We start from the raw sequence: 72,089 nt of genomic DNA on the forward strand, positions 1-72,089 counted from the left end.
ACTAGAACATACTTCTAATCCGAATTGCTCACTCAACCAATCCTTGTGGGATTCGACCTCACTCTATTGTGAGTTTTTACTTGACGATAACCGGTGCACTTGCCGGAAGGAATTTTGCCGATCGTGCAATTTCCTAAAATCGTAGCATAACAAGTTTATGCGCATCAAGTTTATGGCGCCATTGCCGGGGATTGGTTTTCGATTGACAATTCTCCAATTGGAAGTTAACTAGATTGAGCAATTTTTCTTTTCTTTTGTTAATAGTTTTTGTTTCAGTTTATTACTGCTAATTTCTGGAAATTTTAATTTGTTTTCTTTGCTTATTCACTTGTTAGCATACTAACCACTAGCTGTTTGTGATATTGCCTCACTATGGAATTTCCACTATCTTTGGATGAGTATTGTTTGAGACTGAGCACATTGCAAAAAAGAAAGGAGTATCCATCATATTTTGGTCAATCAAAATTCATGAGAAACTCTCCACCACCACAGAATGATTCATGTTATTATGCTCATGGTGGGTGGGAGTATCAGGAACAGGAAACGGGGTACTTCCCAGAGCCACAAAATGGTCCATATTTTGGTGAATTTGATCACTACTCAAGTTGTGGCTGGGAAGATCAAAACCAAAGAGATTTCACTTATTCACACCCCATTCATCAAGAGCCATCACCTCTGAATTATCCAACCTCACCTCCTAGTTTTACATATCCAAATTCTTCATCACTTGAGCATTTCTCAGCACAAAATTCCTTCTCAAATTCATACAATTCATTTCACTATCCACAAGACTCATTCCACTACACACAAGAGTCATACCACTACCAAAACTCCAACCAAAGACCCTATCAGCCCACACAAAACACATACTCCCAGCCACCATATCACAGCCAAGATAATCAACCTCATCAACCCAATCCGAACCAATAATTTCATGATCAGTTAACCAGGATAGAAGGAATGCTTGCAACTATGGGCAGAGATGTGGCCGATTTGAAAGGCTTTAAGGAAGAAGTGATATCCAACTAGCAAAATCAAGGTGCTGCCATTCAAAAGCTAGAAGCACAAATTGGATATCTATCAAAGCAAATCCCTACCCACAATTCTTCTAGTGATACCATGGCAAACCCAAGGGAGGAATCAGAAGAACAAAAAAGGGAGAAAGTCAATCAAGGGAGATCACACTCCTATGAAATAGAGAGTTGCAAAGAGGAAGGGTTTATTGAACCACAAATTCAGGAAGCTTTTGATGAACAGGATACTCCAACTGTCCAACAACAACCAAGTTCTGAGATCAAGGATGTGAAGGCAGTAGAAACAAGCACCAAAATGAGGATTGTGAACGAGAAACAAAGAACCATATCCATGAAGAAGAGAAGGTTGAAGAACAATCCAACTCCTGAGCCAACAAGCAAGTTCACTCAAGCCAATCACAAGGGAAAGCTTGCTGGAAAGAGGCATTCACAACAAGGGGCACTAACTAGCTCCTTTATCCACTTGAAGTCATTCCTCTTAACAAACTGGAGGAAGAGGAAGAAAGTCAGGAATAGCATGTCAAGCTAATGACAGTAAACGAGCGCTTGTTGGGAGGCAACCCAACCAAAGGTAGTTTTTCTTTTCTAGTTATTTCAATAAAAGAGTTAAGTAGATGTATCTGTATTGCAAGGAGCTAAGTTTGGTGTTGCACACCAAAACAATTCAAGGGTGAATGTGAGATTCTAAGTTTGGTGTTCCACCAAAAACTTCATTAAAAGCACATTTCTACCTCAGCATGACTAGTCACTAGCTCCAACCAATTAGGGAAACTACTTAAACAATAGTTTAATTTCTAGTTCATAGTTTCTTTTTCTAGTTCATAGTTATTTTCTTAATAAAAGCACATGAGGTTTTCTGCATATGATCCAAATTGCTGCATATGGCAAGGAACTAAGTTTGGTGTTCACACACCAATCTAAGTTCAGAGGCCTACAAACATACATGCATGCTAACCAATTCTCAAAGTGCTTGGGGAACAAGCAACTTCTAATAGCTTTGCAGGAAGACAATCAATCTCATGGAAGGAATATACATCATCATCAAAGAGAACACCAAGGCTAGGAAGGATGATGAACAACAAAGAAGATGCTAAAAGGTTGTATTGTCACTTAATTGCTTGTACTTTGAATTGCTGATATTGGAAGTTTGCATGCACCCCTGCTTTAAGTTTGAGTCATTGCAGTTTTTGTTTATCTGTTTGTTTAATTTCCAAATAAGTGATAGTCTAAGTGTCTGGATAAACTTCACTTGCTTAAATGCATGCTTGCCCTGCTTGTTCTGTTTCCAAAAATAAAAGAAATGTTTGAACAAAAGTAACTCAATTCCATTTGGTAAGAAATCAAATAAGATTAAGTGGTGGTATACATGTTTGATTGCATAGTCAGCTCACTAAGAAATAAAGTTAGAATTGTCACTTTTAGTGGAAATTAGGATGTTGTCTATGGATCTTGATGAATAAATGTCTTTGGCCATGAAAAAGAAAGAAAAAGAAGAAGAAAAAGCCACTGAAAAAGGGCAACCAAAAAAGCAAAAAAATTGAGAAAATAAGCTAGGCACCAATGGTTTGAACTTCTGAGACAAATGCCTGTGGTGTTTATGTATTAAGGATATGCTTGGATGAATAGGTTCTGAGGAGTGTTTCAACACTTGGTAACTTGGGTTAACTAACCCGGGATTATCAACCAAAAGTCCATTATCAAGAGCAACCTAAATACAAAACATTTAGTCACACAAAGAGGTGCTGGGCACCAATGTCTCAAAAAGAAATGTGAACTAAAATGCCTGTGGTGGATATGTGTGAGCACTGATAAGAAATGTCAAAAGCTTGTGCAACACATGACACTGAGCAACAAGGAGCAAATAAGCTCAAAGAAAAAGAAAAACAAAGAAAAGAAACTTGCCAAGGATATGTGAATAACAAGAGGCCATAGCAGTGTTTTAGTGGAAACATAAAAAGTGACATTCTTACCTAAGAAACAATAAAGTGATGCTGCAACAACTTTCTGCATGAACACCCCATTAATCAATGTCAATTACTTACTGATATGGCTAATGAATTTACTTTCTGTTTCATTCTTTTTTCTCAAATAATTCAGAACTTGCTTGGGGACAAGCAAGGATTAAGTTTGGTGTTGTGATGCCAAGGCATCTTAGGCTAGTTTCACTAGCCTTTTTCTTTTATTTTTAGTTGTTTTGTGCATTTTCTTGAGCCTTAAGTAATCATTTGGGCCAATTAGTCATGCTTGTCTTAAATCATTCAAACATAAAGATTTTGATGCAAATTCCATGAGTTTTTAGTTATATTCCTTGAATGCTATGAATGGAAGAATTCTCATGAAATTTTGCAAGACCTTGATGCAGTTGTTTGGATGATTTCAGGGAAGAAGAGGCTAGGCAAGGAAGCAACAAAATCAATAAAGGAAACTTGAATATCACATGTGGAGTTTAAGCTCCAGTTTAAGCTTAAACTGGAACTTAAACTGCCAAGCCATATAATGCTGAAAGTGGCGTTTAACCTCCAGTTTAACCTTAAACTGGAAGTTAAAGGCCAGAATAGGAAATGCATCAAAGCTGAAAGTGGCGTTTAACCTTCAGTTTAAGGTTAAACTGAAGGTTAAATGCCAGAATCATGAAAGCTGAGAAAAGAGGAAACTGGCGTTTAACCTCCAGTTTGACCTTAAACTGAAGGTTAAACGCCAGAATGAGAATGGCACCAAGGGAGCATTTCCACGTTTAACCTCCAGTTTGACCTCAAACTGGAGGTTAAACGTGTTCGACACAATTTCTCACCAGGAAGCATTTCCACGTTTAACCTCCAGTTTAAACGTGTTATATGGAACAGCTTGACCATGCCTTCTTCAAACATAAATAACTTGAGCTACAGAACTCCAAATGAGGTGATTCAAAATGCATTGGAAAGAAGACATCTAGAGCTTTCCAAGCATATATGGCATGCATGGTGGATACTAAAAATTGAGGGAGAAAACAGCCCCGTAATGTGCATAGAAGAGCATAGTACCAACATGCAATCAGGCCAGCTGACCTCTTCACCTTCCATGGAGTATAACTTGAGCTATAGAGATCCAATTGAGGTGCTTCCAGTTGCGTTAGAAAGCTGACATCCATAGCTTTCCAACAAGGTATAATAGTCTATATTTGGCATCAAATTGGCAAGGTTGACAAGAGAACAAAGTGACGACTCAAGAAAGGGGGGTGCAACGTTTGAGTGTAGTTTAATGGATCATTATCCTTTTGGATCAATTATGTCACTCTACCCTTCAAGCAAGCAAGGCCCATCAACAACACCAAATCAAGGCCACAAGAATCATCTAGAATAGTTTATTTTCATTTGATTGTAATTTGCTTTTAATTTCATTTTCATTTTGTAATTTAGGGAGCCTATTTAAAGGCCTTAGTTTCGGCATTAGAAGAAGGGGGATTGGAGGGGAATCCAGCCCCTTGAGGGGGATCTTTTACAGACTTCACTTTTAGCAATTTATTTTCTCTGTAATTGAATTCTGAGCTATGAAACACTAACCCCTTTCATTGGGTTAGGGAGCTCTATTGTAATTCAATGAATCAATAATAGTTTTATCTTCTTCTTCAATCTTTTCTCTTGAATTTTGTTAGAAAGCTTCTCGATCTAATTCCATTGGGTAGTTGTCTTGGGAAAGAAACTACCCATAATTGGAATCCTTCGGAACCTTGGGAAAGGAATGGAGGATTCTTGCTAGAGAAGCTTTCTCACAGTGAATTGAATTGGGGTTTGGATGGATATTGTGACATGTAATCCTACCAAATTGTGGTTAATGAAACTGTGTGGTATAATCAGTGATCAAGCATCATCTCTTCTTATGAACATTTAAACCAAGGGATTGGGAATTTGTTTGTTTTTAGAGAGAATTGGTGAGCCAAGGGATTGGGATCCAATCATATAAGATTGCCAAGCAAAATTCAATGAATGCATTGGTTGAGGAAGGGATAAAAGTTGTTTTGATTCGGAGATCTCAATATCTCCTAACACCCAATGAACTCCCCATTTCTGATCTACACTTTCTCTTTACATTCTGCAATTAAATTCATGCAATCACCCCCATCCCTTTTAATTTCAGCAATTTAGCTTCTCGCTCTTTAATTCATGCAATTTTATATTCCGTAATTCTCATCTAAATCTTGATTCCGCTCAACTAGAACATACTTCTAATCCGAATTGCTCACTCAACCAATCCTTGTGGGATTCGACCTCACTCTATTGTGAGTTTTTACTTGACGATAACCGGTGCACTTGCCGGAAGGAATTTTGCCGATCGTGCAATTTCCTAAAATCGTAGCATATCAAGTTTATGCGCATCATCTGCAGGCATTTGAGACCCTGAAAGCTAAGCTGGTCACAGCACCAGTCATCTCTGCACCAGATTGGACATTGCCATTTGAATTAATGTGTGATGCCAGTGATCATGCCATTGGTGCAGTGTTGGGACAGAGGCATAACAAACTTCTGCATGTCATTTATTATGCTAGCCGTGTTCTAAATGATGCACAGAAGAATTACACAACCACAGAAAAAGAACTACTTGCAGTGGTCTATGCCATTGACAAGTTTAGATCTTATCTAGTAGGATCCAAAGTGATTGTGTACACTGACCATGCTGCTCTTAAATAGTTACTCACAAAACAGGATTCAAAACCCAGGCTAATAAGATGGGTGTTGCTTCTGCAAGAGTTTGATATAGAAATAAGAGACAGAAAAGGGACAGAGAACCAAGTAGCTGATCATCTGTCCCGAATAGAACCAGTAGCTGGGGCGTCCCTCCCTTCTACTGAGATCTCTGAGACCTTCCCAGATGAGCAACTCTTTGCCATTCAGGAAGCTCCTTGGTTTGCAGATATTGCAAATTATAAAGCTGTGAGGTTCATACCCCAGGAGTACAGCAAAGTGCAAAGAAAGAAATTAATTTCAGATGCCAAGTACTACCTCTGGGATGAACCATATCTCTTTAAGAGATGTGCAGACGGAGTAATCCGCAGATGTGTACCCAGAGAAGAAGCACAAAAGATCCTATGGCATTGCCATGGATCACAGTATGGAGGGCATTTTGGAAGTGAGCGAATAGCCGCTAAAGTACTCCAATGTGGCTTCTACTGGCCTACTCTCTATAAAGATTCCCGAGAGTTTGTGCGAAACTGTGACAATTGCCAAAGAGCTGGTAACTTGCCTCACGGATATGCCATGCCTCAACAAGGGATATTAGAGATAGAATTGTTTGATGTATGGGGAATTGACTTCATGGGTCCATTCCCACCATCATACTCAAACACTTACATTCTGGTGGCAGTGGACTACGTATCTAAGTGGGTAGAAGCAATTGCTACACCCACTAATGATACCAAAACTGTGCTAAAATTCCTCCAGAAACACATCTTCAGCAGGTTTGGTGTTCCCAGAGTACTAATCAGTGATTGGGGCACTCATTTCTGCAATAAACAGCTATACTCTGCTATGGTTAGATATGGAATCAGCCATAAAGTGGCAACTCCGTATCATCCAAGCTGAAGTCTCTAACAGAGAGCTAAAAAGAATCCTAGAACGGACTGTGATAGCCCGGAGAAAGGATTGGGCAAAGAGCTTGGATGATGCTCTGTGGGCATACAGAACAGCATTCAAGACTCCTATAGGAACCTCTCCATACCAATTGGTGTATGGGAAGGCCTGTCATCTGCCTGTGGAACTGGAACATAAAGCCTACTGGGCAACCAGGTTCCTAAACATGGATGCACAGTTAGCTGGTGAAAAGAGATTACTCCAGCTAAATGAGCTAGAGGAGTTTAGACTCAATGCCTTTGAAAATGCAAAAATTTATAAGGAAAAGGCAAAGAAATGGCATGACAAAAAGTTGTCAACCAGAGTCTTTGAGCCAGGACAAAAAGTTCTGCTCTTCAACTCTAGGCTCAAATTGTTTCCAGGAAAACTCAAATCCCGGTGGAGGGGTCCGTATGTGATTACAGGAGTCTCACCATATGGATATGTTGAGCTTCAGGATATTGATTCTGACAAAAAGTTCATTGTTAATGGACAGAGAATCAAGCATTATCTTGAAGGCAATTTTGAGCAGGAATGCTCAAAACTGAGACTTGAGTGATTCTCAGTGAAGGTCCAGCTAAAGACAGTAAAGAAGCGCTTGCTGGGAGGCAACCCAGTCATTAGGAGGTTATATGATTTGTTCTTACAGAGGCAAGTATCAAAAATGAAAGAATTCACAGAGTTACAGAAGGATTCAGCTCAAAAAGCAGAGAAAATGAGCTTACTGGCGAAAAAACGCCAGTAAGGGGCATTTTGGGCGTTAAACGCCAGAATGGGTACCATTCTGGGCGTTTAACGCCAGGAATGGTGCCATTTTGGGCGTTAAACGCCAGAATGGGCACCATTCTGGGCGTTTAACGCCAGGTGTGCAGCATCCTGGGCGTTTTGGAAAAACGCCCAGTGATAAAGGAATTCTGGCGTTTAACACCAGCCAGGGCACCTGGCTGGGCGTTAAACGCCCAAAAGGGGCATCAAATGGGCGTTAAACGCCAGAATGGGTGCCATTCTGGGCGTTTAACGCCAGAAAGGTGGGGGGACCACAATTTTGTTTTCAAACCAAATTTTTTCGAACTTTCCTTTTCTTACCCATACTTTTCTACAAAATCACACTTCAACCATTCATCATTCACTTTCAAATCTTCAAAAATCAAAACCATTCTTAAAATCTATTTCAAATCAATTCCAATTATTGTTCAAAAGAACCCACCTTTCTCTCAAATTCTTTCCATATCTCCTCAAATCTCCTTTCAAATTTTTCTTTTCTTTTCGAAATCTTCCCCCCCACCTTATAAATACACGTTTGTCCCCCTCATTCCACCACACCATTCGAATTTTCTCTTCCTCTCTCTTTCTTCTCTCCTTTCTTTTGCTTGAGGACAAGCAAACCTCTAAGTTTGGTGTGCTTTTCCGTGATCACTAAGCCAAGATTCATCAAGATCATGGCTCCTAAAGGAAAACAAACCAATTTAAGAGGAAAGAAAAAGAATAATCCAAAGAATCTTTGGAACCAAGAGAAGTTCTTAACCAAAGAACATGAAGACCATTATCACAAGATAATGGGTCTGAGGTCAGTGATCCCGGAAGTGAAGTTTGATCTGAAAGAAGATGAATATCCGGGGATCCAAGAGCAAATTCAAAACAGAGGATGGGAAGTTCTAACCAATCCTGAGATAAAGGTTGGAAGGAACATGGTTCAGGAATTCCACTCAAATTTGTGGTTAACAGATAAGCAGAGAATGACTGGAACTGCTTACCATACCTACAGAACTATGGTCAGAGGGAAAGTTATGTACTTTCATCTGGACAAAATAAGAGAAATCTTCAAATTGCCTCAACTGCAGGATGATCCTGACTCCTTTAATAGGAGGATGGTGAGAGCAGATAAAGGGTTGGATCAAGTTCTAGAGGACATATGCCTCCCTGGAACTAAATGGATAACCAATTCTAAGGGTGTCCCAAACCAACTCAAGAGGGGAGACCTCAAACCAATTGCAAGAGGTTGGCTAGACTTTATTGGGCGCTCCATACTACCCACTAGCAACCGTTCTGAGGTCACCATCAAGAGAGTAGTGATGATTCATTGCATCATGCTTGGAAGAGAAGTGGAGGTTCATCATGTGATTGCCTGTGAGATCTACACAATTGCAAATAAAAATTCCACTGAAGCCAAATTGGCTTACCCAAGCTTAATCTCCTTGCTCTGTAAAGAGGCTGGGGTGAAGATGGGAGTGGATGAATTCATACCCATTGAACATCCAATCACCAAGAAGTCAATGGAAGGACAAATGCAAGACAACTCTATCAAAAGGAGGGCGCAGGAGTTCCTCCCTGAATTCCCTGAAATTGGCTACTGGGCCAGCCTAGAAGCATCTATCACCAAGTTGCAAGAAACTATGGAGCAACTGAAGGAAGAACAGCAGAATCAGAACTGCATGCTCTGCAAATTGCTGAAGGAACAAGAGAAGCAGGGGCGTGAACTCCAAGAGATGAAACACCAAAAGCTCTCCTCTCAAGCTGAGGGAGCATCCACTTCTCAAAATCAAGGTTGTTGAGTCCTAACTCTGTGAAAACCTTTATCATTAGGAGCCTATTTTTGCGTTTTTTTCTTTTTTCTATTCCTATTTTTAATTTTTTTAGTCTCATCTTATATCTATATTTGAGTCTTGTTCTTAATTCATAATTAATAAAATTTATGCCTTAAAGTTATGAATGTCCTATGAATCCATCACCTCTCTTAAATGAAAAATGCTTTAATCACAAAAGAACAAGAAGTACAGGATTTCGAAATTTATCCTTGAAACTAGTTGAATTAGCTTGATGTGGTGACAATAATTTTTGTTTTCCGAATGAATGCTTGAACAGTGCATATGTCTTTTGAACTTGTTGTTTTAAGAATGTTGAAATTGTTGGCTCTTTAAAGAATGATGGAAAAGGAGAACTGTTATTGAGGATCTGAAAAATCATCAAAGTGATTCTTGAAGCAAGAAAAAGCAGTGAAAAAAAAAAGAGAAGAAAAAGAAAGAAATAAAGTTGTGAACCAAGGCAAAAAGAGTGTGCTTAAGAACCCTGGACACCTCTAATTGGGGACTCTAGCAAAGCTGAGTCACAATCTAAAAAGGTTCACCCAATTATGTGTCTGTGGCATGTATGTATCCGGTGGTAATACTGGAAGACAGAGTGCTTTGGGCCACAGCCAAGACTCATACACTAGCTATGTTCAAGAATCATTATACTTAACTAAGAGAATCAATAACACTATCTGAGTTCTGAGTTCTTATAGATGCCAATCATTCTGAACTTCAAACGATAGAGTGAGATGCCAAAACTGTTCGGAGGCAAAAAGCTACTAGTCCCGCTCATCTAATTGGAACTATGTTTCTTTGATATTTTGAAGTCTATAGTATATTCTCTTCTTTTTATCCTATTTTGATTTTCAGTTGGTTCGGGACAAGCAACAATTTAAGTTTGGTGTTGTGATGAGCGGATAATTTGTACCCTTTTTGGCATTGTTTTTAGTATGTTTTTAGTAGTTTTAGTTGAGTTCTTAGTATATTTTTATTAGTTTTTAGTTAAAATTCACTTTTCTGGACTTTACTATGATTTTGTGTGTTTTTCTGTGATTTCAGGTATTTTCTGGCTGAAATTGAGGGTCCTGAGCAAAAATCTGATTCAGAGACTGAAAAGGACTGCAGATGCTGTTGGATTCTGACCTCCCTGCACTCGAAGTAGATTTTCTGGAGCTACAGAACCCCAATTGGCTCGCTCTCAACGGCATTGGAAAGTAGACATCCTGGGCTGTCCAGCAATATATGATAGTCCATACTTTGCCCAAGATTTGATGGCCCAAACCGGCGTGGCAAATCAGCCTCAGAAATTCCAGCGTTTAACGCTGGAACTGGCATAAATCTTGGAGTTAAACGCCCAAACTGGCATAAAAGCTGGCGTTTAACTCCAGAAAAGGTCTCTACACGAAAATGCTTCATTGCTCAGCCCAAGCACACATCAAGTGGGCCCGGAAGTGGATTTTTCTATCATTTACTCATTTCTGTAAACCTTAGGATTACTAGTTCACTATTAATAGGATCTTTTGACATTGTATCAGTACCTCATGACACTTTACACGTTTCTTTGTGTACCTTCCACAGTATGAGTCTCTAAACCCCATGGTTGGGGGTGAGGAGCTCTGCTGTGTCTTGATGGATTAATGCAATTACTACTGTTTCTTGTTCAATCATGCTTGCTTCCATTCTAAGATATCACTTGTTCTTAACCCGGATGAATGTGATGATCCGTGACACTCATCATATTCTCAACTATGAACGTGTGCCTGACAACCACCTCCGTTCTACCTTAGATTGAGTAGATATCTCTTGGATTCCTTAACCAGAATCTTCGTGGTATAAGCTAGAACTGATGGCGGCATTCAAGAGAATCCGGAAGGTCTAAACCTTGTCTATGGTATTCTGAGTAGGATTCAATGATTGAATGACTGTGACGTGCTTCAAACTCCTAGCAGGCGGGGCGTTAGTGACAGACGCAAAAGAATCAATGGATTCTATTCCGGCCTGACCGAGAACCGACAGCTGATTAGCCATATGCTGTGACAGAGCATAGGAACATTTTCACTGAGAGGATGGGAGGTAGCCACTGACAACGGTGAAACCCTACATACAGCTTGCCATGGAAGGAGTCTTGCGTGTTTGATGAGAAAGATAGTAGGAAAGCAGAGATTCAGAAGATGGAGCATCTCCAAAACCCCAACCTATTCTCCATTACTGCATAACAAGTACCTATTTCATGTTCTTTTGCTTTTTACAATCAATCCTGATAATTTCTGATATCCTGACTAAGATTTACAAGATAACCATAGCTTGCTTCAAGCCGACAATCTCCGTGGGATCGACCCTTGCTCACGCAAGGTATTACTTGGACGACCTAGTGCACTTGCTGGTTAGTTGTGCGGAGTTGCAAAAGTGTGATTGCAATTTCGTGCAGCACACACCAAGTTAAGTTCAGAAGCTCACAAGCACACATGCATGCTAACCCTTTTCCAAGTGCTTGGGGAACAAGCAACTTTCAATAGTGTTGCATGAATTCAATCAATCTCAAGGAATGAGCATACCACATCATCCAAGGAAACAGACAAGGATGCAAATGCTAGGACAAGAATACCAAGGAAGATATCATGAGGTTGTATCAAACCATCTCGAAATGCAGAACTCTAAGTGAAAAATGATTGAATAGAACCTGCATATTTTACTTGTTCCTCTTTATTCACATCCAAGTGTGCTAACTTAATGTCCCTGGTGATCACTTTCATCTTTCTTACTTGTATGCTTGTCTTTTTAAGTTAATCAAAAAAAGAAAATGTTATGAAAAGAACAAGAGTGAAGTTATTTTGTGAAGTAGGTTCTGAATGTTTGTGGTAGGATGATTAGTAAGCTAAGTTGGTTCACCAAACAAGGAAAGAAAGCAACTATCTATCCCAAGTCCTATGCTTGAAACACATCCTATGAGACAAACTCAATAATAAGATCCCAATAAGAAAAGAGAAAGAGCAATAAAAGTGAAAACGAAAGAAACACAATAAGAAACAATGCTAGGCACCAAGGGTTTCAAAATTGAGACATGTGTCTGTGGTGTTTACGTGCAAGGGATATACTTGGATGAATAAGCTCTTAGGGGTGCCTTATCACTTGGTAACTTGGATTAACTAATCCGGGATTATCAGCTGAAAGTCCACTATCAAGAGTAACCTTTGCTATAGAGCACTTAGTAACCCAAAGAGGTGCTGGACACCAAGGTCTCAAGATAGAAAAATAACAAACCATGTGCCTGTGGTGTGTGTGTATAAGGGAAAGAGACTTGAGGGAGTAAGTCCTTAGGGGTGTCTTAACACCTAGCACCTTGAACCAACTGGTTCGGGAGTGTTGGCTGAAAGCTTATCATAAAGAGTCGCCCTCTTACAGAGCACTTAGCCAAAAGAAGAAGGTAATAAACTTTGAAAAAGAATGAAGGATCAACAAGAAAGGAGTCTCAAAGGATGCAATCAAGAAAGTGACCAAGGAATTGATAAAGGTTTGAAACCTAAAAAGGAAAGAACCTAAGTTGCTATGCATGAAACCCCATAAACCAGGAATTTTACTTCTATATTATCATCTTGTTCTTTCATTTCATTCTACCTATGTTTCAGTACTTGCTTAGGGACAAGCAAGCTTTAAGTTTGGTGTTGTGATGCCAGGGCATCTAGGCCAGTTTCACTGACCTTTTCTTTACTGTTTTAGGGTAGTTTCATGCATTTTCTTAGTGAATAAGGCAAGTTTTTGATGAAAATACACTTACACCTTGATTCAAGCAACTATTGTGAATTTCATATGATTTCATGAGGATTTTGCTAGAATTTCATGATAAATTGATGATGCATAATCTCATGACTTTGGCTAGAGCTTTAATGCACTTTATTTGCTTGATTTCAGGGCAAAGGAAGCAAGGAAGAACCACATTAGTACTCACGTTAATCTAATTAACATGAACACTAACGTGGAATGGTAAATAGCTTGCAACGTTAATGAGAAAAGTGATCACCAATAACGCCTGCGAAGCCATCAATAGCTCACGTTACTTGCCACATTAACTAAGTTAACGTGTTAGTTAATGTGGAGACAAAAGAGAACTCCAACTTTAGGGGAAAACGTGAACACTAATAACGTTCTGCTCCAACGTTAGTGGTAAAAGTGAACACCACTAACGTTCCAAAACTTGGCAATGAGCCACGTTAAGAGTCACGTTAACTTAGTTAACGTGAACTCTAACGTGGAAGAGAAGAACAATGCCAACATTAGTGACACTCACCTTTGTCACTAACGTTGGATCAACTAGCATTGCCTACGTTAGTGGTCACGTTAAGACCACTAACGTGAGAGTTAACGTGGAGTTGAGGATTGATGAGCCAATGTTAGTGACACTCACTTTTGTCACTAACGTTGGAAGATAGCATTCTCTACTATGCTAAGAGTAACGTTAACTTAGTTAATATGAGCTCTAACGTGGAAAGTAGGGGCATTTGGAGCGTTAGTGACAAAAGTAAATGTCACTAACGCTCTCGAAGGTGAAGCATACCCACGTTAAGAGCCACGTTAGTTACACTAACGTGAACTCTAACGTAGGGACAAAAGGCACATAGCAACGTTATTGGGAAAGGTGAGTCCCAATAACGCTTGCGAAAGGGGTATAAGCCAACGTTATTGAGAAAAGTGAGTCCCAATAACGTTAGCAAAGATTTAGAAGGCAACGTTTGGAGTTAACGTAAGGTATTTGAGGGTGGAACGTTAGTGGAAAAAGTGATTGCCACTAACGTTCTCGAACCCACAATGTCACTTAACGTTAATCTCACTAACGCCCATGCCTAATTCATACTTCTCTGCAAGCTGGGCTCACTAAAGATTAGAACTGCTTTAACTCAAGATCCAGAGCCCACATCCAAGACTTGAAGAACTCACTAGAAGATCAAGAGGAGTAGTATATATAGGAGTAGTTTTGAACTATAGAGAAGCTTGGCACTTTGGAGATCTACCTCTGTATATTTACTTTTCTGCACCTTTAGCATGGATTCTTCTTTTTTGCCATTTTTTATTTCTAGAGCTATGAACAACTAAACCCCTTTCATTGGGTTAGGGAGCTCTGTTGTAATTTTATGGATTAATTATAGTTTTCATTCTTCTTCTTCTCTCTTTTCTCTTGATCTTACTAGAAAGCTTTCGATCTTCATCTAATTGGATTGTTATCTTGGGAAAAAAACTCTCCATAATTGGATCTCCTCTAAGCCTTGGAAAAGGGATGAGGTGATCATGCTAGAAATGCTTTCTCATGTTGGACCAAATTGGGGTTTGGGCAGATATAGTGACATGTAATCCTCCCAACACTTTGATTTGGAAATACATATGGTATAATCAGTGACCACACTTCATCTCTTCCCATGAGCAATTAAATTAAGGAATTGGGCAATTGTTCAAGCTTAGAGAGATTGGATTGCCAAGGAATTGGGATCCAATCACTTAAGATTGCCAAGGAGATCAATGAATGCATTGATTGAGGAAGAGATGAGAATGAACTTGATCCGGAGAATGCAACATCTCCTGAACCCAATGATTTCCCCATTTTTGATCATACCCGTTCTCTTTACTTTTTGTCATTTATTTTCATGCTCATTGCCCCAAATCCCCATTTAAGATTCTGCACTTTATTTTCTGTTATTTACTTTCGTGCCATTTAATTTTCTGTAATTCTCAACTACATCCTGTTTAGCTCAACTAGCATAATCTTCCAATTAAAATTGCTTGACCAATCAATCCTTGTGGAATTTGACCTCACTCTATTGTGAGTTTTTACTTGATGACAATTCGGTATACTTGTTGAAGGGAAATTTGTTGAGAGACAAGTTTTCATGCATCACACAGCCTCTTCATTGACAACCCCTTGATCTCTACAACCAAAATTTGCACGCTCATTGCTCTCAAGTGATTCCTTAGGAGACGACCCGGGAGTCAAATACTCTCGGTACCATATTTGCTTGATTTGTGACATGTTTAGGATTCTAATTTGATAGGGACCAATTGTGGTGTTTGGAACTATACTAGCAATGGGAATCTATTTTTATGAAAATTCCGAACCCACCTTGGGTCCCTCCATCACCCCTCCCATTAATTCAAAACCCTAATCATACCCTCCCTATAAATACCCCCTTCATTCCACTTATCCTACGCACTACTCATACACCTTTAGCGCTCACTTGGCCAAATTGCTCTTCCCCCTCCATCTCTGATGATCGGATTTTTGTGTGGTAAAGAATTTCACAAATGAATTCTCGTTGCATGTATAGTTTCTAAACCAACAAAGAATCCTTTCATACAAACATTTGGTTGTCATAAGTAACAAACCCCTGTAAAAATAAACCGAAGTATTCAAACTTCGGGTCGTCTCTCAAAGGAATTACAGGGAAGTGTTCTTGTTATTGGTTATGGACACGTATATTTTGGGGTTTTTAAGATAAGAAACAAGAAATGTAAATTGCAATAATTAAACTAATAGCTAATAAAACTCTTGGCAAGGTATGAGAACTAGAAGTCCTATCCTCATTATCCTCATCAATTGTGATGACAAATGTCCATTTCTCCCACTTAGTCAACCTCTGCCTATGAAGGAAAGTCAAGTGGATAAATCAATTTGATTCCTCAAGCCCTAGTCAACTCCTAAGGAAAGACTAGCTTTAGTGGAATTCAAATCAACTAGCAACTAGTGTAATTGAGTTATGGTAAAGGTAGGATTGTATTTGGTTAAGTGGACTAAAATCTGAATCCTTGATTAACCCAAACTTTCCACCTAACTTGAGACAGTCCATGTAATCACAATACAAAATCTAACTACCCATTATCTATGTTTTTTACATATTCACGCATTCCAATTTTGAGTACAGTACATATGTATTACTATCACCATATACTTTGGGGCATTTTGTCCCCTTTTTATTATTTCTCTTTCTTTTCTTTTTCTTTTTTTCTTTTTCTTTTTATTTTTCTCAATGCATATGATTAAAGTATTGAATGCAAGAATATATGATCAACTATTTTTTTGTCACATTTTCTCCAAAAAATATACATTATACCCAATTTCCAAACCAAAAGCTCCCAAACCGATTTCCCCACACTTAAATCATGAGCACTCTCACTAGTCTAAGCTAACCAAGGATTCAAATTGAGGACATTATTATTTTCTGCTTAGAGTTAATGATGTGCTAAAGTAAAGAACAAATGGGTAAGATAGGCTCAATATTGGTTTGCAAAGGATAATGAAAGGTTAAGGCCATATGGGTATGTAAGCTAAGAGAAACAAAGGCCTCAATCATATAAGTGCATGCATACATCAAACAATGGAAATATAGAATCAAGCAAGACAAAGATCATAATTTTAGAGAGAACAAAACACACCAAAAATAGAATATTGGTTGATAAAATGCAACCAATCAATTAGGCTCAAAATCTCACTGGTTTTGTGTGTTCGAGCTCTAAAACCATGTTCCAAAATAAATTTCTTCAAACAAGTCTAACAAAAGCTTTAATTCAAATTAGTGAAATGCTTTAAAATAGTTTCTTAGAAAAGAATTTATCACTTCAACCAAGTAGTGGTAAAATATGCACGAAATCTAACAAACATGCAAATGCAACCACTAACTAATTAAACATTGGTGTTGGAAAAAGAAGTAGTTACCCACGGAACTCGGTATTGACCTGCCCACACTTAAAGATTGCACCGTCCTCGGTGCATGCAAAGATTTGCAAGTGGACGGACTGCTACAACTGATGCTTTTCCTCAAAAGATGGTGCGGAAAGACTTGTTGTGCCCCAGGTAGAAACTTTTCCTTTTCCCTCTTGGTGGCCATCCTGAAAGGGGAGAAGAAGGAAGAAGAATAACCCACAATAAATATATGCGAACAAATAAAATATGGGTGGGATAATGCCAAATAATAAAGAGGTTCTCAACTATATGGTAGCTACAATATGCAAGTGAGAAAATAGTAGAAGCGAAGGACATGTCAAGTAAATAGTAGACAAGTCATGAAGCACCCAAAATAATGCAAGAAATATGCAACAGTTGAGTAAGAACAGTGAACACTAATAGAAAATTAGCAAACTTAGAAAAAGACATGAAAACAAGTACAAAATTAAAATGCAATGAATAAAAATATGCAAACGCAATAAACAAAATAGAATAAAAGAGAATAATGATAAAAGCTAAGGAAATGAAGAAGAAGAAAGTAAGAAGAAAAGAAGAAAAGAGAGAAGAAAGGAAAGAGGAAAGAATAAGAAAGGAGAGAATAGAGGAGTAAAATGGAAAACGGGACGCGACGCGTAAGCGTCGCCCACGCGTACGCGTGGGTGAGCAAAGTCACAAATGACGCGTAAGCGTTGGGCACGCCTACGCATGACCACTCGTTGTGCTAGACGCGCGACTCCAGCTTGATTCCCGCCCAACTCTCTGTTCAAATTGCCATTTACGCCGATTTTTCATCCCACGCATACGCGTCACTGACGCTTACCCGTGATTTGACAAAAATGCATGGGACGCATACGCGTGGGGTTGCTTGTGCGCCAGGCACCTCTCCTGCGCAGTTTCAGCGCAACTTTCTGTTCAGTGCGAAGCTCTACATGACTCGTGCGAGTCATAGATGCTTACGCGTCGGAGGCACCTTTTTTTTTATGCAGAAGTAAATATACAGAACTGAGAAATAACACTAGTAAGAATGAAATGAAACTAATAAAAAGGGAAGATCATACCATGGTAGGTTGTCTCCCACCTAGCACTTTTCTTTAACGTCCTTAAGTTGGACAATTGGTGAGTTCCTTGTCAGGGTGGCTTATGCTTGAACTCTTCCTTAAATCCCCACCAATGTTTGTAGTTCCAATAGTTTCCAAGGTTCCAAACTAGGCGCATAAAGCCTTTAAGCAAGTTAAAGCAAGTGACAAGGCCCCAAGAGTGTGGATTGCTAGAATAAATTATGGAGTCCCAAACCTTGCTTTTGCACCTGTCTTCTTGTTGATCACCATTTCTCCACTTGGATAGTAAGCAAGACGAATTCTCAATGAAGCCTCCAAATAACTTTCTAGACCCATTTAATGTAGCATGACTCCAACCTTTACAGTTCAACCTTGATGATCCAACCATAATGAGCTTCGGTTGTCGTTTCCAACCACTAACCCTCTCTCTTTTACTCTTAAAGCCACAAAGAGCTCTAAGTTGACCATCCATTTAAAGTAACCCATATTCAAGTGGGAAAGTAAAGGTTAAGGATAAGAATTTTACCCACTTGAATGTTGTATTGGATGGTAATGGCTTTGGGAGAGGTGTTTCTAATGATCTTGCAAGCTCCACTCCCTGATGCTTTTCCTTGACAACTTCCACCTCTTTGCGAGCTTCTTCAATTTCAACCTCTTCTTCTTGGTAGCTTTCTTTCAATTTGATCTCTTCTTCATTGCTTACCAAGGGCATGGGAAGTTGTTCCCCTTCTTCTTTAATCTCCATGTCAAGTCTAGTGGGAGAGAATTCAATTGTAGATAAGAATTCATCAATGATTGAATCCATCTCATTATCAACCTCCTCCTAGTCTTTAACCATGATATTCCTTGGAGGTTGTACACCCTCTTGAACATCAAATTCAAATGTCTTGGAAGGAGGCTCTATGACTTGAGTGTTCCATGGAGGTTCCGCATCTCCTAAGTCTTCAACCACTTCTTCTTTTTTGATAATTTCGACTTTCTCCACCTGCTCTAGTACAAAATCAAACTCCTCCTTGATGTCTTCTACCTTTTGACAGCTTTTTTCAAGGATCTCTACTACCTCCACCTTTTGGGCCTCCTCTTGCTTCTTTTGAAGTATGGATTTGTGAACCCAATCCATTAAGTCCCTAAGACTATCCCTTCTCTCTTGTTCCGTGCCAATAGCATAATTGGGATCATGTTGCTCTTGTATTGATGGATCCACACATGATATAAGAGCTTAGAGAGTATAGGTGAGACCAGTGAGAGCAGAGGTAAGTATTGTTTGAAGCTCTCTTTACCCTTGGTGAATAACATTAAAGGTGTCATCTATGGGAGCTTGGGGTGGATAGAAGGGTTCATTTGTTAGGAAAAAGGCTCATAATACGAAGGTGGTTCTTCTTGATGAGGATACGGAGATAGTGTATATTGAGGTGGTGGTTCTTGGGGGTAATTGGGTTGGAATTGGGGTGGTTCTATGTATCGTTCATATGGTGGTTGGTATGGTGGATATGGGTTAGGGTCATATAGAGGTATTTGGGGGTAAGGGGCTTGTGAGTATGGTGTTTCAAAATTATGTTGAGGAGGGGGTTCATAGGCGTATGGTGGTGGTTGTTGATAATCAAAAGGGTGCTCACCATAGCCATTATCTTGGTATGCTTCTTAGAATAGCTCTTGGTCATAGTATGTTGGTGGAGGTTGTTGCTAAGAGGGTTGATCAAATTCTTGTGGCTCCTCCCATCTTTGATTCTCCCATTCTTGATTCATATTCTCATTGTAGCCACCATTCCCTACAACATAATTTGAACCAAACTCATAGCCAAAGTGATGATAATTCATAGTAGCAAATAAAAACAAAAACTAATAGAAATAAGCAACAAAGTCCTAAAACTAACAAAACTAACAAATAAGCAAAAAGCAAATATTTACAATAACCAATAATAAGGCACATGTTTGCAATTCCCCGGCAACGGCGCCATTTTGATGATCGGATTTTTGTGTGTAGAAAATTTAACAAATGAATTCTCGTTGCAGGTATAATTTCTAAACCAACAAAGAATCCTTTGATACAAACATTTGGTTGTCACAAGTAACAAACCTTTATAAAAATAAACCGAAGTATTCAAACCTCGAGTCGTCTCTCAAAGGAATTACAGGGAAGTATTCTTGTTATTTGTTATGGACACGTATATTTTAGTGTTTTTAAGATAAGAAACAAGAAATTTAAATTGCATGAATTAAACTAATAGCTAATAAAGCTCTTGGCAAGGTATGAGAACTAGAAGTCCTATCCTCATCAATTGTGATGACAAATGTCCATTGCTCCCACTTAGTCAACCTCTACATATGAAGGAAAGTCAAGTGGATAAATCAATTTAATTCCTTAAGTCCTAGTCAACTCCTAAGGAAAGACTAGCTTTAGTGGAATTCAAATCAACTAGCAACTTCTAATTATCAATCAACAAAAGCATTAGATAACTTAAGAGTCACTAATTACTCAACCTAAGCCAAGAGGAGAAAAATCTACTCTAACATCCTTCCAAACATTTTATCAAACACTTAAAAGTAATAAAATAAAAGCATAGAAAAGTAATAGGAGAACATTAAATCTAAACAACCAATTGCAAAAATAAATGAGGACAAATGAAGGAAGAAGCAATAAACATAAAATACCTCAAATTGCAATAATAAGAAATTAAATGTAACATGAAGAGTTCATAAACTAAATTGGGGAAATAAATAAACCAACAAGGGAATAGATGAACTTAAGTACTACAATAAATAAAAGTAGAAGAAAAACTAAACTAAAGGAACATTGAACCTGAATTTGAGAAAGAATTAAAAGAGAAACCCTAAACCCTAGAACCCCTCTCTCTAGAAAACTACATCTAAACCAAAAATTATGCGAATCAGAAGTGAATGATTCGGTTTCGCCACTCTACAGCCTCTAATCTGTGTTTTTGGGCTTGGAACTAGGCCAAAAACAGCCCAAAAATTGTCCCCGGTAATTTCTGATACGTTCTGCACGTGGCTCTGTCACGCGTACGCGTTGCCCACGTGTACGCGTCGCTGAACTTTTGCAAGGTCACGTGTACGGGTGATCCATGCATGCGCGTCTCCTAACTGCATGGAAACTATGGCCAATTGCATATCATTTTGAAGTCCCGGATGTTAGCTTTCAAACGCAATTGGAACCGCCTCATTCGAACCTCTATAGCTCAAGTTATGGTCGATTTAGTAGGAAGAGGTCAGGGTTGACAGCTTAGCAATTCCTTCAATTTCTTGTATTCTTTCCACTTTTGCATGCTTCATTTCCATCCTCTAAGCCATTATTACCCCATAAACCCTGAAATCACATAACACACATATCAAGGCATCGAATGGTAATAAGAGAGGACTAAAATTAGAAAATTTAGGGGGAAAGAAGCATGTTTTCAATCATGGCACAAAATTCTGAAGGAAAGTGTAAAACATGCAAATTCAATGAATAAGTGTGAGAATAATGGATAAAATCCACTAAATTAAGCACAAGATAAACCGTAAGATAGCGGTTTATCAATTTCCTTCTATTTTCTTCTTCTTCTTCTTCTACTCCATTCCTCTCTTTTGTTTATTTTTGCTCGAGGACGAGCAAAGTTTTAAGTTTGTTGTGGAAAAGCCTTGCTTTTTGCTTTTCATTCCCACTTTTGGCACCCAAGGTTAGAGAACCCTCTAGAAAGAAGAAAGGAAAGGCAGTAGCTGCCACCTCAAAATCTTTGGAGATGGAGAGATTCATCACCAAAGCCCACCAAGACCACTTCTATGAAGTAGTAGCAAAGAAAAAGGTGATCTTGAGGTCCCCTTTAAGCTTAAGAAGAATGAGTATCCAGAGATCCGACATGAAATCCAGAGAAGAGGTTGGAAAGTCTTAACTAATCCCATCCAAGAGGTTGGAATCTTAATGGTGCAAGAGTTCTATGCTAATGAATGGGTCAAGAAAAACCATAACATTAGTGTCAACCCACATCCTAGAAATTGAAGCACCATGGTCCAAAGGAGAATCTTAGACTTTAGCCCGGAAAGTGTGAGGTTGGCGTTCATCTTGCCTTTGATGCAAGGAGACCCACATCTTTACACTAGAAGAGTCAATTTTGATCAAAGGCTAGATCAAGTGCTCTCATACATCTATGTGGAAGGAGCACAGTGAAAAAGAGATTCCCAAGCCAAGCCTATCCAATGAAGAAGGCCTGACCTCAAGCCCAAAGCTAGAGGATGGTTGGAATTTATTCAACGCTCTATCATCCCTACTAGCAACTGGTCCGAAGTGGCCATAGAATATCATCCCTATCCATTGCATCATGCTCGGAACTGAGGTGGAGGTACATGAGGTGATACATCAAGAGTTGTACAAAGTGGCGGACAAGCCCTCCACCCAAGCAAGGTTAGGTTTCCCTCATCTTATCTGTCACCTATGCAATTCAGCTGGGATTGTCGTAGAAGGTGACATTCCAATTAAGGAGGACAAGTCCATCACTAAAAGAAGGATGGAGCATACTAGAGAGCCGGCATATGAACCACAACATGAGCATGTGGAGCCACCTCAAGATGAGATCCCTGAGATGCCTCAAGGGATGTATTTTCCTCCTCAAAGCTATTGGAATTAATGGCATACTTCTGTGGGAGAATTAAGCTCTAACATGAATCAGCTGAGGATGGAGCATCAAGAGCATTCCACCATCCTCAATGAAATTAGAGAATATCAAAGAGCTATGAGGGAAGAATAACAGAGACAAGGGCGTGACATTGAAGACATCAAGCGCTCTATTGGATGCTCTAGAGGAAGTGGTAGCCGCCGTCACTAAGGTGGTCCCGTTCCATCACCCATTGCTTTTATGTCATTTTTCTATTTTCCATTATGTTTTGTTGTTTGTTCTCGTGTTCTCATTACATGATCATCCCAATATATGTCTTAAAGTTATAAAATGTTCCATATATCTCTCACATTGCTTAAAAGAAAATTTTATTTGAAAAAGAAAATTAAGATGCATGAATTTCAAGTTTTACCTTAAGAATAGTTCAATTATCTTGATGTGGTAGCATTGCTTTTGTTTTTTGAATGTATGAATGAACAGTGCATATTTGAAATTGGAGTTAAGAATGTTTGCTCTTGAAAGAATGATGAAAAAGGAGAAGTATTATTGGTAATCTGAAAAATCTAAAAATTGATTCTTGAAGCAAGAAAAAGTAGCAAAAAGCAAAAAAAATATGCGAAAAAAATTTCATATATAGCAGAAAAAGAAAAAAAAAAGATTTTTTAAGAAAAAGCCAATAAGTTCTTTAAACCAAAAGGTAAGAGCAAAAAGCCAGTAGCTCTTTAAACCAAAAGGCAAGAGCATGGGTCTAAGACTTTGAGCATCAATGATTAGAAGGGCCTAAAAGAAACAAAATCTTGGCCTAAGCACTCCAAGGGAACAGTGTCCCTAACTATATGCTTGTGGTGTGAAGGTGTCAAGTAAAAAGCTTGAGACTGAGCAGTTAAAGTTGTGATCCAAAGAAAAAAAGAGTGTGCTTAAGAACTCTGGACACCTCTATCTGGGGATTCTAGCAAAGCTGGATCACAATCTGAAAGGGTTCACCTAGTTAAGTCTCTTTGGCATTTATGTATCCAGTGGTAATAGTGGAAAACAAAGTACTTAGGGCCACGGCCAAGACTCTAAAACCTGTGTTCAAGAATAAAAAAGAATTAAACTATGAGAGTCAATAATATCATCTGGATTCTAAGTTCCTAAAGAGGCCAACACTTCTGAGTTTCAATGGATGGTGAGATGCCAAAAGTATTCAGAAGCAAAATGCTACTAAGTCCCGCTCATCTAATTGAACCTGAGCTTCATTGAAAACTCTGAGATTTATTGTATCTTACTCTTCTTTTTATCCTATTTTTTTTTTAGTTTCTTGGGGACAAGCAACAGTTTAAGTATGGAGTTGTGATGAGCGGATATTTTATACACTTTTTGACATCATTTTTATATAGTTTTTAGCATGTTTTGTTTAAGTTTTATTATTTTTTAATAGGTTTTGGTGTAAAATTCACATTTTTGGATTCTATTATGAGTTGTTATATTTTATAGTGATTTCAGGTATTTTCTGGCTGAAATCTGAGAGTTTTGACAAAGTCTGATTCAGATGCAAGGAAATCGTAACAGATGTTGTCAAGATCTGACCTCTGTACATTCAAGCAACCATTTTTTGAGCTACAAATATCCAAATGGAGCGTTCTCAATGACTTTGGAACACTAACATCTAGGAATTTCCAGCAATATATAATAGTTTATACTTGTCCTTGGAGATGAAGGCCTAAAACTGGCATTCAACGCCAGCCATCTATCCACTTCCTGGCATTGGACGCCCAAAAGGGAGCAGCTGGCGTCCAACGCCCAAAGGGGAGTCCAAAGGGGGCGTTCAACCCCCAAGAGCCCTACTAGCACATGGAGACACCCTTAGCTCAGCCCAAACCCTCACCAAGTGGTCCCCAGAAGTGGATTTTTGCACTACAAGCCCAAGCCTATCATATTTTTGTAATCCTTAGTTATTAGATTAGTATATATATATGAGAAGATTACTCTTGTTTTAGGATCTTCGACCACCATAGAACATTATTTCATATTTTTGAGTTTCATTGTACAGTATGAGTGGTGCACGAAATTGTGATCTCTAATAATGGCATTCAACTTGGTATGCGCATCTACTAACTCAGCACTTTCTTCACAACTTCGCACAACTAACCAGCAAGTGCACTGGGTCATCCAAGTAATAAACCTTACGTGAGTAAGGGTCAATCCCATGGAGATTGTTGGTGTGAAGCAAGCTATGATCATCTTGTAAATCTCATTTAGGCGGATAATAAATGGTTATAGAGTTTTTGAATAATAATAATAAATAAACAGAAAATAAAGATAGAAATACTTATGTAAATCATTGGTGAGAATTTCAGATAAGTGTATGGAGATGCTTTGTCCCTGTTGGATCTCTGCTTTCCTACTGCCTTCCTTCAATCCTTCTTACACCTTTCCATGGAAAGCTGTATGTAGGGCATCACCGTTGTTAATGGCTACATCCCATCCTCTCAGTGAAAATGGTCCAAATGCTCTGTCACAGCACGGCTAATCATCTGTCAGTTCTCGATCATGTCAGAATAGAATCCATTGATTCTTTTGCATTTGTCATCACGCCCAACAATCGCAAGTTTGAAGCTCGTCACAGTCATTCAATCCCTGAATCCTACTCGGAATACCACAGACAAGGTTTAGACTTTCCGGATTCTCATGAATGCCACCATCAATTCTAGCTTATACCACGAAGATTCTGATTAAGGAATCCAAGAGATATGCGTTCGGTCTAAGGTAGAACGGAGGTGGTTGTCAGTCACGCGTTCATAGGTGAGAATGATGATGAGTGTCACGGATCATCACATTCATCATGGTGAAGTGCAACGAATATCTTAGAACAGGAATAAACTAAATTGAATAGAAAATAGTAGTAATTGCATTAAAACTCGAGGTACAGCAGAGCTCCACACCCTTAATCTATGGTGTGTAGAAACTCCACCGTTAAAAATACATAAGTGATGAAGGTCCAGGCATGGCCGAATGGCCAGCCCCGTGATCAAAGATGTAAAATCCAGATACCCCCCTAGTACAATAGTAAAAAGTTCTATTTATACTAGACTAGCTACTAGGGTTTACAGAATTGAGTAAATGATGCAGAAATCCACTTCCGGGGCCCACTTGGAGTGTGCTTGGGCTGAGCTTGAGCTTTACACGTGCAGAGGCTTCTCTTGGAGTTAAACTCCAAGTTGTAACGTGTTTTTGGCGTTTAACTTTGGTTTGTGACGTGTTTTTGGCGTTTGACTCCAGAATGCAGCATAGAACTGGCGTTGAACGCCAGTTTGCATCATCTAATCTCAAATAAAGTATAAACTATTATATATTTCTGGAAATCTCTGGATGTCTATTTTCCAACTCCATTAAGAGCGTGAAATTTGAAGTTCTCTAGCTCCAGAAAATTCATTTTGAGTGCAGAAAGGTCAGATTCCAACAGCATCAGCAGTCCTTTGTCAGCCTGAATCAGATTTTTGCTCAGGTCCCTCAATTTCAGCCAGAAAATACCTGAAATCACAGAAAAACACACAAACTCATAGTAAAGTCCAGAAATGTGAATTTAGCATAAAAACTAATGAAAACATCCATAAAAGTAGCTAGATCCTACTAAAAATTACCTAAAAACAATGCCAAAAAGCGTATAAATTATCCGCTCATCATTGAGCAACTAAACCTCCTAGGTTAAGGTTAGGAGCTCTGCTGAGTTTTATGGATTAATAAAAGCACTACTATTTTATTTCAATTCGTGTTTGATTCTCTCCTAAGATGTATCTTCATTCTTCAACCTTATGAATGAGTTAAACCGTCACAAGTTATCTCTATTCTACATGGGTTCAGCGAGCGTCTTTCATCGAATATCAATGACCACTAGCTTGAGGATACATCTCTTAGACGGCTAATCCATGACTTTATTGGGGACTTTTCGAGACATTAGTTCAGCCGAGGTATGAGGAGATTAGGGTCTTTGTGGTAAAGGCTAGAATCAAAGCACATCATTCTCTGATCTGGAAGATTTGACCTTGTCTGTGGCGTTTTGAGTAGGATCACCATGGGGATGGACTGCAGGAGCTTCACCCTCATTCAGACTGGATGCGCACTAAACTTATTGTTCCAGCCTAGAGGAAAATTGGCAGCGTCTCAATCGGCGTTGATCACATACAGCCTGCTATAGAAGAAACCATTCACAGTTGGAGTAGAAAGTAAGAAAGTATTGATCCAGAAGAACAAAGCATCTCCAAAGCCTTAACCATTTTCTTATCATTGAATTCACAATTACTAATTATCGTTATCTTTATTTTACTTTTATGCGTTTAAACAACTACACAACTTTTCTATCCGCCTTACTAAGATTTACAAGATAACCACTGTTTGATCCAAGCCGGCAATCCTCGTGGGATCGACCCTGATTCACCTCAGGTATTACTTGGATGACCCAATGCACTTGCTGGTTCAGTTGTGTGAAGTTAAATTCCGTGCACCAAGAAATGCTTTATTGATGAGCGGATAATTTATACGCTTTTTGGCATTGTTTTTAGATAGTTTTTAGTATGATTTAGTTAGTTTTTAGTATATTTTTATTAGTTTTAAAGTAAAATTCACATTTCTAGACTTTACTATGAGATTGTGTGTTTTTCTGTGATTTAAGGTATTTTCTGGCTGAAATTGAGGGACCTGAGCAAAAATCTGATTCAGAGGCTGACAATGGACTACTGATGCTGTTGGATTCTGACCTCCCTGCACTCGAAATGACATTTTTGGAGATACAAGAGTCCAAATGGCAAGCTCTCAATTGCGTTAAAAAGTAGATATCCAGGGCTTTCCAGCAATATATAATAGTCTATACTTTGCCCGAGTTTAGATGACAGAAACTGGCGTTTAATGGCAGCTTTCTGCCCTATTCTGGCGTTAAACACCAAAAACAAGTTGCAAAGCAGAGTCAAACGCTAGAAACAAATTACAAACTGGCGTTCAACTCCAAGGAAGACCTCTACACGTGAAAGCTTCAATGCTCAGCCCAATCACACACCAAGTGGGCCCAGAAGTGGATTTCTGCATCATTTACTAATTTTTCTGTAACCCTAGTAACTAGTTTAGTATAAATAGAACTTTTTACTAGTGTATTAGATATCTTGGATTTGCATCTTTGGATTACCTTTTGATCCTTTGATCATGTTTTGAAGGCTGGCCTCTCGGCCATGCCTAGACCTTGTTCTTATGTATTTTCAATGGTGGAGTTTCTACACACCATAGATTAAGGTGTGGAGCTCTGCTGTTCCTCGAGTATTAATGCAAAGTACTACTGTTTTTTATTCAATTCATGCTCATTCTTATTCTAAGATATCCATTCGCACACAAGAACATGATGAATGTGATTATTATGTGACACTCATCACCATTCTCACTTATGAACGCGTGATTGACAACCACTTCCGTTCTACATGAAAACAAGCTTGAATGTGTATCTCTTAGATTCCTGGTCCATGCGTTTGATTGCCTCTCCTGACAACAGAGCCTTCAATTCCTTGCGATCAGAGTCTTCGTGGTATAGGCTAGAATCCATTGGCAACATTCTTGAGATCCGGAAAGTCTAAACCTTGTCTGTGGTATTCCGAGTAAGATCTGGGATGGGATTACTGTGACGAGCTTCAAACTCGTGACTGTAGGGCGTGGTGACAGACGCAAAAGGATAGTAAATCCTATTCCTACACGATCGAGAACCGACAGATGATTAGCCCTACGTAACCCGTAGCTAGACCATTTTCACTGAGAGGATGGACAGTAGCCATTGACAACGGTAATCCCCCTACAAACAGCTTGCCATGGAAAGGAGTGTGAAGGATTAGACGGAGGCAGTAGGAAAGCAGAGATTCAAAAGGGATGAGGCATCTCCATACACTTATCTGAAATTCCCAACAATGATTTACATAAGTATCTCTATCTTTATTTGCATTGTACTTATCTTTTAATTATCAAAACTCCATAACCATTTTAATCCGCTTGACTGCGATTTACAAGGTGACCATAGCTTGCTTCAAGCCGACAATCTCTGTGGGATCGACCCTTACTCACGTAAGGTTTATTACTTGGACGACCCAGTGTACTTGCTGGTTAGTTGTGCAAAGTTGTGAAAAAGAAGTGAGATTACAATTCTGCGTACCAAGTTGTTGGCACCATTGAGATCACAATCTCGTGCACCAAGTTTTTGGCACCGTTCCCGGGGATTGTTCGAGTTTGGACAACTGACGGTTCATCTTGTTGCTCAGATTAGGTAATTTTCTTTTTGTTTTAACCATTATTTTATTTTCAAAAAGTTTTCAAAAATCTTTCAAAATTTTTCTTCTTTTTCGTTTTTTCCAAAAATAATTTTCGAAAAATCCAAAAAAATTTTATAAAATCATAAAATCAAAAATATTTTTTGTGTTTCTTGTTTGAGTCTTGAGTCAAATTTTAAGTTTGGTGTCAATTGCATGTTTTTAAAATTTGTGCATTTTTCGAAAACTCATGCATGTGTTCTTCATGATCTTCGAGTTGTTCTTGGTAAGTCTTCTTGTTTGATCTTTTATTTTTATTGTCTTGTGTCTTTTCTTGTTTTTCATATGCATTTTTAGTTTGTTAGTGTCTAAGCATTAAAACCTTCTAAGTTTGGTGTCTTGCATGTTTTTCTTTTCTTAAAAATTTTTCAAAAATAAATCTTGATGTTCATCTTGATCTTCAAAGTGTTCTTGGTGTTCATCTTGACATTCATAGTGTTCTTGCATGCATCATTGGTTTTGATCCAAAATTTTTATGTTTTGGGTCATATTTGTGTTTTTCTCTCTCATTAAAAATTCAAAAATAAAAAATATCTTTCCCTTATTTATCTCATAAATTTTCGAACTCTTTGGTTGACTTAGTCAAAAAATTTTAAAATAAGTTGTTTTCTTATTAGTCAAGTCAAAATTTCATTTTTAAAAATCTTATCTTTTCAATTTTTTTTTTTACAAAAGTAAAATCTTTTTCATTTTTTATTAGTATTTTCGAAAATTTTAAAAAATTGTTTTTCAAAATCTTTTTCTTAATTTTATCTCATAATTTTCGAAACTTTACTCACAATTAATGTGATTGATTAAAAATTTTGAAGTTTGTTACTTTCTTGTTAAGAAAGGTTTAATCTTTAAATTCTAGAATCATATCTTTTAGTTTCTTGTTAGTCAAGTAATCAATTTTAATTTTAAAAATCAAATATTTTTAATTTCCTTTTCAAATCTTTTTCAAAATAAATTTCAATCATATCTTTTCAATCATATCTTTTTCAAAATCAATTTCAAAATCTTTTCTAACTTCTTATCTTTTCAAAATTCATTTTCAAATCTTTTTCAACTAACTGATTGACTTTTTGTTTGTTTTAAAATTCTTATCCTTTTCAAAACCACCTAACTAATTTTCTCTCTCTAATTTTCGAAAATTCCTCACCCTTTTTCAAAATTCTTTTTTTAATTAACTAATTGTTTTAACTTTTAATTTTATTTCTTCTCCTAATTTTCGAAACTAACATCATAAATAAAATAAAAATAAAAATATTTCTCTCTCTCTTCTTTTAATATTCGAATTCTCTCTCTCTCTCTCTCTCATCTCCTTCTATTTATTTATTCATTTACTAACACTTCTCTTCATCTTAAAATTCGAACCCTCTCTTCCTCTCTGTGTCCGAATTTTTCTCTTCTCCTTCTTCTATTTTTTTCTTCTTCTACTCACATAAAGGAATCTCTATACTGTGACATAGAGAATTCCTCTTCTTTTTCTGTCCTCTTATTTTTCATATGAGCAGGAGCAAGGACAAGAACGTTCTTGTTGAAGCAGATCCTGAACCTGAAAGGACTCTGAAGAAGAAGCTAAGAGAAGCTAAAGCACAACAATTCAGAGAAAACCTTATAGAGAATCTCGAAAAAGAAGGAGACATGGCCGAACCTAATAATAATGCAAAGAAGATGCTTGGTGACTTTATTGCACGAAATTCCAACTTCCATGGAAGAAGCATCTCAATCCCTGCCATTAGAGCAAACAATTTTGAGTTAAAGCCTCAATTAGTTTCTCTGATGCAACAGAATTGCAAGTTTCATGAACTTTCATCAGAAGATCCTTTTCAGTTCTTAACTGAATTCTTGCAGATCTATGATACTGTTAAGACCAATGGGGTTGATCCCGAGGTCTACAGGCTTATGCTTTTCCCTTTTTCTGTAAGAGACAGAGCTAAAGTATGGTTGGACTCTCAACCTAAAGATAGCCTGAACTCTTGGGATAAGCTAGTCACGGCTTTCTTAGCCAAGTTCTTTCCTCCTCAAAAGCTGAGTAAGGTTAGAGTGGATGTTCAAACCTTCAGACAGAAAGAAGGTGAATCCCTCTATGAAGCTTGGGAGAGATATAAGCAACTGACCAAAAAGTGTCCTTCTGACATGCTCTCAAAATGGACCATCCTAGATATATTCTATGATGGTCTGTCTGAATTGTCTAAAATGTCATTGGACCATTCTGCAGGTGGATTTATTCACCTAAAGAAAATGCCTGCAGAAGCTCAGGAACCCATTAACATGGTTGCAAATAACCAGTTCATGTACACCTCTGAAAGGAATCCTGTGAGTAATAGGATGCCTTAGAGGAAGGGAGTTCTTGAAATTGATGCTCTGAATGCCATATTGGCTCAGAACAAAATGTTGACTCAGCAAGTCAACATGATTTCTCTGAGTCTGAATGGATTGCAAAATGCATCCAACTGTACTAAAGATGCATCTTCTGAAGAAGAAGCATATGATCCTGAGAACCCTGCAATAGCAGAGGTGAATTACATGGGTGAAGCCTATGGAAACACCTATAATCTCTCATGGAGAAATCATCCAAATTTCTCTTGAAAGGATCAACAAAAGCCTCAATAAGGCTTTAATAATGGTGGAAGAAATAGGTTTAGCAATACCAAGTTTTTTCCATCATCTTCTCAGCAACAGACAAAGAATTCTGAGCAGAGTCCCTCTAGCTTAGCAAACATAGTCTCTGATCTCTCTAAGGCCACTCTAAGTTTCATGAATGAAACAAGGTCCTCCATTAGAAATTTGGAAGCACAAGTGAGCCAGCTGAGTAAAACAGTCACTGAAACTCCTCCTAGTATTCTCCCAAGCAATACAAAAGAGAACCCAAAAAGAGAGTGCAAGGACATAACATTACTTGGTGTGGCTGAATGCACAGAGGAGGAGGAGGACATGAATCCCAGTGAGGAAGACCTCTTGGGACGTCCTCTGGACAAAAAGGAGTTCCCAATTGAGGAACCTAAGGAATCTGAGGCTCACTTAGAGACCATAGAGATTCCATTGAGCCTTCTTTTACCATTCATAAGCTCTGATGACTATTCATCTTCTGAAGAAGATGAAGACATTGTTGAATGTCAAGTTGCCCAGAATTTAGGAGCAAACATGAAGCTGAATGACAAACTATTTGGTAATGAGACTTGGGAGGATGAGCCTCCATTGCTCATTAATGAACTGAATACCTGCGTTCAGCACACTTTACCTCAAAAGAAACAGGATCCTAGTAAATTCTTAATTCCCTGTACCATAGGCACCATGACCTTTGAGAAGGCTCTGTGTGACCTAGGGTCAGGCATAAATTTAATGCCACTCTCTATAATGGAAAAACTGGGAATCTTTGAGGTACAAACTGCCAAATTCTCATTAGAGATGGCAGACAATTCTATGAAAAAGGCTTACGGACAGGTAGAGGACGTGCTAGTAAAGGTCAAAGGCCTTTACATCCCTGCTGATTTCATAATCCTAGACACTAGGAAGGATGAGAATGATTCTATTATCCTTGGAAGACCCTTCCTAGCCACAGCAAAGGCTGTGATTGATGTGGACAGAGGAGAGTTGGTTCTTCAATTGAATAAGGACTACCTTGTGTTTAAAACTCAAGGATCTCCCTCTACAACCATGGAGAGGAAGCATGAAAAGCTTCTCTCAATACAGAGTCAAACAAAACCCCCACAGTCAAACTCTAAGTTTGGTGTTGGGAGGCCACAACCAAACTCCAAGTTTGGTGTTGAACCCCCACATTCAAACTCTAAGTTTGGTGTTAGGAGGTCCCAACAATGCTCTGAACATCTGTGAAGCTCCATGCGAGCTCACTATCAAGCTATTGACATTAAAGAAGCGCTTATTGGGAGGCAACCCAATTTTATTTATCTATGTTAATTTCCTTTTTTTAGGTTGAGGATCATGTAGAGTCACAAAACAATTGCAAAATTCAAAAAAAAAAATAAAAAAATAGCACACCCTGGAGGAGGGACTTACTGGCATTTAAACGCCAAAAAGGGTAGTAGAATGGGCGTTTAACACCCAGTCTGGCACCATTCTGGGCGTTATACACCAGAAACAAGCACCAGACTGGTGTTAAACGCCAGAAACAAGTTACAATCTAGCGTTAAACGCCAGAAACAGGTTGTATCTTGGCGTTTAACTCCATGAAAGGAATAAAAGCTGGTGTTTAACGCCAGAAACAAGCAGCAGTCTGGCGTTAAACGCCAGGATTGCACAGCAAGGGCATTTTGTAAGCCTAATAGGAGCAGGGATGATACATCCTTGACCCCTCAGGATCTGTGGACTCCACAGGATCCCCACCTACCCTCCCATAACACTCTTCTCTAAACACCCCTCACCAATCAACTCATTCACACTTCCCCATCACCTCTTCACCAATCACCTCCATATCTCTTCCCCAAAAACCCTACCTTCCTCACTTTCAAATTCAAACACTTTTCCCTCCAAAACCCAACCCTAATGACCGAAACCCAACCCTCCCCTCACCCCTATATTATCCCCTCACTACTCCTTCATATTCACACAACACAAACACCTTTCCTCCATCTTAGCCGAATTCACTTCTCCCTCCATCTCCTCCATTTTTCTTCTTCTTCCCCTTCTTTCTTTCTTCTTTTGCTCGGGGACGAGCAAATTTTTTAAGTTTGGTGTGGTAAAATCATTACTTTTTATTTTTCATAACCATTTATGGCACCTAAGGCCGGAGAAACCTCTAGAAAGAGGAAAGGGAAGGCAAAAGCTTCCACCTCTGAGTCATGGGAGATGGAGAGATTCATCTCAAAGGTCCATCAAGACCACTTCTATGAATTTGTGGCCAAGAAGAAGGTGATCCCTGAGGTACCTTTCATGCTCAAGAAAAATGAGTATCCGGAGATCTGACATGAGATCCGAAGAAGAGGTTGGGAAGCTCTTACCAACCCCATTCAACAAGTCGGAATCTTAATTGCTCAAGAATTCTATGCCAATGCATGGATCACTAGGAACCATGATCAAAGTATGAACCCAAATCCAAAGAATTGGCTTACAATGATTCGAGGGAAATACTTAGATTTCAGTCTGGAAAATGTAAGGTTGGCGTTCCACTTGCCAATTATGCAAGAAAATGCACGCCCCTATACTAGAAGGGTCAACTTTGATCAAAGGTTGGACCAAGTCCCCATGGACATATGTGTGGAAGGAGCTCAATAGAAAAGAGACTCAAGAGGCAATCCGGTTCAATTGAGAAGATCGAACCTTAAGCCTGTGGCTAGAGGATGGTTGGAGTTCATCCAATACTCCATCATTCCTACTAGCAACCGGTCTGAAGTGACTGTGGATCGGACCATCATGATCCATAGTATTATGATTGGGGAGGAAGTGGAAGTTCATGAGATCATACATCTAGAACTCTACAAGGTGGCTGACAAGTCCTCCACTTTGGCAAGGTTAGCCTTTCCTCATCTCATTTGTCACCTATGCAATTTGGCTGGGATTGATAGACATCCTCATTAAAGAGGACAAGCCCATCATTAAGAAAAGGATGGAGCAAACAAGAGAGCCAATTCATGGACCTCAACAAGAGCATGAGGAAATTCCTCATGAAATCCCTGAGATGCCTCAAGGGATGCAATTTCCTCCACACAACTATTGGGAGCAACTCAACACCTCTTTGGAAGGCTTGAGTTACAACATGGATCAACTAAGGGTGGAGCACCAAGAGCACTCCATCATTCTCCATGAGATTAGAGAAGATCAAAGAGCTATGAGGGAGGAGCAACAAAGGCAAGGAAGAGACATAGAGGAGCTTAGGCATTCCATTGGTTCTTCAAGAGGAAGACGCCACTCTCACTAAGTTGGACTCATTTCTTAATCTCTTTGTCTATCTATTTTTCTGTTTTCGATTTTTGAGCTTCATGTTTGTCTATGTTTGTGTCTTCATTACATGATCATTAGTGTCTAGTGTCTATGTCTTAAAGCTATGAATAATTCCATGAACCCTTCACCTCTCTTAAATGAAAAATGTGCTTAAATACAAAAGAACAAAAAGTACTTGGATTTCAAATTCAATCTTGAAATTAGTTTAATTATTTTGATGTGGTGGCAATACTTTTGTTTTTTGAATGAATGCTTAAATAGTGTATATTTTTTATCTTGTTGTTTATGAATGTTAAAATTATTGGCTCATGAAAGAATGATGAACAAAGAAAAATGTTATTGATAATCTGAAAAATCATGAAATTGATTCTTGAAGCAAGAAAAAGCATTGAAAAAGAAAAAAAAGTAGCGAAAAAAAAAGAGAAAAAGAAAAAGCAAGCAGAAAAAGCCAATAGCCCTTAAAACCAAAAGGCAAGGGTAAAAAGGATCCAAGACTTTGAGCATTAATGGATAGGAGGCCCCAAGGAAGTAAAATCCAGGCCTCAGCGGCTAAATCAAGTTGTCCCTAACCATGTGCTTGTGTCATGAAGGTCCAAGTGAAAAGCTTAAGACTGAGTGGTTAAAGTCGTGATCCAAAGCAAAAGAGTGTGCTTAAGAGCTCTGGACACTTCTAACTAGGGACTTTAGCAAAGCTGAGTCACAATATGAAAAGGTTCACCCAATTATGTGTCTGTGGCATATATGTATCCGGTGGTAATACTGGAAAACAAAGTGCTTAGGGCCACGGCCAAGACTCATAAAGTAGCTGTGTTCAAGAATCAACATACTGAACTAGGAGAATCAATAACACTATCTGAAATTCTAAGTTCCTATAGATGCCAATCATTCTGAATTTCAAAGGATAAAGTGAGATGCCAAAACTGTTCAGAAGCAAAACGCTACTAGCCCTGCTCATCAAATTGGGACTCAGTTTCATTGATATTATGGAATTCATTGTATATTCTCTTCTTTTTATCCTATTTTATTTTCAGTTGCTTGGGGACAAGCAACAATTTAAGTTTGGTGTTGTGATGAGCAGATAATTTATACGTTTTTTGGCATTGTTTTTAGATAGTTTTTAGTATGATTTAGTTAGTTTTTAGTATATTTTTATTAGTTTTTAAGCAAAATTCACATTTCTGGACTTTACTATGATTTTGTGTGTTTTTTTGTGATTTCAGGTATTTTCTGGATGAAATTGAGGGACCTGAGCAAAAATCTGATTCAGAGGCTGACAAAGGACTGCTGATGCTGTTGGATTCTGACCTGCCTGCACTCGAAATGGTATTTTTGGAGCTACAAGAGTCTAAATGGCGCGCACTCAATTGTGTTGAAAAGTAGACATCCAGATCTTTCCCGCAATATATAATAGTCTATACTTTGCCCGAGTTTAGATGATGCAAACTGGCGTTTAACGCCAGCTTTCTGCCCTATTTTGGCGTTAAACGCCAGAAACAAGTTGCAAAGCAGAGTCAAACGCCAAAAATAAGTTACAACCTGGCGTTCAACTCCAAGGAAGACCTCTACACGTGAAAGCTTCAATGCTCAGTCCAAGCACACACCAAGTGGGCTCGGAAGTGGATTTCTGCATCATTTACTCATTTTTCTATAACCCTAGTAACTAGTTTAGTATAAATAGAACTTCTTACTAGTGTATTAGATATCTTGGATCTTACATCTTTGGATTACCTTTTGATCCTTTGATCACGTTTTGGAGGCTGGCCTCTCGGCCATGCCTAGACCTTGTTCTTATGTATTTTCAACGGTGGAGTTTCTACACACCATAGATTAAGGTCTGGAGCTCTGTTGTTCCTCGAGTATTAAGGCAAAGTACTACTGTTTTCTATTCAATTCTTGCTCATTCTTATTCTAAGATATTCATTCGCACACAAGAACATGATGAATGTAATGATTATGTGACACTCATCACCATTGTCACTTATGAACACGTGATTGACAACCACTTCTGTTCTATATGAAAACAAGCTTGAATGTGTATCTCTTGGATTCTTGGTCCATGCGTTTGATTGCCTCTCCTGACAACAGAGCCTTCAATTCCTTGTGATCAGAGTCTTCGTGGTATAGGCAAGAATCCATTGGCAGCATTCTTGAGATTCAGAAAGTCTAAACCTTGTCTGTGGTATTCTGAGTAGGATCTGGGATGGGATGATTGTGACGAGCCTCAAACTCACGACTGTAGGGCGTGTTGACAGACGCAAAAGGATAGTAAATCCTATTCCTACATGATTGAGAACCGACATATAATTAGCCCTACGTAACCCGTATCTGGACCATTTTCACTAAGAGGATGGACGGTAGCCATTGACAACGGTGATCCCCCTACAAACAGCTTGCCATGGAAAGGAGTGTGAATGATTGGACGGGGGCAGTAGGAAAGCTGAGATTTACAAGGTGACCATAGCTTGCTTCAAGCCGACAATCTCTGTGGGATCGACCCTTACTCACGTAAGGTTTATTACTTGGACGACCCAGTGCACTTGCTGGTTAGTTGTGCGAAGTTGTGAAAAAGAAGTGAGATTACAAGTTGTTGGCGCCATTGAGATCACAATTTCGTGCACCATAAATCCACTTGGAGGTCCAAAGAGGAGTGGTTCGGGTTGCTGCTGGCATTCAACTTCAGGAATGGGCATTGAACGCCAAGGGGGGAAGCGTAATGTTGCTGGCCTTTGCCCCCCTTCAAGCGCTAAATGCCAGGTGGGCGTTCAGTGCCCAGGGAGGGTTCTGCCAACATTTTTCTTTCTTGCTACAGGCTTCTCCAAACTAATCCAAATTTCACCTAAAATTATAAAACACAAGAAATATTCAAAGTAGCATCCAAAGGTGATTTTTGCACTAAAATCAAGTAAAAGTAAATAAAATCTAATTAAAAACAATATAAAAATAGCTAGAAAAAGGGTATAAGATGCTCACGCATCACAACACCAAACTTAAACCATTGCTTGTTCTCAAGCAACCAGAAACAATTTAGGTCTAAAGAAGAGATGATGCTTAAGACTTTGAGTTGTCAATGAAGCTCAGGTCTAGTTACTGAATGGGGCTTATGACACTCTAATTTTGAATAGTTTTGGCATCTCAATAAACTTTGAAGCTCAGAAATATTGGCATCCTTTGGAACTAGAACTCGGATGGTATTGTTGATTCTCTTCTTTAGGCTCTAATTGATTCTCGATCACATCTTTTCTTTTCCTTGGTGATTTGCACTTTTGAGCCTAGCCGTGACTCTAACTGTTTTGTTTTCAAGCTTAACTTGATAGATAAACACCACAAGCACTTAACTGGGGAACTCTTTGAGTTCTAATTTTTCTTTTTACTCCTCACAGACAGTGGTGCTCAGGGCCTTAGGCATACTCTGTAACAGTAATGGGTCACGACTTTAAATGTTCAGTCTCAAGGGTTACTTGACACTTTCACACCACAAGCATGTGGTTAGGGAAAACCACTCTTTTGAGCTTTAGATCAGTTTTGAGCCTTCTAACCATTGATGCTCAAAGCTTTGGACCTTTTTCTTTTGATTTTTCTTTTCTTTTCAATTTATTTTGCTGTTTGTTTTGCTCCAAGAATCGATTTTTGCTTATTTCAGAGAATCAATAATACTTCTCTAAGTTCTTCTGCCTCAAGAACCAATATACTTAACTCCAATATCAAATACGCACAGTTAATTCATACATTCAGAAGTAGAAATAAGGCCACCACATTAAGACAACTAGAATAACTCATAATAGATTTTCTTTTTAAGCTTGATACATAAAACATAAGCCATCTTGAAAAATTTTAAAAATAAACTACTAAACTAGATAGCAAAAAAATCCTAAGAGTGATAATGCAAACTAGAATAGAAAGCAGGTTGACGAATGAATTCTTGCGTGGTCTAGAATTTCACAAATGTAATCACGTTGTAAGTATAGCCTCTAAATCAACAAGGAATACTTTCCTACAAAAAATTAGTTGTCACAAGTAACAAACCTTAAAAATAATAACCGAAGTATTCAAACATCGGGTCGTCTCTCAAGAAATTGCAGCGAAGTGTGTTATTATTGGTTATGGGTTTTTCTAAGAATTTTTAGAGTGAGGAATGATAAAATAATTAACTATAAATTAAAGCAATGAAAATAAACGAGAGGTTTATGTAATTAATTTAAAAAGCATTGACTAGGAGAAGATTATTCAGAAGTTCTATCCTTGTTGGATTTTCCAAGATTAATTAGTAATAGATTGTTGTTCTACTTAGTTGTTCCTCAACGAATGAAGGGAAGTCAAATAAGTTGGGAGCCAACTTCTATTCACAAGACCTAATCCTCTCCCTTGGGAAGTGTTAGTGTTAGTAACTAGAAAGCTGGCCAATAACTTCCAATTACCAATTAACTCTTGAGTCTTCCAACTCAAGGGTCTCCTATTAATCTAACTCCAACTTCAAGCTGAGAGCCTACTCCATTGACATGGATGCCAATTTCACATACATATTCAAGGAGTAGAAAGATGACGTGATAAATAAATTAATTCAAAGCAAGCAAACAGATAATAAATGTAAATGGAAAAATACTTCTTACATTAATAAATCTTAAAAATAATTCAATTGTAATTCAGAACAGAGATTAAGGATATGAAAGAGTAAGGAAAAAACGAAACGAACTAGAATGATAAAGACTTCAAGTAACTCTGTCAATATCCAACTCAAAAGCATAAATGAAATCCTAATCCTAAACACTAAAAAACTACATCAAAAACCTAAAATTATGAATAATGAGAAGTGATGATGATTCCTCCACTTTGCAGCCTCTAATCTGTGTTTTCTGGGCCAAATACTGGGTCAAAAATAGCCCAGTTTCCGTAGAAACGACGCGTTTGCGTCACCTAGCTGTATGGCCACTATGGGAAATTATATATCATTTCGAAGCCCCAGATGTTAGCTTTCCAATGCAATTAGAACTGCCTCATTTGGATCTCTGTAGCTCAAGTTATAAACGATTGAATGCGAAGAGGTCAGGGTTGACAGCTTTGCAGTTCCTTCAATTTCTTGTATTCCTTCCACTTTTGCATGCTTCCTTTCCATCATCTAAGTCATTCCTGCTCTATGATCTCTGAAAATACTTAACACACATATCAAGGCATCGAATGGTAATGAGAGAGGATTAAACATAGCAAATTTAAGGCCAAAGAAACATGTTTTCAATCATAACAGAAAATCAGGAAGGAAAATGTAAAACATGCGAATTCTATGAAAAAGTGTGAGAGTAGTGGATAAAATCCACTTAATTAGGCACAAGATGTACTATGAAATAGTGGTGCATCAAATCTCCCCACACTAAAACATTAGCATGTCCTCATGCTAAGCTCAAGAGAAACTATAAGAGTGAAGAGGAATAGTAGGATGTATGAAATGCAACATATAAATGCAACTATATGCTAAGATGTTTCTGTCTACTTGGTTAAAAGTAATAAGCTCTTCAAGACAAACACAAATAATACAATAAAAGACAAGTAAACTTGTAAGAAGATAGCTCATGAAAGCAGGGAACATAGAATCAAGCATTGAACCCTCACAGGAAGTGTATATGCACTCTAATCTCTCAAGTGTCTAGGGTCAATCACTCTACTCTTCTCTAATTATGCTTTCTAAAACTTTGTTCTTCATCTAACCAATCAACAAGTATTTAGTATACCAATGCAAACATCATAAGGTCTTTTCAAGGTTGTAATGGGGCTAAGGTAAGAGTGAGGATATATGTATGGCCAAGTAAGCTAAAATATGAATCTTTGATTAACCTAAGCTCTTACCTAACACACATACACACTCATGTTCACTTTTCTTTAATTTTATCACATATGCATTGATCGTTTATTAAACTTAACATTCGGGTAATTTTGTCCCCTTATTCACTTATTTATTTAATTATTTGAATATTTTTTGTTTTTTCTCTTTTTTTTTTGGAAGTAAACATAACATATCATTTCACATGAGTTTTTAATTTTTCTGGTCTCACATGAGTAAGTACCCAAATTTCCAATATTTTGTCAATGAAACACTGTATACTTTCATCAACCCAAGTTCCCATAGTTTCCCATATTTAATTGACACACAATCTCTAACTTAAGATAACCAAAGATTCATTTGGGATAATTAACTGCTTTTTCGCTTAAGGCTAGTGATGTGATAAAATATAGAACAAACGGGAATTAAAAGGCTCAAGGTGGCAAATAAAGGTGGCAAACAAAGGTGGTTGAAAGGGTAGGCTATTTGGGATAAGTGAGCTAACAACAAATGATGGCCTCAATCATATGCAAGTATGTAAATACACTAAATAATGGACATATAGAATGGAACAAAATATAGATTAAAATCATGGAGAAGAAAACACACAAGAATAAAAATTTATGGCTAAATAATGTAACCATATAATTAAGCTCAAGTCTTACAGGTTGTGTGTTCTTAGCTATAAACTATGTTCCAAATAAAAGCTTCAAACAAGTTTAACACAAATTTTTAATTTAAATTAGTGAAATATTGTAAAAAGGGTCTTGAAAAGAAACTCATTACTTTAACGAAGCAGTGGTAAAATATGCACAAAAATCAAACAAACATGCAATCAAACATGCAAATGCAACAATGAACTACAAAGAAAATTAAACAATGGTGTTGAAAAGAAAGTAACTAACCCTCAGAAGTCGGTATCGACCTGCCCACACTTAAAGATTACATTGTCCTCGGTGCATGCTGAGATGTGCAAGTGGACAGGTAGCTCCAACTGACGCTTGTAGATGGAGGTGCCTTAGTTGGAGGTCTCTTGGTTCCTCTCCTTGCTGGTGTCTTGTTAGTGCCCTTCTCTTTTCCTTTCTTGGTACCCATGCCTAAGGAATAAGAAAAAGGAAGAGTGTCAAATATAGATAACTAAGACTGGAAGGGTGAAAATTCCAAGTGATAATGAATGCCAAAGAAAATATAATGGCTTAAATACATGGTAGCTACAACATGTAGGTAAGACATCAATTTAGATCATGTAGGCAATTTAGAAGAATAAGATGCAGGAGGGTAAAAACATGCAAGTAACAGGCATGAGAAGCATAACTCAAGCATCAAGTAATAAATGTGCCATACTAAAGAGCACTTGCTATAATGACAATTGTGAATGATAATCCCAAATACATGTAGAGTGCAATGTGAGAATAAGAATGAAAAGAATGAGTCCAAATGTATATGAGAACCAAACTTAAATGTCAATTGTCAAATCAATCCTTATAATATCCACAGGTTCAAAGTAATAAAATAGTACCCATATAAAATTCCAACACTAGCATAAAAATGCATGAGAAAAACCCATAGATAACTAAGGTAACATGAAATAAATAAATGCAATAATGGAAAGAATAGGAACAGTGTAGATGGGGGGGAGAAAAGAAGGGGAAACGAGAGAAGAAGGAGAAGGGGATTAATAATGAAGCGTGACGCGTGCGGGCATCACGCGTTTGCGTGAAAATCGAGTTGGTCGTTCGACGCGTAAGCGTCGTCCACGCGTACGCGTGGTTGGTCTGGAAGCAAATGGGCGCGCAGGCATCAAAGATGCGTACGCGTGGCTGATTTTGTGAATAATGAGAAGTGATGATGATTCCTCCACTTTGCAGCCTCTAATCTGTATTTTCTAGGCCGAGAACTGGGTCAAAAACAGCCCAATTTCCGCAGAAACGACGAGTGCACGTGATGCACGCGTGCGCGTCGCCTAGCTGTACGGTCACTATAGCAAATTATATATCATTTCAAAGGTCCGGATGTTAGCTTTCCAGCGTAACTTGAACTGCTTCATTTGGACCTTTATAGCTCAAGTTATGATCGATTGAATGCGAAGAGATCAAGGTTGACAGCTTTGCAGTTCCTTCAATTTTTTGTATTCCTTCCACTTTTGCATGCTTCCTTTCCATCCTCTAAGCCATTCCTGCCCTATGATCTCTAAAAATACTTAACACACATATTGAGGCATCAAATGGTAATGAGAGAGGTTTAAACATAGCAAATTTAAGGCCAAAGAAACATGTTTTCAATCATAGCACAAAATCAGGAAGGAAAATGTAAAACATGCGAATTTTATGAATAAGTGTGAGAATAGTGGATAAAATCCACTCAATTAGGCACATGATGTACCACGAAATTATGGTGCATCACAGGTACCTCAATGAAATACTAGAAAAACAGAGATAAAATAAAGATAGGGAGAGTCAAACTAGACCACCTCAGTGATGGTGGCTGCTGCTCTCTCCAAAGAATCTTCCGGAGCGCTTAAGCTCCTCAATGTCACACTCCTGCCTCCTCTGCTCCTCCATCATTCTCATTTGATCTAGTCCTGATGGAGGTGAGTAGACTAGTCTTGATACTCAAGCCTCAGCTGATTAATTGATGATGTCAGCTCCCCTAAGGATGTGGTCAACTGATCCCAATAGTCACGGGGAGGGAAGTACATCCCCTGAGGCATCTCCAGAATATCCTGTAGAGGCGGTGGAACTGGCTCCTGTTGCGGTCCTTACATGCGCTCCCTAGCGTGCTTCATATCCTTCTTCGTGATCAGTCTCTCCTCGTCGATAGGGGTATCTCCCTCTATGTGAGCTCCAACTGCTGTACATAAGCAGAAAATGAGATGATGGAATGCCAGTCTCGCAGAGGTGGAGGGCTTGTTAGCTACTCTGTAAAACTCCTAAGGGATCACCTCATGTATCTCCACCTTATAGCCGAGCATAATGTAGTGAATTATCACTGCTCACTCGACTATAACCTCAGAGCGGTTATTCGTAGGGATGATATAACGTTGGATAAACTCCAACCATCCTCTAGCGACTGGCCTAAGGTCAAGCCTACCAAGCTGGTAAGGCTGACCTTGAGCGTTCCTCCTCCACTAAGATCTAAGTATGCAGATGTCAGCAAGGACTTGCTCTAGCCGCTGGTTAGTGTTGACACTACGAATGTATGAGTGAGGGTCCTCTCGTAGCTTTGGAAACTGTAGCACCACCCTCACACTCTCAGGGCTGAAATCCATTATGTGTCCTCTAACCATGGTGCACCGATTCTTCGGCTCCGAGTTCACACTTCTGTCATGCTTGCTCGTCACCCAGGCGTTGACGTAGAACTCTTGCACCATCAACACTCTGACCTCGGTCACGGGGTTGGCCAGAACTTTCCAACACCATCTCAGTATCTGATATCGGATCTCTGGGTACTTATCATCCTTTAGCTTGAAGGGGACCACAAAAGTTACCTTCTTCTTCCTCACCGCATCATAAAAATGGTCTTGATAGGTCTTGGAAAAGAATCATGTGAAATCCCATGGATCGGAAATGGGTGCTTTCTCCTTTCTTTTCTTTGAGGACTCTCCAGTTTTTGGTGCTATGAAGGTAAGACTAAAGAAGCAAAAAGCGGAGCACCCAACACCAAACTTAAAAGCTTTGCTCATCCCCGAGTAAAATAGAAATATAAAATAAAAAAAGGAAGAGAAAAATAGAAGAAAGAGATAGAGGATATGGGGTATAGGCTTTGGCCTTTAGGGTGAAGGAAGGGGAAAATTGAAGAAATGGGGTGTTTATGGTGAAGAGTAAGTAAGAGGGGAAGAGTAGTGGAGGTGTGGTGAAAGTGGATGAAGTGAGGGCTATTTATAGGTGGAGGTGGAAGGGGTTTCGGTTATGGGAACGGAATGGGGGGGTTTGAAATTGAATGTGGGTTTTTAGGAGGAGAGATGGATGATGAGTGGATTTTTTGACGGTTTAGAATTTCACTAATGAAATCTCGTTGCAATATAGTTTCTAAACAAACAATAATCCTTTCATGCAAAAAATTGTTTGTCACAAGTACAAACCCCTAATAATCCTAATAATCGAAGTATTGAAACCTCGGGTCGTCTCTCAAAGGAATTGCAAGGTAGTGTCCTTGTTATTGGTTATGAGTTTGTATATTTTGGGGTTTTGAATGAGAAGCAAGAAAAATGATGACAATGAGATTCTAATGATAAAGAGGTCTTGGCAAGGTTTTGGTGGTCGAGGATCTCTATCCTTATCACTAACCACAACATGATAATTGCAAGGATCAATCCCAATAAATCATCCTTTAACAAATAGTAAAGGAAAGTCAAGTGAGCTATATCAATCTAAGTCCATAAGTCCTAGCTTTTCACTAATTAAATTAGTGAGAACTAGAGTTAATGGCTATCAATCATCAATCACTTGGACATTAGTAACTCAAAAATTCCTAAGTTACTTTTCCAAGCCAAGAACATAAAATTCTACTCTAAAACCCAACCAAGCATTCTATCAAACACTTAGAATGCACAAAAAGAAAGCATAGTAAAATCACAACAAGAATGAATTCTAACAACAATTAAATGCAAGGAATTAACAACAACAATCAAGGAAATCACCATTAACATGAATTACTTCAAATTACATTAAAAGAAAAATAAAAGAACAAAAGTAGATCTACAACAAAGTATGAGAACAAAATAGAAAAGATCACAACAAAAGAGTAGAGGAGCAAGATATAACAACAATGAATTGAATGGGAGAAGTAGATGAAAGCAAAGATTAAAACCTAGATCTAGAAATTCTACTTAAACCTAAACTAAAACTTGAATGAGAGCTTCTCCCTCTAAAACAAAACTAAAACTTCCTAGATGAATGAATTCCCCTTTCCCTTCAATCCTTGAATCCTTTTATCTTTTCCCGCCAAAAACTCAGATCCAAATGGGGTTAGAAACCCTCCAAAATTGCCAAGCAGGAGTTTTATCTTGTATTGAATTTAGGGTATTTTGATAACCTTTTGTCACATTTAACCTATGAAATAGCATGGTTTTGTGATTGTCTCCTTATTTGTGCTTAGATGTGAAAACATGCTTTTCAACCCTTAATTTGATGGTTTTAATCTCCCTTTGATTCCACTAGATGCCTTGATGTGTTTGTTAGTGATCTCAGATGGAAAAGGCTAGGAATGGATCAAAGGAGTGAAGAGGAAAGCATGCAAAGTGGAGAAATCATGAAAAGTCAAAGAAGTTGAACTCGCCCATGGACGCGCGCGCGCACCTGGCGCTTGCGCGCACCTGCGAATTACCCCATGGACGCATACGCATGCTGTGTGCGTACGCGTCGGTGCTGATATATGATTTTTTTAATGAATTCGCAACCAACGAATTCTGAAGGGTTGTGGGGCCCAATTGCAACCAACTTTGGTGCCAAAGATGCTATTTAAAGCCAAGGATTGAAGAGAAAGGGGATTCCATTCATTACACACACAATAGGATTAGTTTAGAAGTAGTTTCTAGAGAGAGAGCTCTCACTTCTCTCTAGAATTAGGATTAGGATTAGGATTAGTTCTTAGATCTAGGTTTTAATCTTTGCTTTCTCCTACTTCTACATTTCAATTCTTTGTTGTTAGATTCATCCTCTTCTACTCTTTTGTTGTAATTTCCTTTATGTTGTTCTTACATTTTGTTGTAGATCTAGTATTGTTCCCTCTACACTCTTTCAATTCAATAAGAGGTAATTCATAATAATTGTTCTTCTTTGCTTTTCCATTGTTAATCTCTTGCCTTTGTAGTTAGATCTGTCTTTAATTCTTGCAATTTATGCTGTTTACTTTTATTGCACTCTATGTGTTTGTTAAAATGTCTCTTTTAGTTTTGGTGTAGATTTTGTTCCTCTTGGCCTAGGTAGAGTAATTAGTGACACTTGAGTTATCTAATTCCTTTGTTGATTGATAATTGGATAGATTGCTAATTGGTTTAGAGTGCACTAAAGCTAGTCTTTCCTTGTGAGTTGGCTAGGACTTGTGGCTCAAGTCGATTCATCCACTTGACTTTCCTCTATTTAGTAAGGGTTAACTAAGTGGTAGAAATGTACAATTCTCATCACAATTGAGAAGGATAACTAGGATAGAACTTCTAATTTTCATACCTTGCTAAGAGCCTTTTATAGTTGTTAGTTTATTTTCATTGCCATTTACTTTCATGCCTCTTATCAAAACCCCAAAACAACTCAAACCAATAACAAGACACTTTATTATAATTCCTAGGGAGAACGACCCGAGGTTTGAATACTTCGGTTTATAAATTTAGGGGTTTGTTTTAGTGACAAACAACTTTTTGTATGAAAGGATTATTGCTTGGTTTAGAAACTATACTTCGACGAGATTTTATTTGAGAAATTCTAAACCGTCAAAAATCCAATCATCATGCACCAAGTTTTTGGCGCCGTTGCCGGGGATTGTTGAGTTTGGATAACTGACGGTTCATCTTGTTGCTTAGATTAGGTATTTTTCAGAGTTCCTAAGAATGAATTCTAGTGTTTCAAGGTGATGTTCTTATCATCACCAAAGCTGATTGATTCTCATAAATTTAGCTCTTGAATACAATGTCCTGCTGAAGCTTGGCTAGCCATGTCTAATTTCTTTAGACTGAAGCTTTAGACTAACATTGCATGATTCCTGGAATTCTCATTAAGAATTTTGATACCTTTATTTCCTTTTCCACTTAATTTTTGAAAAATCCAAAAAAATTACAAAATCATAAAAACCAAAAATATTCTCATGTTTCTTGTTGAGTCTAGTGTCTCATTTTAAATTTGGTATCAATTGCATGTTTCTGTTCTTCTTGCATTCATTCATGTGTCTTAAGTGATCTTCAAGATGTTCTTGATGATTTCCTTGCTCTGATCTTTGAATTCTCTTGACTTGAGTGTTTTGTTATTTCTCATATGCATTCTCATTTGATAGTGTCAATAGTATACAAACTTCTAAGTTTGGTGTCTTGCATGCATTGTTATTTGATTTTAGTTACATTTTGATTATTAAAAATCCAAAAAAAATTTTTATTTGTGTCTTTTCAAGTCAATAATACAAAGAATTGAAGATTCAGAACATACAGCAGAGGAATTACACAGAAAAAGTTGGGCATTCAAAACGCCAAGTGAAGAAGGGCAAACTAGCGTTTAAACACCAGCCAGGGTGCCTGGCTGGGCGTTTAACGCCCAAAAGGGTAGTGTTTTGGGCATTAAACGCCAGAATGTGCACCATTCTGGGCGTTTAACGCCAGGATGGCACAAGAGGGAAGATTCTGTTTTTAATTCAAATTTTTTTCAAGTTTTCAAAATTTTTTTCAAAATCAAATCTTTTTCAAATCATATCTTTTCAATCAAATCTTTTTCAAAATCAATTTCTTTCCATTTTCAAAAATACTTGCTATCAATTAATGATTTGATTCAACATTTCAAGTATGTTGCCTTTTCTGTTGAGAAAGGTTTAATGTTTGAATCATATCTTTTCTTGTTAGCTAAGTCATTAATTTTTAAAATCAAATCTTTTTAAATTGTTTTTCAAATCATATCTTTTCAATCACATCTTTTTAAAACCATAACTTTTCAATCATATCTTTTTAATCACATCTTTTTCAAAATAGTTTTCAATCATATCTTTTTGATTTCTAATTTCAAAATCTTTTTCAAAAATCACTTGATTTCTTTTCCACTCTTAGTTTTCGAAAATCAATTAAAGTTTTTCAAAATGTTTTTAAAATCTTTTTAATTTATTTTCAAAAATTTCTTCCCCTCTTCTCACATCCTTCTATTTATGGACTAACACTCCTCCTTAATGCACAATTCGAACTCCATCTTTCTTGATAAGTTCGAATTCTTCTACTTCTTCCTTCTATTTTTCTTTTCCTCTGACACCTCAAGGAGTCTCTATACTGTGACATAGAAGAAGAAGAACCTATGGCAGCCGAAAACAACAACAATGTCAACAATGCAAGGAAGGTGTTGGGTGACTTTACTGCACCTACTCCCGACTTCTATGGGAGAAGCATCTCTATCCCTGCCATTGGAGCAAACAACTTTGAGCTTAAGCCTCAATTAGTTTCTCTAATGCAACAGAATTGCAAGTTCCATGGACTTCCATTGGAAGATCCTCATCAGTTTTTAGCTGAATTCTTACAAATCTGTGACACTGTCAAGACTAATGGGGTTGACCCTGAGGTCTACAGACTTATGCTATTCCCTTTTACTGTAAGAGACAGAGCTAGGACATGGTTGGACTCACAACCTAAAGAAAGCCTGAACTCTTGGGAAAAGCTAGTCAATGCCTTCTTGGCAAAGTTCTTTCCACCTCAAAAATTGAGTAAGCTTAGAGTGGAAGTCCAAACCTTCAAACAGAAGGAAGGGGAATCCCTCTATGAAGCTTGGGAAAGATACAAACAATTGATCAGAAAGTGTCCCTTTGACATGCTTTCTGAATGGAGCATCATAGGTATTTTCTATGATGGTCTGTCTGAACTGTCCAAGATGTCTTTAGATAGCTCTGCTGGAGGATCTCTTCATCTGAAGAAGATGCCTACAGAAGCTCAAGAATTAATTGAAATGGTTGCAAATAACCAATTCATGTACACTTCTGAAAGGAATCCTGTGAACAATGGGACAAATCAGAAGAAAGGAGTTCTTGAGATTGATACTCTGAATGCCATACTGGCTCAGAACAAAATATTGACTCAGCAAGTCAATTTGATTTCTCAAAGTCTGTCTGGAATGCAAGCTGCACCAGGCAGTACTAAGGATGCTTCATCTGAAGAAGAAGCTTATGATCCTGAGAACCCTTCAATGGAATAGGTGAATTACATGGGAGAACCCTATGGAAACACATATAATTCTTCATGGAGAAATCATCCAAATCTCTCATGGAAGGATCAACAGAGACCTCAAAAAGGTTTCAACAACAATAATGGTGGAAGAAACAGGTTTAGCAATGGCAAGCCTTTTCCATCATCTTCTCAGCAACAGACAGAGAATTCTAAACAGGGCCACTCTGACTTAGCAACCATGGTCTCTGATCTAATCAAAACCACTCAAAGTTTTATGACTGAAAAAAGGTCCTCCATTAGGAACTTAGAGGCACAAGTGGGACAGTTGAGCAAGAAAGTTACTGAACTTCCTTCTAGTACTCTTCCAAGCAATACAGAAGAGAATCCAAAAGGAGAATGCAAGGCCATTAACATGATCCACATGGCCGAACTAGGAGAGGAGGAAGAGGCAGTGAATGCCACTGAGGAAGACCTCAATGCACGTCCACTGGCCTCTAATGAGTTCCCTAATAAGGAACCATGGGAATCCGAGGCTCACACTGAGACCATAGAGATTCCATTGGATTTACTTCTGCCATTCATGAGCTCTGATGAGTATTCTTCCTCTGAAGAGGATGAGTATGTCACTGAAGAGCAAGTTTCCAAGTACCTTGGAGCAATCATGAAGCTAAATGACAAGTTATATGGTAATGAGACTTGGGAGAACGAACCTCCTTTGCTCACCAAAGAACTGGATGACTTGTCTAGGCAGAGATTACCTCAAAAGAGACAGGATCCTGAGAAGTTTCCAATACCTTGTACCATAGGCACCATGACCTTTAAGAAGGCTCTGTGTGACCTAGGGTCAAGTGTAAACCTCATGCCTCTCTCTGTAATGGAGAAGCTAGGGATCTTTGAGGTACAAGCTGCAATAATCTCACTAGAGATGGTAGACAATTCAAGAAAACAAGCTTATGGACTTGTAGAGGATGTTCTGGTAAAGATTGAAGACCATTACATCCCTGCTGATTTCATAGTCCTAGAGACTAGGAAGTGCATGGATGGATCCATCATCCTTGGCAGACCCTTCCTAGCCACAGCAAAGGCTGTGATTGATGTGGACAGAGGAGAATTGATCATTCAAGTGAATGAAGAATCCTTTGTGTTTAAGGCTCAAGGATATCCCTCTGTCACCATGGAGAGGAAGCATGAAGAGCTTCTCTCAAAACAGAGTCAAACAGAGCCCCCACAGTCAAACTCTAAGTTTGGTGTTGGGAGGCCACAACCAACTTCTAAGTTTGGTGTTGAACCCCCACATTGAAACTCTAAGTTTGGTGTTGGGAGGTTCCAACATTGCTCTGAGTATCTGTGAGGCTCCATGAGAGCCCTCTGTCAAGCTACTGACATTAAAGAAGCGCTTGTTGGGAGGCAACCCAATGTTATATTTTATCTATTTTCCTTTGTTGTTTTATGTTTTCTGTAGGTTGATGATTATGAGAAGTCACAAAATCAATTGAAAAAGCAAAAAACAGAATGAAAAACAGAAAGAAAAACAGCACACCCTGGAGAAAAAAAGCAAATGGGCGTTTAACGCCCAGTCTAGCACCATTCTGGGCGTTTAACGCCAGAAAGGGGCACCAGACTGTTGTTAAACACCAGGAAAGGGCAAGAAGCTGGCGTTAAACGCCAGAAATGGGCACCAGCTCGGCGTTTAACGCCAGAATTGGCATAGAGAGCATTTTTGCTCGCCACTTGGTGCAGGGATGACTTTTCCTTAACACCTCAGGATCTGTGGACCCCACAGGATCCCCACCTACCTCACCATTCAAATTCAAACTACTTTCCCTCCCAAACCCACCCTCCCATAGCCGAACCCTACCCCTCTCTCCACCCCTATAAAAACCCATCTTCACTCCTTCATTTTCACACACCCTAAACACTACTTCTCCCCCTTTGGCTGAACCATAAAGCCATCTCCATCTCCTCTATTTCTTCTTCTTCTACTCTATTCTTTCTTCTTTTGCTCGAAGACGAGCAAACCTTTTAAGTTTGGTGTGGTAAAAGCATTGCTATTTGTTTTTCCATAACCATTTATGGCATCCAAGGCCGGAGAAACCTCTAGAAAGAGGAAAGGGAAGGCAAAAGCTTTCACCTCCGAGTCATGAGAGATGGAGAGATTCATCTCAAGGGTGCATCAAGACCACTTCTATGAAGTTGTGGCCTTGAAGAAGGTGATCCCCGAGGTCCCTTTCAAACTCAAAAAGAGTGAATATCCGGAGATCCGACATGAGATTCGAAGAAGAGGTTGGGAAGTTCTTACCAACCCCATTCAACAAGTCAGAATCTTAATGGTTCAAGAGTTCTATGCCAATACATGGATCACCAAGAGCCATGATCAAAGTGTGAACCCGAACCCGAAGAATTGGCTTACAATGGTTCGGGGGAAATGCTTAGATTTTAGTCCGGAAAATGTAAGGTTGGCATTCAACTTGCCCATGATGCAAGGAGATGAACACCCTTACACTAGAAGGGTCAACTTTGATCAAAGGTTGGACCAAGTCCTCATAGACATTTGTGAAGAAGGCGCTCAATGGAAGAGAGATTCAAGAGGGAAGCCGGTTCAACTGAGAAGGCATGACCTCAAGCCCGTGGCTAGGGGATGGTTGGAGTTTATCCAACGCTCAATCATTCCCACTAGCAACCGGTCCAAAGTTGCTATAGACCGGACCATCATGATTCATAGCATCATGATTGAAGAAGAAGTAGAAGTTCATGAGGTTATAGCCCAAGAACTTTTTAAGTTTGGTGTTGTGATGAGCGGATAATTTATACGCTTTTTGGCATTGTTTTTAGTATGTTTTTAGTATATTTTAGTTAGTTTTTATTATATTTTTATTAGTTTTTAGTTAAAATTCACTTTTTTGGACTTTACTATGAGTTTGTGTATTTTTCTGTGATTTCAGGTATTTTCTGGCTGAAATTGAGGGACCTGAGCAAAAATCTGATTCAGAGGCTAAAAAGGACTGCAGATGTTGTTGGATTCTGACCTCCCTGCACTCGAAGTGGATTTTCTGGAGCTACAGAAGCCCAATTGGCGCGCTCTCAACGGCGTTGAAAAGTAGACATCCTGGGCTTTCCGGCAATGTATAATAGTCCATAATTTTCCCGAGATTTGATGGCCCAAACTGGCGTTTCAAATCAGCTCAAAACTGCCCGGCGTTAAAAGCCGGAACTGGCACAAGAATAGGAGTTAAACGCCCAAACTGGCACAAAAGTTGGCATTTAACTCCAAGAAAAGTCTCTACACATGAAAGCCTCAATGCTCAGCCCAAGCACACACCAAGTGGGCCCGGAAGTGGATTTTTCTGTCATTTACTCATTTCTGTAAACCCTAGGCTACTAGTTTTCTACAAATAGGACCTTTTACTACTGTATTCTCATCTTGGTAGCTATCTTTGAGTAGTTTTATGCTATCTTAGATCATGGGGGCTGGCCTCACGGCCATGCCTAGACCTTGTTCTTATGTATTTTCAACGGTGGAGTTTCTACACACCATAGATTAAGGTGTGGAGCTCTGCTGTACCTCGAGTATTAATGCAATTACTATTGTTCTTCTATTCAATTCAGCTTGTTCTTATTCCAAGATAACACTTGTTCTTCATCTTGATGAATGTGATGATCCGTGACACTCATCATCATTCTCACCTATGAACGTGTTCCTGACAACCACCTTCGTTCTACCTTAGATTGAGTGGATATCTCTTGGATTCTTTAATCGGGATCTTTGTGGTATAAGCTAGAACTGATGGCGGCATTCAAGAGAATCCGGAAGGTCTAAACCTTGTCTGTGGTATTCTGAGTAGGATTCAATGATTGAATGACTGTGACGAGCTTCAAACTCCTGAAGGCTGTGCGTTAGTGACAGACGCAAAAGAATCAATGGATTCTATTCCAACCTGATTGAAAACCGACAGATGATTAGCCGTGCTGTGACAGGGTGCGTTGAACATTTTCACTGAGAGGACAGGACTGTAGCCACTGACAACGGTGATGCCCAACATACAGCTTGCCATGGAAAGGAGTAAGAAGGATTGGATGAAGACAGTAGGAAAGCAGAGAGACGGAAGGGACAAAGCATCTCCATTCGCTTATCTGAAATTCTCACCAATGAATTACATAAGTATCTCTATCTTTATGCTTTATTCATATATCATTCATAACCATTTGAATCTGCATGACTAAGATTTACAAGGTGACCATAGCTTACTTCATACCAACAATCTCTGTGGGATCAACCCTTACTCGCGTAAGGTTTATTACTTGGACGACCCAGTGCACTTGCTGGTTAGTTGTGCGAAGTTGTGATAAAGAGTTGAGATTGCAATTGAGCGTTCCATGTTGATGGCGCCATTGATGATCACAATTTCGTGCACCAGATACCGTGTGCAACAAAATCACTAATAGAGGCTCAATTTCAGCACATGTATACTCACGAGAAGTTCAGGAAAGTTCAAATACAATTTAGAGGAAAAGTGAATTGCATCACAAAATCGACGCAGTCCGCTATAGGTTTTACGGCATATAAAGTTGTAGAGTAGGTTTCTAACTCAACATTCAACAAGTTTGTTGTTACATACAATTCAATATCACGTGAAGTAAAGTGGCAGTGCTTATTGTTTAAGTTAAGGGGTATACTATGCCATCATTCTCTGAGTGCCTTAAGCTTTGAGCAAATAGATAAAGTGGCACCGAAATATATATTGGAATGCTGGAGTAAAAATGTAAAGAGGAGGCTCATGCATATCAATAGCAACCAAGACGAGCCTTTATTGGAGCGAAGAAGTAAGAAATTTGACTATTTGGTATTTCGGTTGCATAATATTTTTGAATTTGTGTCAAAATCCGAGGACTTGACTGGAATTCTGCACCGAAAAAAGGTAATGTCATGGCTGAGTTGCAAGAATATCAAGCAAAAAGTAAAGGTAAATGTTCGTTATCTCATGGAGATACTACATTAAATGATATTAACGACATTCAAAGTCCCCCACGTGTTAGAACAAGAGGGCGTCCCAAGAATAGACTAGGATCGAATTTGGAAAAAAGGATCGCAAGTGCATCAAAAGAAAAAGGAAAAGCCAACTTTAAGCGATGTAACATTGATTTGCTTTTAAATAGGGGAAATGTGTTTGTGCATGTTAGTAAGTTTGCTAATATATGATTTATTTCTTTTGCAGTTGAACCTTTTAGATGGTGGGTCAAAGATTCAGTCAACCTCCAACCTTTATCATGCATAGGATATGAATTATCTTGGAGAGGATGATAGAAGTTTTGGTGTTTATTAAAATAAAATTTGGCTCATTTGTGTTTTAGTCATACAACTTTTTCTCTTTAAAGAAAATAAGGGTAATTTCTATGTTTTATTGTATAGTCACTTTTTTATTTTTCAAATTGGTTTCTATAATTGTGTTCCGGTAAACAGTTTCAGGTGTTTATTAGAATACATTTCTATTCATGTATGACTAAATTTCGGTTCATTTGAGTTTCTAGTCATATAATGTTTTCCTGTTTGATGAAAATGAGGGTTAATTTCTGATTTGTGTTATGTTTTATTGAATAGTCACATTTTGGTTTTGCAAATTAGCTTCTGTAATTGTGCTGTGTCAAACAGTTTAGGTGTTTCTTAGAATACATTTTGGTTCTTTTGTGTCTAAGTTTCGGTTCATTTATGTTTTTGCCACTCTTGAGGTTTGATAAATATATTCAATCTATTCAGTATGAACCTAGATTCATTCAAATTCATGTTATCTCAATACAGCCCAAACATTTTTAACAAATAAATTAAAAGAAATTTAAGAAACAATTTTCAAAAATATACATTAACATTTACAACGAGGCAAAGAAGTATTTGCCTCTTTATAATTTCTTACAAAATAGTGTTCATTTCAATTTCGCAGATTTGAACCTATTTAATTTCTTTATCTCCAGATGAGAATTAACAAAAAGAACTTGAGAGGGCAATGGATGACTTTGGGATTCTTATGTGTTCACATGCCTCAATGACTTTGTCTCTGAGTTTATTTACCTTGTCCAAGAGAATTGGACCATATTTCTACCTAAAAGTATCTACTTCTTCCTACAATTCAATTATAAGAAATTACTTATTATGAACCCAAATTAAATAAGAAATGAACTGAAATTTATTAGTTTAGAAGTAGAAGATCAACTATATTTAATGATACTTACCTATTTTTCAGATTTTAGATTTGTATTTCCCATTTTTTATCTTTTCAGGATCAATTGTTTCCAGCCATTTCAGGACATATATTCTACAATCATAACTAAGAAAGAAATAAGAATAATAGGAAGAATAATAGTACTATAGCAAAGAAAGAATAATCGGAAGATTTATACAATGTTCGTTGACCGCTGATCGTAATATATGGTACTTCAACACCTTCTTTGTTGTCCACCAAAGGTGTTGCCCCAACATAGACCCTCATTGGGGATACTATTAAGCCCTAAAAAGGATACAAAAAGTGGAGTTTGATTCAGTAATAATTGAAAGAAACCAAGCCCACAAACAATGCTCAATCAGGCACAAAGAGTGATTGATATGATTTAATTAGAGCAAAACGGCTAGAAATAAGAGATAAATTACAGCAAGAATATGTATTATGTAAATAACTTACAACAAATTTATTCAAAGCTTTTCTTTTTTCAGCTATATCTTTTTTCTTGATGGGGTCAAGCACATGAAAGATCTTCTTCTGAACATCACCAATCCACAACCACCAACGACCTTCATGGGAAACTGTTGCAAAAAGTTGAAGTTTGGGAAAAGGATAGAATATTTCATTCTAAATGATAGAAAATGACAGAATTATTAATGAAATTTTAGAAATCGCAACTTACAAATGGATGCGATGCTACTTTTTTTTGTCAAGAAAATGCAGGTAGTCCTTAAATTTACTGTTCTGGTAGGCCTTCTTAGTGTTTGGATCAATATATTCGTGGTTGTGCTTCCCCAATATTAAATTCTGCAAAATGAACCAAAACAAATTAAAGAATGAACCGAAATTACTTAAGGAATAACAAATTTTGTCAATACTTATTAGCAGCATCAAGTGAACCTTAGTTAAATCACAAATGATCTGAAATTAGTTCAGATTTGAACAAGATGTCATAAAGACTCGATCATCAACAAAAACACATCAAATTCATTTCTGAATTCAAATGAACCTCTATTAAACTAAGAAATGAATCGAAATTAGTTCAGATTTGAACAATCAGTCATAAAGACTCAATCATCAACAAAAATACATCGAATTTATTTATGGATTCAAATGAACCTCAATTAAACTAAGAAATGAACCAAAATTACTTAAGGAATAAAAATTTTGGCTTACCACCGTATCTGTCGGCACGCAATATATTTCTTCATCAAACCTGCGACATTTTCTATTCTTGAGAACCATACACATTGAAGACACTACCTATAGGACCAAAATTTATTAGATATATAGGAATAAAACTTTTTAGAAAAATTATTGATGTTAATGAAATAGTTGAAGATTTTACCGTTATTATCTATGTCTTGTTTGGGTTTTAGAGACAAAAAGTGGCATCTACCCCCCTCTAAATGAGCTTTGTGGTCCAACAAGAATACGGTTTCAAACTCATTGGTTGCCCCTTCTTTGTTAATTTTTATTTGCGTTATCCATTAATAACATTTTTTTCTCAACTCCTCTGTTATGTTTTTTCTTAGACATGAGTCTTGTACCCTTTAGGGGTGCTCAAACTTGGCTCCGCACTAGTTTTCTCTACATATTGCAATGCTACTGTCACCCCAGAATCCATCACCACTTCTACTAACTTTTCAAGTTGTGTTACTGTTGGTTGAGAGGTTGGTGGACAGTGGACTTATGCCAAAGCAAAACGAAAGTACGTCATCCTTGCAATGCCGAAGATGGGGAAAACTACAAGATGATAGAGGAATTTTTTCAAAATAATCAAAAAGCATTATGATATAACATCAAAACTAATAAAAAGAATTTTAAGTAAAACTTACACATTAAGAGGAGCTTCTTGCTCGGATATCTTGCCGAAGTTTCTTCGAAGGCTTGCTTTCAGCTCGATTACATACAAAAGTATTTAATAATGAATCAAAATTATTATTATTATTATATAGTATCAAAACTAATAAAAAGGATTTTAAGTAAAACTTACACATTAAGAGGAGCTTCTTTCTCTGATTGCCTTGGCGAAGTTTCTTCGGGGGGCTTGCTATTGGGGTTCTAGAGGGCAGCTGGATTACATAGGAAAGTGTTTAATAATGAATCAAAATTATTATTATATAGCAGCATCAAAACTATTAAATTGGATTTTAAGTAAAACTTACTCATTTACAGGAGCTTCTAGCTCTAATTCCTTTCCAAAGTTTCTACAGGGACTTGCTGTTAAGTTTAAAGCTGTGATAAACCTCATTTTTAGGGTTTATCTTGTATAGAATTTAGAGTATTTTATCAACTTTTCCTCACATTTATTCAATGAAATAGCATGGTTTTGTGATTCTTCCTTAATTTCTACTTAAGTGTAAAAACATGCTTTTTAGGCCCTTAATTACTAATTTTAATTCACCTTTGATTCCATTAGATGCCTTGATTCATTTGTTAAGTGATTTTAGGTTAAAAAGGCTAGGAATAGATCAAAGGAGTGAAGAAAAAAGCATGTAAAGTGGAAAAATCATGGAAAGCCAAAGATTTGGAATGCACTCATCTACGAGCACGCGCAATTGACGCGAACGCGTCGATCGTAAAACCCCATGGACGCGCATGCGTGATGTATGCGTACGCGTTGATGTCCGCACGTGACCTCTTTAGTGAAATCGTGCCTGGCAAATTCTGAAGTACCCCTGGCCTAGCTTGGAGCTGAATTTTGGCGGGAAAAGGTTAAAAGAACCAAGGATTGAAGGGAAAATCATCATTGACTCATAGAAGACATTAGTTAGTTTAGATCTAGTTTTAGAGGTAGTTTCTAGAGAGAGAAGTAGCTCTCTCTTCTCTCTAGAATTAAGATTAGGATTAGGTTTAATTCCTCTCTTAGATCTAGGTTTAATTCATGCTTTAATCTACTCTTTCTTTACAAATTCTTGTTCTTCTACCTTTCCTCTCTCTAGTTTAGCATTTAATTCTTGTAGTTCTTTACTTTGTTGTTGATACACTCTTGCTCCTTCTTCTATTTTCTTTTAATGCAAATTGAGGTAATTCATGTTAATTGTGATTTCTTTGATTATTGTTGTTGATTCTTTGCAATTAGTTGTTGTTAGATTTTATTCTTGTTGTCAATTTACTATGCTTTTCTTTTATGCCTTCCAAGTGTTTGATAAAATGCTTGGAAGGATGTTAGAGTAGAACTTTGTGTGCTTGGCTTGGGATGGTAACTTAGGAATTCTTGAGTTGCTAATGTCCAAGTTATTAATAGTTGGTAGCCATTGACTCTAGCCTTCATTAATTCAATTAGTGAGTAGCTAGGACTTATGGACTTGGATTGATATAGCTCATTTGCCTTTCCTTTACTTGTTAGAGGATGACTTAATGGGATTAGTCCTCGCAATTATCATCTTGTGGTTAGCGATAAGGATAGAGATCCTTGACCACCAAACCTTGCCAAGACCTTTTTATCATTTGATTTTCTTTACAATTTACTTTTCTTGTTTCTCATCCGAAACCCCAAAATATACATGTCCATAACCAATAACAAGAACACTAACCTGTATTTCCTTTGAGAGACGACCCGAGGTTTGAATACATTGGTTTATTTTTATAGGGGTACTTGTGACAACCAAATATTTGTATGAAAGGATTCTTTGTTGGTTTAGAAGCTATACTTGCAATGAGATTTCAATTGTGAAATTCTATACCACATAAAAATCCATTCATCAAGCTGGTAGCTAGATTACATAGTAATGTGTTTCAAAATAAACCAAAATTATTATTATATAGCATGAAAACTAATAAAAAGTATTTTAAGTAGAACTTACTCATTAACAAAAGCTTCTTTTGTTTGAGTTTTTGAAGGGACATAGGTAAAAGTTTTTTTGTTGTTTTAGCTCTTCCACAAGAGAACTTGGAAGAGCAATTGCATTAGGAACTCTAATGAAGATAAACAAGAAAAGAGTCAATGTTGAATGATTAGAATTGGAAAGAAAATTGGAAATCTCCACTAAGTGAATCTGCACATTGATTAGAATAAGAAAGTAAATTGGAAAACTCACATATCCAGAGGTTCAAACTGACTTTCTTCTCAAACCACAAGGATTTGTTCTTGAGGATCAGCTATTGGGCTACTGATAGTAAATAAAACTTTGTGTCAATAATTAAGAAAATTATTACCTAAATTTAAAATACCAACGTATATTTCAACTTACATAGTTGGAGGTTATAAATTCTGTTTTTTCTTTTTTCTGCCATTTTTTTCTTATAAAAAATGTAACTAGGGATTCAGGGGTATTTTTTTCTAATAAAAAAGATACGAAATTAAAATCATCAATCAAGATATTCTAATTAAAATCAAAAGAAGTAAATAAATGTTAAGAGAAATTACTTGGTATTGCTCAGTACATTTACAGACCGTCCCAAGCTCATCTGTGTTTGAAACACAGGTTCACTTTCGCTGCCCAAAAAAATAAATATTAATCAGTAAAACCAAAGAAGTTACATAAGGTTTTAGAAAAAGTTAGCAGAGAAAGAAAAAGAACTTTATATAAGAAACTTAATCTTACATCTGCAATAAATCATATCGTGCATCTATTGAGTCACAGTCATTTCTTTGTGTTTCATCAGGAGCAACATTTGTTTTTGCGGCACCGTCATTTTCTCTCTTCATTCTTTTTTCTTTTTATTTTATTTTTTTACTCATCTCCTCTACTTCTTCACTTCTGACATTTCACACAAAAAGTTTTGATTTATAATTAGGATGAATCTTAATTCAAAAAGAAATGAACCAAAATTTTTAAATGAACAAGTTAACAAGTTCAGTATATTCAAGTGAAACTAAACCAAAAGATTCTTAGTTAAACAAAGAAATGAATCGAAATTTTAAACACTTATCAGTATCATCAAGTGAACCTCAATTAATTCACAAATAAATCGAAATTATTTCAGATTTGAACAAGCAGTAAAAAAACTCAATCAATAAAAATAGAATATATATTTATAGCAATAAAATAATTGGTGGACGAAATTGTGATCCTTAAAGTTGTACTCCTTGTACTTGTATGGAATTTAAAAATTGGCTCTATTGGAATTTATGATCACAACTCCATTCAACTTAACCAGCAAGTGTATTGGGTCATCCAAGTAATACCTTACGTGAGTAAGGGTCGATCCCACAGAGATTGTTGGTATGAAGCAAGCTATGGTCACCATGTAAATCTCAGTTAGGCAGATTAAATTGGTTTATGATGAGTTCAAAAATTAATAATAAACAGAAAATAAAATAGGATAGAAATACTTATGTAAATTAATGGTGGGAATTTCAGATAGGCGTGTGGAGATGCTAGAATCCTCTCAAATCTCTACTTTCTTATTACATTCATCCAATCTTTCTTACTCCTTTCCATGGCAAGCTGTATGTAGGGCATCACCGTCTTCAATGGCTACTTTTCATCCTCTCGGGAAAATGGTCCTATGCGCTGTCACTGCATGGCTAATCGTCTGGAGGCATCACCCTTGTTGATGGCTACATCCCATCCTCTCAGTGAAAATGGTCCAAATGCTCTGTCACAGCACGGCTAATCATCTGTCGGTTCTCAATCAGGTTAGAATAGAATCCCTTGATTCTTTTGCGTCTGTCACTAATGCCCAGCCTTCAGGAGTTTTAAGCTCGTCACAGTCATTCAATACCGGAATCCTACTCGGAATACCACAGACAAGGTTAGACTTTCCGGATTCCCGGAATCTTACTCGGAATACCACAGACAAGGTTAGACTTTCCGGATCACCATGAATGCCGCCATCTATCTAGCTTATACCACGAAGATTCTGTTGGGGAATCTAAGATATATGCGCCCGGCCTAAAGTAGAACGGAAGTGGTTGTCAGTCACGCGCGTTCATAGGTGAGAATGATGATGAGTGTCACGGATCATCACATTCATCAAGTTGAAGTGCAACGTATATCTTGGAATAAGAATAAAAGAGAATTGAATATAAAGTAATGGTAATTGTATTGAAACTTGAGGTACAGCAGAGCTCCACACCCTTAATCTATGGTGTGCAGAAACTCTACCGTTGAAAATACATAAGTGAAAGGTTCAGGCATGGCCGAATGGCCAGCCCTCATGGTCTAAGGACTATGCGCCCCCAGATGTTCCTTAGATCTAAAGTGATCAAAAGATGTCTAATACAATAGTTAAAAGTCCTATATATACTAGACTAGCTACTAGGGTTTACATGAGTAAGTAATTGATGCATAAATCAACTTCCGGGGCCCACTTGGTGTATGCTTGGGCTGAGCTTGATCTATCCACGAGCTGAGGCTTTTCTTGGAGTTGAACGCCGAGTTATAGCCTATTTCTGGCGTTCAACTCCGGGTTATGACGTGTTTTTGGCGTTTAACTCCAGACAGCAGCATGTACTTGGCGTTGAGCGCCACTTTACGTCGTCAATTTTCGAATAAAGTATAAACTATTATATATTGTTGGAAAGCTCTGGATGTCTACTTTCCAACGCCGTTGAGAGCGCGCCATTTGGAGTTTTGTAGCTCCAGAAAATCTATTTCGAGTACTGGGAGGTCAGATTCCAACAGCATCAGCAGTCCTTTTGTCAGCCTTTTTCAGAGTTTTGCTCAAGTCCCTCAATTTCAGCCAGAAATTACCTAAAATTACAGAAAAACACACAAACTCACAGTAAAGTCCAGAAATGTGAATTTAACATAAAAACTAATGAAAACATCCCTAAAAGTAGCTTGAACTTACTAAAAACTACCTAAAAACAATGCCAAAAAGCGTATAAATTATCCGCTCATCACAACACCAAACTTAAATTGTTGCTTGTCCCCAAGCAACTGAAAATCAATTAGGATAAAAAGAAGAGAATGTACTATAAATTCCAAAATATCAATGAATATTAATTCTAATTTAGATGATCGGGACTTGTAGCTTTATGCTTCTGAACAGTTTTGGCATCTCACTTTTTCCTTTGAAGTTTTAGAATGATTGGCTTCTCTAGGAACTTAGAATTTTGGATAGTGTTATTGACTTTCCTAGTTAAGCATGTTGATTCTTGAACACAGCTACTTATGAGTCTTGGCCGTGGCCCTAAGCACTTTGTTTTCCAATATTACCACCGGATACATAAATGCCACAGACACATAACTGGGTGAACCTTTTCAGATTGTGACTCAACTTTGCTAGAGTCCCCAGTTAGAGGTGTCCAGAGCTCTTAAGCACACTCTTTTGCTTTGGATCCTTTTTACCCTTGCCTTTTGGTTTTAAGGGCTATTGGCTTTTTCTGCTTGCTTTTTCTTTTTCTTTCTATATTTTATTTTTTTTTTCGCCACCTTTTTTTTTTCGCAAGCTTTTGTTTTTCATTGCTTTTTCTTGCTTCAAGAATCAATTCCATGATCTTTCAGATCATCAATAACATTTCTCTTTATTCATTATTCTTTCAAGAGCCAACAGTTTTAACATTCATAAACAACAAGATCAAAAATATGCACTGTTCAAGCATTCATTCAGAAAACAAAAAGTATTGTCACCACATCAATATAATTAAACTAAATTCAAGGATAAATTTGAAATTCATGTACTTCTTGTTCTTTTGAATTAAAGCATATTTCATTTAAGAGAGGTGAAGGATTAATGGATTTTATTCATAGCTTTAAGACATGGTTACTACATACTAATGATCATGAAGCAGAGACACGAAATATAGATAAACATAACATAGAAACCGAAAAACAGAAAGAAATAAGAACAAGGAATGAATCCACCTTAGTGGCGTCTTCTTCTTGAAGGACCAACAATGTCCTTAAGCTCTTCTATGTCCCTTCCTTGCCTTTGTTGCTCCTCCCTCATTGCTCTTTGGTCTTCTCTTATTTCATGGAGAATGATGGAGTGCTCATGATGTTCCACCCTTAATTGTTCCACATTGTGGCTCAAATCTTCTAAGGAAGTGTTGAGTTGTTCCCAATAGTTGTTGGGAGGAAAGTGCATCCCTTGAGGCATCTCAGGGATTTCTTGATGATGAGCTTCCTCATGCATCTCTTGAGAACCGTGGAGGGTCTCTCTTGCTTGCTCCATCCTCTTCTTGGTGATGGGCTTATCCTCTTCAATGGAGATGTCTCCTTCTATGATAGCTCCAGCTGAGTAACATAGATGGCAAATAAGGTGAGGAAAAGCTAGCCTTGCCATGGTGGAGGGCTTTTCGGCTATTTTGTAGAATTCATTGGAGATGACTTCATGAACTTCTACTTCCTCTCCAATCATGGCTATGAATAATGATGGCCCGATCCACAGTAACTTCGGATTGGTTGCTAGTGGGAATGATGGAGCGTTGAATGAACTCCAACCATCCTCTAGCCACAGGCTTGAGGTCCAGTCTTCTTAGTTGAACTGGCTTGCCTTTGGAGTCTCTTTTCCATTGAGCTCCTTCCACACATATGTCCATAAGGACTTGGTCTAACCTTTGATTAAAGTTGACCCTTCTAGTGTAGGGGCGTACATCTTCTTGCATCATGGGCAAGTGGAACGCCAATCTCACATTCTCCGGACTAAAATCTAAGTATTTCCCCCGAACCATTGTGAGATAATTCTTTGGACTCGGGTTCATACTTTGATCATGGTTCCTAGTGATCCATGCATTGGCATAGAACTCTTGAACCATTAAGATTCCAACTTGTTGCATGGGGTTGGTCAGGACTTCCCAACCTCTTCTTCGGTTCTCATGTCGGATCTCCAGATACTCATTTTTCTTGAGCTTGAAAGGAACCTCAGGGATCACCTTCTTCTTTGCCACAACATCATAGAAGTGGTCTTGATGGCTTTTGGAGATGAATCTTTCCATCTCCCATGACTCGGAGGTGGAAGCTTTTATCTTCCCTTTTCCTTTTCTAGAGGATTCTCCAGCCTTAGGTGCCATTGATGGTAATGGAAAAACAAAAAGCTTATGCTTTTACCACACCAAACTTAAAATATTGCTCACCCTTGAGCAAGAGAAGAAAGAAGAGAAGAAGAAGAAGAAGAAAAAGAAAATATTGAGGAGAAGGGAGAGATGGTGTTTCGGCCAAGGTATAGAAGAGGGGGTTGTGTTGTGTGAAAATGAAATGGAATGGAGGGGTATATATAGGGAAAGGGGAGAGGGTAGGTTTGGCCATTTTAGGGTGGGTTTGGGTGGGAAAGATTTTTGAATTTTGGAGGTAGGTGGGGTTTATGGGGAAGAGTGGATGGATGTGAGTGGTGAATAGGTGATGGGGAAGAGAGATTGAGGTGATTGGTGAAGGGTTTTGGGAAATGTGATATGGGGGAGAGTGTAAATAGGATTAGGAAGTAAGGTGGGAATATGTTAGGTGGGGATCCTGTGGGGTCCACAGATCCTGAGGTGTCAAGGAATTCCATCCCTGCACCAAATAGGCATGTAAAATGCCTTTGCATACCATTCTGGCGTTTAAACGCTGAGGTGATACACGTTCTGAGCGTTCAACGCCCATGTAAAGCATGTTCTGGGTGTTCAACGCCCATGTAAAGCATGTTCTGGGCGTTCAACGCCCATATGTAGCATGTTTCTGGCATTTAGCGCCAGATTCATGCTCTGTTCTGGCGTTGAGCGCCAGCTTTTCTTAAAGCACATTTCTGGCGTTCAAACGCCAGAATGTTGCTTGTTTCTGGCGTTCAGCGCCAGATTCATGCTCTGTTCTGGCGTTGAACGCCAGCCAGATGCTCCTTACTGGCGTTGAACGCCAGTCTGTGCTTCCTCCAGGGTGTGATTTTTCTTCTGCTATTTTTGATTCTATTTTTAATTTTTATATTTTTTTGCGTGACTCCACATGATCATGTACCTAATAAAACACAAAATAATAATAAAATAAAATAAAATAAAAAATTAGATAAATAAAATTGGGTTGCCTCCCAACAAGCGCTTCTTTAATGTCAATAGCTTGACAGTGGGCTCTCATGGAGCCACAAAGGTGATCAGGTCAATGTTGTATAGTCCCAACACCAAACTTAGAGTTTGGATATGGGGTCTTAACACCAAACTTAGTGTTTGGTTGTGGCCTCCCAACACCAAACTTAGAGTTTGACTGTGGGGGCTCTTCTTGACTCTGAACTAAGAGAAGCTCTTTGTGCTTACTCTCTTTTGTCACAGAGGGTTGGCCATGTGCATTAAACACAAGGTAGTCCCCATTTAATTGAAGGACTAATTCACCTCTGTTGACATCTATCACAGCTCCTGCTGTGGCTAGGAAAGGTCTTCCAAGGATGATGCATTCATCCTCTTCCTTCCTAGTGTCTAAGATTATGAAATCAGCAGGGATGTAAAGGCCTTCAACCTTTACTAACACATCCTCTACTATTCCATAAGCTTGTCTCAATGATTTGTCTGCCAGTTGTAATGAGAACAAGGCAGGTTGTACCTCAATGATCTCCAGCTTCTCCATTACAGAGAGTGGCATAAGATTTATCCCTGACCCTAGATCACATAGAGCTTTTTCAAAGGTCATGGTGCCTATGGTACAAGGTATTAAGAACTTGCAAGGATCTTGTCTCTTTTGAGGTAAAATTTGCTGAATCCAGGTATCCAGTTCACTAAAGAGCAAAGGAGATTCACTTTCCCAAGTCTCATTACCAAACAACTTCGCATTCAGCTTCATGATAGCTCCTAAATATTGAGGAACTTGCTCTCCAGTCACATCTTCATCCTCTTCAGAGGAAGAATAGTTTTCAGAGCTCATGAATGGCAGAAGGAGATTTAATGGAATCTCTATGGTCTCTATATGAGCCTCAGATTCCTTTGGATCCTTAATAGGAAACTCCTTCTTACTTGAGGGACGTCCCAGGAGGTCTTCCTCACTAGGATTTTCGTCCTCCTCCTCCCTTTTGCATTCGGCCATGTTGATTACATCAATGGCCTTGCACTCTCCTTTTGGATTCTCTTCTGTATTGCTTGGGAGAATACTGGGAGGAGTTTCAATGACTTTCTTACTCAGCTGGCCCACTTGTGCCTCCAGATTTCTGATGGAGGATCTTGTTTCACCCATGAAACTGAAAGTGGCCTTTGACAGATCAGAGACTAGATTGGCTAAATTAGTAGTGTTTTGTTCATAATTCTCTGTCTGTTGCTGAGAAGATGATGGAAAAGGCTTGCTATTGCTCAGCCTATTGCGTCCACCATTGTTAAAGCTGGTGGACGAAATTGTGATCCATGCTCTTTGTACTTGTATGAAATTTAATAATTAGCTCTATTTGAATTCACAACTCCGTTCAACTAACCAGCAAGTGTACTGGGTCGTCCAAGTAATAAACCTTATGCGAGTAAGGGTCGATCCCACAGAGATTGTTGATATGAAGCAAGCTATGGTCACCTTGTAAATCTCAGTTAGGCAGATTAAATTGGTTTATGGATTTTCGAATAATTAATAATAAATAGAAAATAAAAGGGATAGAAATACTTATGTAAATTAATAGTGGGAATTTCAGATAAGTGTATGGAGACGCTATGCTCCTCTTGAATCTCTACTTTCCTGTTACATTCATCCAATCCTTCTTACTCCTTTCCATGGCAAGCTGTATGTAGGGCATCACCATCATCAATGAATACTTTCAATCCTCTCGGGAAAATGGTCCTGTGCGGTGTCACTACACAGCTAATCGTCTGGAGGCATTACCCTTGCTGATGGCTACATCCCATCCTCTCAGTGAAAACGTTCCAAATGCTCTGTCACAGCACGGCTAATCATCTATCGGTTCTCAATCAGGTTGGAATAGAATCCATTGATTCTTTTGCGTTTGTCATCACGCCCAGCCTTCAAGAGTTTGAAGCTTGTCACAGTCATTCAATTCCGGGATCCTACTCGGAATACCAGAGACAAGGTTAGACTTTCCGGATCCCCATGAATGCCGCCATCTATCTAGCTTATACCACGAAGATTCTGTTGGGGAATCTAAGAGATATGCGCCCGGCCTAAGGTAAAACGGAAGTGGTTGTCAATCACGCGCGTTCATAGGCGAGAATGATGATGAGTGTCACGGATCATCACATTCATCAAGTTGAAGTGCAACGTATATCTTGGAATAAGAATAAAAGAGAATTGAATAAAAAGTAATAGTAATTGTATTGAAACTTGAGGTACAGCAGAGCTCCACACCCTTAATCTATGGTGTGCAGAAACTCCACTGTTGAAAATACATAAGTGAAAGGTCCAGGCATGGCCAAATGGCCAGCCCCCTAAAACATGATCAATAGCCTCCTAAGATAAAGAATAAAATAAAACTGAGACCAAAGATGTCTAATACAATAGTAACTTATCCTATTTATACTAGACTAGCTACTAGGGTTTACATGAGTAAGTAATTGATGCATAAATCCACTTCCGGGGCCCACTTGGTGTATGTTTGGGCTGAGCTTGATCTATCCACGAGCTGAGGCTTCTCTTGGAGTTGAACTCCAAGTTATGACGTGTTTTGGGCGTTCAACTCCGGATCATGACATTTTTCTGGCGTTTAACTCCAGACAGCAGCATGTACTTGACGTTCAACGCCAAGTTACGTCGTCAATTTCCGAATAAAGTATGGACTATTATATATTGTTGGAAAGCCCTGGATGTGTACTTTCCAACGCCGTTAAGAGCGCGCCAATTGGAGTTTTGTAGCTCCAGAAAATCTATTTTGAGTGCAGGGAGGTCAGATTCCAACAGCATCAGCAGTCCTTTTGTCAGCCTTTTTCAAAGTTTTGCTCAAGTCCCTCAATTTCAGCCAGAATTTACCTGAAATCACAGAAAAACATGCAAACTCATAGTAATGTCCAGAAATGTGAATTTAACATAGAAACTAATGAAAACATCCCTAAAAGTAGCTTGAACTTACTAAAAACTACCTAAAAACAATGCCAAAAAGCGTATAAATTATCCGCTCATCACAACACCAAACTTAAATTGTTGCTTGTCCCCAAGCAACTGAAAATCGAATAGGATAAAAAGAAGAGAATATACTATAAATTCCAGAATATCAATGAATATTAATTATAATTAGATGAGCGGGACTTGTAGCTTTTTGCTTCTGAACAGTTTTGGCATCTCACTTTTTCCTTTGAAGTTTAGAATGATTGGCTTCTCTAGGAACTTAGAATTTCGGATAGTGTTATTGACTTTCCTAGTTAAGCATGTTGATTCTTGAACACAGCTACTTATGAGTCTTGGCCGTGGCCCTAAGCACTTTGTTTTCCAGTATTACCACCAGATACATAAATGCCACAGACACATAACTGGGTGAACCTTTTCAGATTGTGACTCAGCTTTGCTAGAGTTCCCAGTTAGTGGTGTCCAGAGCTCTTAAGCACACTCTTTTGCTTTGGATCACGACTTTAACCACTCAGTCTCAAGCTTTTCACTTTGACCTTCATGACACAAGCACATGGTTAGGGACAGCTTGATTTAGCCGCTTAGGCCTAGATTTAATTTCCTTGGGCCCTCCTATCCATTGATGCTCAAAGCCTTGGATCCTTTTTACCCTTGCCTTTTGGTTTTAAGGGCTATTGGCTTTTTTTGCTTGCTTTTTCTTTTTCTTTCTATTTTTTTTCGCAAGCTTCTTCTTTTTCACTGCTTTTTCTTGCTTCAAGAATCAATTTTCATGATTTTTCAGATCATCAATAACATTTCTCTTTGTTCATCATTCTTTCAAGATCCAACAATTTTAACATTCATAAACAACAAGATAAAAAATATGCACTGTTCAAGCATTCATTCAGAAAACAAAAAGTATTGTCACCACATCAATATAATTAAACTAAATTCAAGGATAAATTCGAAATTCATGTACTTCTTGTTCTTTTGAATTAAAACATTTTTCTTTTAAGAGAGGTGAAGGATTAATGGATTTTATTCATAGCTTTAAGACATGGTTACTACATACTAATGATCATGAAATAAAGACACAAAACATAGATAAATACAGCATTAAAAACCGAAAACAGAAAGAAATAAAGAACAAGGAATGAATCCACCTTTAGTGGCATCTTCTTCTTGAAGGACCAATGATGTTCTTAAGCTCTTCTATGTCCCTTCCTTGCCTTTGTTGTTCCTCCCTCATTGCTCTTTGATCTTCTCTTATTTCATGGAGAATGATGGAGTGCTCATGATGTTCCACCCTTAGTTGTTCAACATTGTGGCTCAAATCTTCTAAGGAAGTGTTGAGTTGTTCCCAATAGTTGTTGGGAGGAAAGTGCATCCCTTGAGGCATCTCAGGGATTTCTTGATGATGAGCTTCCTCATGCATCTCTTGAGAACCGTGAGGGGTCTCTCTTGCTTGCTCCATCCTTTTCTTGGTGATGGGCTTATCCTCTTCAATGAGGATGTCTCCTTCTATGATAACTCCAGCTAAGTAACATAGATGGCAAATAAGGTGAGGAAAAGCTAGCCGTGCCATATGTGAAGGCTTGTCGGCTATTTTGTAGATTTCATTGGAGATGACCTCATGAACTTCTACTTCCTCTCCAATCATGATGCCATGAATCATGATGGCCCGATCCACAGTAACTTCCGATCGGTTGCTAGTAGGAATGATGGAGCGTTGAATGAACTCCAACCATCCTCTAGCCACAGGCTTGAGGTCCAGTCTTCTTAGTTGGACTGGCTTACCTTTGGAGTCTCTCTTCCATTGAGCTTCTTCCACACATATGTCCATAAGGACTTGGTCCAACCTTTGATTAAAGTTGACCCTTCTAGTGTAGGGGCGTTCATCTCCTTGCATCATGGGCAAGTGAAACGCCAACCTCACATTTTCCGGACTAAAATCTAAGTATTTCCCCCGAACCATTGTGAGATAATTCTTTGGACTTGGGTTCATACTTTGATCATGGTTCCTAGTGATCCATGCATTGGCATAGAACTCTTGAACCATTAAGATTCTGACTTGTTGCATGGGGTTGGTTAGGACTTCCCAACCTCTTCTTCGGATTTCATGTCGGATCTCCGGATACTCATTCTTTTTGAGCTTGAAAGGGACCTCGGGGATCACCTTCTTCTTTGCCACAACATCATAGATGTGGTCTTGATGGCTCTTGGAGATGAATCTTTCCATCTCCCATGACTCGGAGGTGGAAGCTTTTGTCTTCCCTTTTCCTTTTCTAGAGGATACTCCGGCCTTAGGTGCCATTGATGGTAATGGAAAAACAAAAAGCTTATGTTTTTACTACACCAAACTTAAAATATTGCTCGTCCTCGAGTAATAGAAGAAAGAAGAGAAGAAGAAGAAGAAGAGAATATGGTAGAGAGGGAGGAGATGTAGGTTCGGTCAAGTGGGAGAAGAGAGGGTTGTGTTGTGTGAAAATGAAGTAGAATGGAAGGGTATTTTAGGGAGAGGGGGTAGTGTGGTTTCGGTCATTTAGGGTGGGAATGGGTGGGAAAATGGTTTTGAATTTTTGAAGGTAGGTGGGGTGTATGGGGAAGAGTGGGTGGATGTGAGTGGTGAATGGGTTGATTGGGAAGAGGAATTGAGGTGATTGGTGAAAGTTGTTGGGAAGTGTGACATGGGGAAGAGTAATCACAAAAACTAGGATTAGGAGGTAAGGTGGGAATATGGTAGGTGGGGATCCTGTGGGGTCCACAGATCCTGAGGTGATCCTGTGGGGTCCACAGGATCTGAGGTGTCAAAGAATTCCATCCCTGCACCAAATAGGCATGTAAAATGCCTTTGCACACCATGCTGGCGTTTAAACGCCCATTGGTGCACGTTCTGGGCGTTCAACGCCCATGTAAAGCATGTTTCTGGCGTTGAACGCCAGTTTCATGCTTGTTACTGGCGTTCAGCGCCAGCTTTTCTTCTTTAGGCACATTCCTGGCGTTCAGCGCCAGAATGTTGCTTGTTTCTGGCGTTCAGCGCCAGAATGGTGCTCTGTTCTGGCGTTGAACGCCGGCCAGATGCATCTTACTGGCGTTGAACGCCAGCCTGTGCGTCCTCCAAGGTGTGAATTTTTTTTTCTGCTGTTTTTGATTCTGTTTTTAATTTTTATGATTTTTTTGTGACTCCTCATGATCATGTACCTATTAAAACATAAAATAACAATAAAATATAATAAAATAAAAATTAGATAAAATTGGGTTACCTCCCAACAAGCGCTTCTTTAATGTCAATAGCTTGACAGTGGCTCTCACGGAGCCATAAGGTGATCAGGTCAATGTTGTATAGTTGCCCACACCAAACTTAGAGTTTGGATATGGGATCTTAACACCAAACTTAGAGTTTGGTTGTGGCCTCACAACACCAAACTTAGAGTTTGACTGTAGGGGCTCTTCTTGACTCTGAACTGAGAGAAGCTCTTCATGCTTACTCTCTTTTGTCACAGAGGGATGGCCATGTGCCTTAAACACAAGGTAGTCCCCAATCAATTGAAGGACTAATTCACCTCTGTGACATCTATCACAGCTCTGCTGTGGCTAGGAAAGGTCTTCCAAGGATGATGCATTCATCCTCTTCCTTCCTAGTGTCTAAGATTAT

At 38.3% G+C, this 72,089-nt stretch overlaps 1 non-coding gene across 1 annotated transcript; it reads right to left on the reverse strand.

The window, feature by feature from the left end:
- Positions 1-30,892: 30,892 nt before the first annotated feature.
- On the reverse strand, positions 30,893-31,001 carry LOC130938559 (small nucleolar RNA R71). Its single transcript, XR_009069721.1, has one exon. It is a non-coding gene; the product is annotated as a small nucleolar RNA R71 (small nucleolar RNA).
- Positions 31,002-72,089: the final 41,088 nt, after the last annotated feature.

This window comes from Arachis stenosperma, chromosome 6, assembly GCF_014773155.1.
Source record: "Arachis stenosperma cultivar V10309 chromosome 6, arast.V10309.gnm1.PFL2, whole genome shotgun sequence".
Classification (NCBI taxonomy): domain Eukaryota; kingdom Viridiplantae; phylum Streptophyta; class Magnoliopsida; order Fabales; family Fabaceae; genus Arachis; species Arachis stenosperma.